Source organism: Indicator indicator, chromosome 1 (assembly GCF_027791375.1).
Source record: "Indicator indicator isolate 239-I01 chromosome 1, UM_Iind_1.1, whole genome shotgun sequence".
NCBI classification, from domain to species: Eukaryota; Metazoa; Chordata; class Aves; order Piciformes; family Indicatoridae; genus Indicator; species Indicator indicator.
In genome coordinates this window covers 109,646,857-109,718,734 of record NC_072010.1, presented here as the reverse complement: position 1 = coordinate 109,718,734, position 71,878 = coordinate 109,646,857, and the positions used below count along the sequence as shown (strand labels likewise).

The 71,878-nt window shown below is 39.9% G+C and overlaps 3 protein-coding genes across 7 annotated transcripts; 1 reads left to right on the top strand and 2 right to left on the bottom strand.

Moving 5' to 3' along the window:
* Nucleotides 1-15,526: 15,526 nt before the first annotated feature.
* Nucleotides 15,527-38,207, bottom strand: GABPA (GA binding protein transcription factor subunit alpha). Its single transcript, XM_054381073.1, has 9 exons — nt 38,112-38,207; nt 36,496-36,640; nt 35,559-35,643; nt 31,652-31,897; nt 29,110-29,304; nt 25,436-25,492; nt 24,649-24,789; nt 23,038-23,230; nt 15,527-18,209 (listed from the first exon to the last, which is right to left on the bottom strand). The coding sequence occupies exons 1-9, from the start codon at nt 38,186-38,188 to the stop codon at nt 17,981-17,983; spliced, it is 1,368 nt and encodes a 455-aa protein (XP_054237048.1). The 5' UTR covers nt 38,189-38,207; the 3' UTR covers nt 15,527-17,980.
* A 5,155-nt stretch (nt 38,208-43,362) lies between these two features.
* Nucleotides 43,363-47,182, top strand: ATP5PF (ATP synthase peripheral stalk subunit F6). 5 transcript variants are annotated; one of them, XM_054386753.1, is made up of 4 exons: nt 43,363-43,404; nt 44,145-44,336; nt 45,332-45,456; nt 47,078-47,182. In XM_054386753.1, exons 2-4 carry the CDS (start codon nt 44,167-44,169, stop codon nt 47,104-47,106), a joined length of 324 nt encoding a protein of 107 aa, XP_054242728.1. In that variant the 5' UTR covers nt 43,363-43,404; nt 44,145-44,166; the 3' UTR covers nt 47,107-47,182. The 5 variants fall into 5 exon arrangements, with proteins under 5 accessions (XP_054242728.1, XP_054242736.1, XP_054242720.1 ...); XM_054386761.1 differs by having other exon boundaries at nt 43,390-43,410; XM_054386745.1 differs by lacking the exon at nt 43,363-43,404 and adding an exon at nt 43,599-43,634.
* A 1,654-nt stretch (nt 47,183-48,836) lies between these two features.
* Nucleotides 48,837-61,758, bottom strand: JAM2 (junctional adhesion molecule 2). Its single transcript, XM_054387020.1, has 9 exons — nt 61,711-61,758; nt 57,577-57,690; nt 56,212-56,364; nt 54,322-54,527; nt 52,877-52,979; nt 51,100-51,207; nt 50,304-50,319; nt 49,399-49,432; nt 48,837-48,958 (listed from the first exon to the last, which is right to left on the bottom strand). Exons 2-9 carry the CDS (start codon nt 57,650-57,652, stop codon nt 48,926-48,928), a joined length of 729 nt encoding a protein of 242 aa, XP_054242995.1. The 5' UTR covers nt 57,653-57,690; nt 61,711-61,758; the 3' UTR covers nt 48,837-48,925.
* Between the last annotated feature and the right edge of the window lie 10,120 nt (nt 61,759-71,878).

The following is a 71,878-nucleotide window of genomic DNA, read 5'->3' as shown; positions in this document are numbered from 1 at the left end:
ACTGCCAGGGACTTTGGAGGTCTGGAACATGGGGAGACAAGTGGATGTTATTAGCATCAGGCATTAATTCCCTTTTGTAAGGTCTAGCAGCATATGGCAGTCCTTGACCTGTCACAGTGCAGCGCTGATTTTCCAATCCTGAGTGGGCCTTTTTCTGACCAGAAAGCAGCAATTGTAACAAATTGTACTGGAGTCCTATGAATCAAACAAGTGCCCACTGGAGGCTGCTGTTTTCACTAGCAACTCACTAATACCTTTGGTCAAATTCCAGCCATAGCGCCAGCAGGGGCTTTAATGCTAATTCAAAGTTCAAGCCAAGGCTTGTTTGTGCACTGTCAGGGTCACCCCTGTAGCTGCCAAGTTTCACAGCAGAGAGAGGAAAAAAGAGAAAAGAAATAGAACAAGCTAAGGTATCCATTAATTCCTTTGGTCAATTCCTGATGGCATCCCTTTATTTACAAAACTACTGATTTTCTTTCTTTAGTACTCATAACGAAAGATAGATATGAAAAAATGCTCCTGACATCTTCCATATGTGTATGTGCCTTTAAGTATGGCTGGGAGACACATATGAACAATTCCTTATGGCAGGACACAGATTTCATGGAGCTCTCAGTCACGAAAGCAGCCCGAGGGCATCTGTGTCACCCAGATGCAGGGGCCTTAGGCATTTCACCTATTTGACTTAGCACTGCCTGAAAACCTATTCTGTTTGGAGCCTACAGAAACATTTCTCAGCCACACATTCCCAGGATGCTGCCAAAGAGCACCGCAGGGCTTTCTTATTTCAGTCAGAGAATGTTTTTAGGAATAATCTCTCTAGCAACCTGTATTTATTTCCTTCTTTCACATAATTTATACAGTCTTTTCAGCATTATTCAGTCGATGTTGGTTATGAACCTTTGTATCTAAATAATTTTTAGCTTTCATTGCAATAACATAAACAGAATTCAAAGCAGGTATCACAGCATCATAAGTATTATTGCATGGACAGCTTGCGTGTGTAGGAAAATATTTCATTATGCCTTTAGCTGCTTTTTACTCTCAAGACAAGAGATGAAGGGATCAATTATGTCAACGTTCTATAAATAAGAATTGTCAGGAGTGAAGATTTTGATGAGCACTTTCTACTCAGGCATATAGCAGCAGGTTGCTAAGATTAAACATTTGGATTTCCCTATCCAGCACATGCAGCCAATGGTATTGGAACACTCAGGAAAGTCTCAGGGGGCTTGTTGACTTTCACCCATGCATCAACATTGTCAGAAATAACAGACTTGTAGGAAAACAGGATAACCTTGACTGGATATTGCTTCCTGGTTTAGGGGGGAGTAGGGTAGGAATTTATAGCTGCATGTCATCACACACACAAAACACCTGAAGCTAAAAAGTACCACGAGGATCTCTTAGCTCCCTGTGAAGGAGGCCAGTGTTTCACACTACTCTGACAGAGTTGAAGGGGAATAAGCTTTACCTTGAGACAAGCAGCTCAAAGCCACAGATGCTGTGAGAACTTGTCTGAGTATCAGTTTCTCTGCACCATGCTGCCTTCACGCTTGGCCTCAGCCTGTCGGTGTTGCTTGAGGTTGAAGCCTAGAGCAGACTGCTGGCACAAGTGGAGCAGAAAGCAGCAGTGTAACTAATGCACAGTCATCTGGTTGGGCTTGCTAGCCTTGCTTTTGTTGAGAGAAAGGATTCTTGAAAATCCATGATCTGCTGTCTTGGGGTTCAACGTGATTGTAGATACTGGTAGGAAGTCTCTGAAAATGAAAAAATATTGTAGTTTTAACAGAATAGAAAACTAATATGGTGGTTGAAGGAACAGGGGGGACTCTCTATCTCCTTAAACCATAATGGTTACAAAGTATGAGACTCCTGTGTCTCTAAATTACTGCTTACTGAAACACTTCTGTGAATCAATCTCTGGAAATAGCTATCCCATTTTAACTTCTCTCTAGGTATCCACTAACTCAACCTCCTGCTCTGACTATGCAAGAAGTAGCTGTCATTGGCTACTGAATTATAGGCTCTGGCATTATCACAGTGACATTTCAAAACAACAAAAATTAGGCTGGGTTTAAAATGGAGCGGGAAAAAATGAGAAAGCATCTGAGAGGAGAAGGATGTTTTTTTTCCTTCCAATCACCATACACATGACAGTATGGCACATTCTAAGACAGTGTGAGCAGGAGCTGGTGCCAACACACCAAGATGAGCTGCCTACAACTTCTCATGAAACTAGAGGTGATAAAGATCCTCTCCAATTGTCTAGCAACATCACTAGGCCAGTAATTGGAATCTGAATACAAATTTAGCAGCTGCTGGCATGCAGGAGATGTGGTCAGTTGTATATCCTGCATGCTAATGACACATGACAGTGTTGGCTGATCCTTCATTTCTGTGTACAAATTGCACTCCCAGTAAGCTGACAGAGGGAATTTTTAGGGATCAGATCTAAAAGCTGAGACCACCTTGCAGCATCAGCCCTGTGCCATGGTCCCAAGGACATTGCTGCCAGTGGTAATACAAGTGACCAGGGCCTGGCCCTTGTCACATCCAGCTATGCATTTTTATCCCCATGCAGTCTTCAGTGAGGCCATACAATAGCTCCCAGGGACACATCAGTGACAGGACTGCAGAAACGAGCCAGCTGAAAAACAACCCTAACAATACATACTATAAGGATTGTTTTAAGTAATTTGTCTGCTCCATGAAGTTAGGTGTATGAATGTAAATTTCTATTTCTTTACTGTTTATGCCCAAACATCAAAACTAATTTTTAACTCAACTATCATTTTTAACCTGGATGAGTTTATTTCTGTGGCTTACTTTCTTTTAAACAAAATTACATCTCAAAAAGCCTGTCATGCACTATTGCTAGTTTTTGTCAGCCTCTGGTACTGCTTTCCAGCTGGGACTGCAGATTGGATGCTGTTGCCTCATGAGCATCCAGCCCACAGGCTCTAACCAGGACATATCATTTATCTAACACACTGCTGTGGTTTAAGCTTTCCCAGAGTCCAAAAGCCCAAATGGAACAGATTTAGATTGCCTCCCCTCTCCCTTTTTTTCTTGTAGGAGAAAAGAGAGGTAAAAATTAGAAAAGAAATGTTCTTGAATTTATTTGGAAGTAAAAAAGTAAGTTTAACAAAATATAAAAGGCGTTTGAGTGAAAGGAAGATTACAAAAGTATAAGGAAAAAGGGCAAATAAAAAAATATACAAAACCAGGCACAGCTGGCAAAGGAATCTCTGACTGCAATATGGATTCTCTTTAGATACAGTCCTTAGGAGTCTGGAACAGCATGGAAAAGGCCCCACCACATGGCTGCAGCAACAGCAGGAGCAGCAACAACAGGAGCAGCACTAAGTCTGTCAGGCAGGCAAGGGCAGAAAGCAAGAGAGAGAGAGAGACAGGAAATGTCTCCCCTTAAAAAGGCAGTGGAAGTGGGAGTGGAATACACTTTGACCTGGGGACCCTGCACCCTTGGAGGGGGAACCAAGTCTCTCTGCCCACCTGGGTCAGGTTTCTTTGTCCACTTGGGGCTAGGTTCTTTTCAGCCCCTCTGGGGCTGGGTGTAAGCTGGTACACCCACCAAGCATAAAATCCATGTGGTGACAAAAAGATGTCCCATTTGAACCAGCTCTCTCTTCCAACATCTGCCTGGTCTGAGACTCAGTGACAGGGAGAAACAAGACATGGGGATGCTCCCCTGCAAAACCCAGAGGTGACCGTGCTTTTGCTCACTTCTGGCTGTGGGCAGGCCAGCTGCTTACAAGGGCAGGGAGTTGGCAGTGACTCCTTCTCAGATCCCCTTCCAAGAAAAGCTGCTGAAGGTTGAAGGGCTGTGCCCATACACTTTGCAAGGGCCTCTTCTCACTCAGCAAAAGAAATGCAGCCAGCAGAGCTGCTGACCAGCCAAGGCAGGGCATCCCTTCTGCTATGTGAGCTACAGCCCCAGGGTAGTCCTCCTGCATTTCCCAAAGCTTTCCTTTTCCTCAGCACTAGAACACCAAGTTGTGCAACAGTGTAATGGGAATGACTTTTTTAATACAAAAGGTTCTGGGGTTGAAGCCAGAGGTAAAGAGATCATAAATCTTTAGAAATAGCTCATTAGGAAGCTGGAATTAAGCACAAGTGAGTAGGAATTTTAAAGATGACATTCTAATTTTTTCATTCCTATTATTGATACTGCAATCTTCTACTAATTTCCCTATAATTTGTATATGCCCTTAAAAGAACATATTCTCCCATCCATCTTGTCAGGCACATACACCCAGGGTTTTATCAGCAAGAGGTTGGGAGAATAACCCAAGGTTAGTGAAGAGAAAGCTGCAGCCATGCCCACTGTCACAGGGAAGTCTGGCAAGTACATCAGAGTTTTCTAACACAGGATGCACACAAATCCTACCGCTTCACAGCTTCCCACCCAACACCCCCACACACCCCACCTTACTTCAGCTGAAGTGCCTCAAACACACCACTGAAAATTGCAGAAAATAAATCAATATCATCAAGAGGAGAGTGCTGTTGGTGCACCACTGTATGACTTATGAAGAGAGGGACAGCACTCCTGTCTGCAGTGGTTTTGCTTGCATGACTACCACTCCTGACACTTTGCCCCTAGGGAAGAGAGAAGTGGTGGGATTTTAGTCTTATTTCAGCTAGCCATTCTCTAGTTCATCTCAAAGCTCCAAACCCATCACATCTCCAGGGTGTGTCATAGCGGACAGCTAAATTGCTTGTTTAGAGAGGACAGGAGTAATTTTCAAATAACCATTTTCAGCTGAGTCTTTTCATTCACTACTTGCTGCCCCAGAAGACACCTCTTGCCTGCAGTGAGGAAGACAAAAGCTCTGTGCCCACAGCCAGTAGCTGCAGGTGGCAGGAAGGAAGAGCCATGCATCCACCTGGGGAGGTGCAGCACAACCAGATAGCTTCAGAAAAGCTGAGGTGCAGCAGTAGCAAATGGGAAGCACTCTTGTGGGCTTTGTGACAAAATGGTGTGAAGCAGCATTAAAAAAAGATCCAGCAAAAACAAGTGAGTGGTTCATACTTCTTACTGCAGCTGTACCAGACTCTTTGCAACTTCAGACCAGGGGCCAAGAGTGCTTTGTCACTGTGATCCTCACTTTCTTGACGCTTTGCAGGCATCTAGTTAAGTAATTAACCAACACAAATATCTTGCTTACAGGAAAAAAAGAGAGACTGTCTTCAACAGAGAAATTTGCTATGTGACACGGTCTTATTTTGATAACATGAGAGGGAGTTTTTCCAATAGTCACAGGACATGAAGGATCTTTTTCCTTTTATAACATTCTGCTACTTGCCAGTACTAGGTAATCTTACGTTATGCTTACCTCATGTGCTGTGCCTACCCATTTTTAGCCACTTAGTCACTTTTTTGCTTTGGACTTTATAATTTTTCTCCCCCAGTTTTCCTTCGTTTGTTTAATGCTCCTTTGTGCATTGGTACATTACCTGGTGACCTTGAGATGCTAAAGATCCATAGGGCATCAAAGAGGGTGTGAAGCAAGCTACTCTAGACTTCAAGAGAGCAGACTGGATGGTTGCACTCAGAGACCTGCAATCAATGGCTCAATGTCCAGATGGACAAGTGGTGTCCCTCAGGGGTCGGTACTGGGACCTGTGCTGTTCAGTGTCTTTGTCAGCAATACAGACAGTGGAACTGAGTGCACCTTCAGCAGGTTTGCTGATGACACCAAGCTGTGTGGTGCAGCTGACACACTGGAGGGAAGGGATGCCATCCAGAGGGACCTGGACAGGCTGGAGAGGTGGGCCCAAGCCAACCTCATGATATTTCAAGAAGGCCAAGTGCAAGGTCCTACATTTGGGTCACAGCAATCCCAGACACAAATATAGGCTGGGTGAGGAGTGGCTTGACAGCAGTCTTGAGGAAGAGAAAGAAGGCCCCAGTACCTGAAGGGTGCCTACAAAAAAGCCAGGAAGGGACTTTACACAAGGCCTTGTAGTGATAGGACAAGAGGGAATGGCTATAAGCTTGAGCAGGACAGATTCAGACTTGATATTACAAATAAATTATTTACAGTAAGGGTGGTGAGACACTGAAACAGGTTGCCCAGGGAAGCTGTGGATGCCCCTTCCCTGGAGGTGTTCAAGGGCAGGTTAGAGGAGGCCTTGAGCAACCTGTTCTAGTAGAAAATGCCCCTGCCCATGGCAGAGGGATTAGAACTAGATATCTGTTAAGGTCCCTTCCAGCCCAAACCATTCTATGATTTTAGATCTTTCTGGACTTCGTTCTGATGTAAAATACAGTCAGGTTATGTTCAAAGCCTTGGAGCATACTCATCGTTACCTCTTTTCTGGATCTAATTTTGCCCATACCCCTGACAGCGTTATTCAAGCATTTCTTGGCTGGCACTGTTGTACTTGGGATACAAAGGCCTGATGACCCTACTATGATCTAGACAACAGGAGACTTCCTCACTGAGCTGCCAAATACACAGCACCAATCACACACCACCCCTGTGTTGCTCTTTGCTTCAGAATGTAACCAAACAGCCCTTTTTATTGCCTTCTGTTGAGACCAGTCCCATACTGGTTCAGTCCCCATGCCCAGCTGTGAAGACCATATTTACACCAGCCCAAAGGGCAAAGCAGCCTCAGCTCTCAGGGCATGGGGCCAGCACAGAACAGAGCAAAGCTCCCCAGCAGCCATCCTGCAGCAATGGCCCATGTCTGCACTGGGACATGCTAACTTTAGCTAGGGCAAACAGCCTTGCTGTGCCCCAAGATGCCAGGCTGCCATCACCTCTTTCTTTGTGCTGGCTCCTATTTCTCAGAGGGAGGACACAGGCTACCAGGCTGCTGAGCAATATCCCTCACCAAGCCCCAGTCCTGCAACGGTGAGGCCAGGCTGCAGCAGAGACTGCTGCCACACGGCACTGTGAGCTGGGAGACAAGTGAAGGCAGAGCCCCAAGGGTGGCAGGTGGCCACAGTAAGTGGCCCCATCATCTTGGAAATGCTCTTCACCATTTCTGCAGGCCCAGCTGCAGCAACCAGGCACTGCTATGGGACTGTGCTGACTGCTGGTGCTCATTCTGAGCCTTCAGCTTCCCCATATGTGTTAATATATTTCCTCCCTATGCCTTCAGGATGAGTGTTCTCTTCCTTCAGGAGCATCATTAGACTTTATAAAGAGTGCTGCTTTTCTATATCTGGTGTGTTTGAATTCATTGCCAGAGTGACATCAGCTGGGAAAAGCTGGTACTGGAGCAGAAATCTATTTTAAAGACATTTCTTTCCACTCAAAAACAAGCTCTCCCTACACTGCACAGAGGAAGAAAAATCAAAAAAATCTCAAGCAAATGATAACTTTCAATAGTCTCAAAGCAACCAATGACCTCCTCCTTCAGGAGCATTACCTGGATTCATGACAAAGTAAGCTGAACTTTTGTTATTCATGTTAACAGTAAATTCTTCATGCAGGTAATGAGCAAGAGAAAACTGGCATGTGACAGTGATGCTCAGCCTGGTTGCAGGCCAGAGCTGAGCACAGTGGGGTTTTCTCTTTTCAGTCACACAGGAACAAAGCTTCAGCATTAGCTGGTTTTTGGGGCTGGAGGTGGCAATTGTACTGATGGGATGGCTGCTCAATAGGATTTTTTTTTTTTGGTTCTTCTGGTGGCAGCAATTGTATTTTAATGCTCTATTGTGACTGCAGGCCTCTCATTAAAAGGTAAGGCAGTTGCAGCACAAGACTAAGTGATTCAACACGTGCTTGTAATAATTTCTGCTTCTGCCTGTGTAAGAGACTAAATCTTGTCTCTCTTGTACATATGAATCAACAAAGATAAAATCACCTGCTCACCAGACAGCTGCCTGGGGAGAGGTGTGGTGCAAGCACATCCTGAGTGGTTTGCCTGATAAGACTGCTAGTGCCCAGGGATGTGTATTGGAGGGGTGAGAGGTGGAGGGCTAGTTTTGGCATATTTCACAATAAAGGGTTACTATTTTTATTAATACCTGTTTGCCATATTGTTTATTAATTATTGTTGTGAGGGTAATTAATAAATATTCCTCCTCTCGACCACAACAAATACTATATGGACAAGCAAAACTGGGGGGGGCTTCCCTCCTCCTATATATGTAAAGATAGATAGATAGATAGATAGATAGATAGATAGATAGATAGATAGATAGATAGATAGATAGATAGATATGTATAAGATTTGTAAGCTTGCACAGCATTTCTCTGGCAGAACATGTTCAGTCACTCAACACAGGTAAGATTTAGTCCAGTGCTGTGCAAAGTCCCTTTGATTACTCTGGCAGAGCTCACCTTCTGGTCCAGGGAAAAGCTTGTCTGTATTGCCACTTGTCTGGTTTTATAGGCTTTTAAAAACTATTTTCAGAAATTAATGTCAGTATTTTCAGTTTAGTGGCATAAATAGACTATGGTCCTATATTCTATCTGGTTACCAGTTACCCTTGAAGAACTGTCCTGTTTTTGACAAAATATTTCAGGAGCAATAATGAAACTAATGAGAAACTGTTTAAACTCATTTTCCAAAGAGTCTTTTCCATCCCAACAGATGCATGCCCATGAATCACAACTCTCTTCTGTTTTCTCTTGCTTCTCCAGTTGAGCAAACCTCAGCGAGCAGAGTCTGCAAAAGCATACCATTGATTGCAAAAAATAGGCTGAATTATGCTGCATTTTCTCATCCAGGCACACCAATTTGAGCATGATTGCACTTACTCAGCTTTCCAGTTTCACAGAATGTCTGAACATTTATTCTTTGTAACCCCTTAGATGTAACTGGCCTATGGACTGAAAAGTTGTTAGAGCAGGAAAGACAGACACATCTCCATAAAAAAAACCTTCTACACAAGAAGTATTCATTGGCTGATTTTTAAATTTTTTTTCCCAACTTCATTCTCATAGAGCTCACATTAGGCCTGGTGAATTATTCCTGAGGACAGGGTCAAGCTCCTCTTACAGCTTGCAGTTCCTTGTTGGGTACAGTTCAGGCCATCTTATTAATTTATAGTTTGTAAGCTAAACTGCTACCCCATCAGTTCTGCCTCCCTCAGCTGTTTTTAGTGGACAAGAGCCAGGAAAGACTCCAGTTACATGGAGAGTTTCACATCCTCCCCAACTGTCTCTAACCTCCCTTTGCTGATCTCAACTGGGAAATCAAAGTCCTGAGGCAGATATTATGGATTCCTGCATGAGGCAGAAGCTAAACATGCTTTAGGATGCAGGGAGTATACTTTACTTTGGAAATAAAACCGCTTTGAGTTTCTGAACTAAATCACTGGTTTTATGAGGAAAATAAATGAATAAATAATGCCTTTTCTGTCCTAACTCTGAAGTTTAAAGAACTGCATCCCGTAGGTGTCTTTCCCTCTAGTTAATCTCATTAAATCTTATCTCTTGCATTTTCCCTCTTCCAGACTCATTTTCCCCACACATGCTGTTAGCAGCTATAACTCTTACAAGATTTTTTTAAAAACATACTTTCTTTCTCATTGTCTTCTGTAGGCAAAGCTTTCTCTGCAGCTGAAGCTTTTGCAAACACAGTTCTTATGAAGCATTTCCTGCAGTGTCCTTGAAAATGAGAATATTGAAAAACCTAAGGTTAGCAGGATGAAGGAGGAAACAGCTGACTAACATTTTTTCATCTTAGAATCCCTTTTCCTAACTGGGACGAATTTCAAATAAACAACAGATCTTCTATTATCTAAGAAACAATTTGTTTAGTGCCATCCATGCTTGCTTCAATTATAATTGAAAATTGAGAGACATTACATGTTCTATGATAGCAGATATAATTTGCTTTTTGCCTGCTGAGATGGAGGTATTCTTTGGTTTGTGAATTGTGACACATAGCCCACATAGGACTAGAAATACAGCTCCTACGTACTAATCTCTTCCATTTAGGTTACAAGGCAGGTGGCAAAGGTAAGAAAAAAATGACAAATGTGTCTTAAGATACCAGATTTATTGTGGACCATGGGATTTTTTTTAATAGTAAAGACTCCCAGTTAGTAGATCATTAGTAGCAAATACCTGAAACAATTTAATAAACAAAATTAAATGTTTCCACAAGTTTTCACACTCACCAAAGCTGTGCTAAATTAAACATTTTTCCTGCTGTTTCTACAATACCAGCAACCTGAAAAGTACTGTAAATAAAATGAAATGTTATTACTATCTGCTGCACAGCAGTTGTTTTATAAGTCATTAGTTTATTAGTTATAAATAATTAGTTATATAAATTAGTTCTAAACGAATGAACTGCAGGTAGTTGCAGCTGTTTTTGGCAATGTGAGACAATTATTTACATGAGGATTTCAGCTTATTCTGATACAGAATTATCTCCTCTTGTAAGCTGCCTTTATATTTATTAACTGCACAAGTAAGTTGCTTATACTATGACCTTTGTATCCTTTCCTTCCCATTATAGCCAGTTACAGTGACGCTACCTACATAAAGAACATACTTGGATATTGTGTGCCACAAACTCTGAACACAACAACCAATTCCTCTGGTTTTCCAGTGTGGCAGTTGTAGGCTGATGCCACAGATCTTGAGTAGAAAGTGGTAGAATGTAAATAAATAACCACTGAATGCAAAAGAAAAATAATGATAAGGTCTAAATAATCCCATTGGTCTGATAACCAACATAAAGTTAGTTGTATAAACAAACTTTCTCTTTCTCGGTTCTTTTCTCTAGCAGATACTAGCTGGTAGCTTCTGCTGGCTTGCTGATCTTGGCTGTGTTTCTTTGTTGTGGCTAAGTACTAACAAGCTATTCTCTGCTTTTCTCCCCTTTTTCTTTCCCTTGTCTGGGGCAGGAAGGGGGAAGCTCTTGGTAGCCCCCTGGTTTTCTCCAGGGGGAATCTTGTGTTGTTTATAAATTGTAAATATTGTATATTTTGTACATATTCATTGTATTTTATATTCCTAGATTGTAGTTTTGCTTATAAATGTAGCTTCATTTTCTTCCAACTGAGCTGGTCTGGCAATTTTCATTTTGGGGGTTAATTCTCCAAATTAGTTGGGGGCAGATTTCAACCTACCACATCCAGGAAAATGAGAACTGTTCCATGGGTTACAGATACATGTTCTGATACCATTACCATTACCACCATTTAATTTTATTTTTCAGAAGACTAGTCCACAAGTAAATAACAACCTTAATTAAAGACAGGTACTCAATATTTGTTTCTCCTTTCTCAGCATTTTTTAAACCTTAGTTTCAAATTATTAATGGCTAAGATGTCAATACTCTAAAATTACTAGGTTGTGACATTTCAGTTTGGTGCCTGCTTAGATGCTGTGGACTCCAATCCTGAAACAATGATGCAAAATGCAACTGAGTGATAATATGTGTAACGCACTGGATCCTGCAGTACAACTCTCAAAAACAAGTCAACCATTCCTCTCCTTTAATTATCAACTAATTTTCTGCTTAGCATCATCCATATCAAGAATTTTCTAGAAGAAAAAAAAAATCCACAATTCTATTAACCCAAATACATTTTAGAAGTCCTGATATAGCTGTATTAAAACCATCACCTTTAAGAATATGTATCATCTTGAAAAACAAAATCCACCAGCCTAGTTAGTAAAATTATTCCTCATAGACCTGTGTGCATGGATCTCATATCGTCTTGCTTAAAAAAAAATGCCAGTAGTTCCCCTAAATCTGTGTCAATGGACCTTGTATCATCCTTCTTTCACTGTTACATAACGGAGCTCTGTATCAACTTATTTTGCTTAAAACTGATAACTGTAAACTGTTAGTTTGTAATTCCCTATTTTTATTCTTCCAGTAATCCCTACTGGGAAACTATAGACTGTCAGTCTCACATCAGTGCTGCAGAATGTCATGGAGAAGATCATCTTGAGGGCCATTATGCAGCACACACAGGGCAACCAGGAGAGCAGGCCCAAAGCCTTCGACATCTTTTTCCACAGCATTGTCTTGGGCAAACTGGCTGCCCATGGTCTGGACAGGCACACTGTTTGCTGGGTCAAAAACAGGCTGAATGGCCTGGCCCAAAGAGTGGTGGTGAATGGAGTTAAATTCAGTTGGTGACCAGTCACAAGTGATGTTCCCCAGGGTTCAGTATTGGAGACAATTCTGTTTAACATCTTTATCTATGATCTTCACAAGGGGATCAAGTGCACCCTCAGTAAGTTGGCAGACAACACCAAGATGAGAGTGTTGATCTGCTGAAAGCAAGGAAGGATCTGCAGAAAGATCTGGACAGGCTGGATTGATTGGCTGAGGCCAACTCTGTGATACCCAACAAGGCCGTGTGTTGGGTCCTGCACTTTGGTTACAAAAACCCCATGCAACGCTACAGGCTTGGAGCAGAGTGGTTTGAAAGTAGCTTCGCAGAGAGGGATCTGAGGGTACTGGCTGACATAAAACTGAGTATGAGCCAGCAGGGTGCTCAGGTGGCCAAGGCCAGCAGCATCCTGGGCTGCATCAGTAATAGTGTGACCAGCTAGACCAGAGAAGTGATGTGCCCCTGTACTTAGCAACGGTGAGGCCACACCTTGAGTACTATGTTCAGTATTGAGCCCCTCACTACAAGGACATTGAGGTACTGAAGTGTGTCCAGAGAACAGGGCAACAAGGCTGGTTAGGAGTCTTGAACACAAGTCCTATGAGGAGTAACTGAGGGAGATGGGATTGTTCAGCCTGGAGATGAGGAGGCTGAAGGGAGACCTTATTGTTCGCTACAACTACCTGAAAGCAGGTTGTAGTGAGGTGAGGACCAGCCTCTTCTCTCAGGTAACAAGTGATAGGGTGAGAGGAAATGGACTTAAGTTGCACAAGGGGAGGTTTAGATTGGATATTAGGAAAAACTTCTTAACTGAAAGGATCATTGAGCACTGGAACCAGCTGCCCAAAGAAGTGGTGGAGTCACTGTAATAAAATATATATATTTCACATTTAATATTTCTGGCGATGGTATCTTCAAACACTGCCATAACTTATTTACAAAGCATATTTACAGGTTCTGTAATTCAGTTGTGGGTAACATATTCCACATATGAATACAGTTAAACAATTTAAGTACAAATCTGAGATTTTCCAATACAGCAATTTAATTTGGAAATAAAGGTGCCGTGATCTGTGGTTTCCCATAAAGGGAATTCTACAGCAAATGAGCTGGGGACTCATGCCTTGCTCCTTTGTCCTGTATCTTCCCAGATGCTGTAACTATAATTCAAGCAGCTCTTGGCTCAGAGAGGGCTGAGGGGCCTCTCTCCTCCCATGCCCAGTTCACAGGCTGTAGCTTTCCTTGGCTCAGAGAGGGCTAAGGGGCCTCTCTCCTCTCATGCACAGTTCACAGGCTGTAGCAGTGCAGCTCTTCTGGGATTTGGTTCTCTCAGGGCTCTTCCCCCTTTCTGCCTCCAGCGCAGGGCTCTCAGAGTGTTGGTTGCCTTGGTCCAGGTGCAGAGCCCAGGTGTGGTTTGCCTGCTAGGACAAGCTCTTCAGCTGCAACTCCAGCAGCATGTAGCTCTTGCTGCTTTCTCGGTGAGAATAAGGCCTACCTTCGTGGCTGTCTCAAGACAATTAATGTCTGTTGGTAACAGACAAACCTGATAGGTGAAACCTATAGAATGGGGCATATCCAAACATGGCCAGGGGCACACACAGTTCACAGGTGTGCTATGAGGTTAATTACACATGCTACATGTTGACCTGGACCATCTGGACCCAAGGAAATGTCCAGGTTTGCAGATTCACAGGTGCTCAGCCCATTGTCTGGGTTAGGGCATGTTTTGGGGTTCATCCCTTCAGGACAGTCACCATCCCTGAACGTGTCTAAAAGATGCCTGGATGAGATATTTTGGGACATGATCTACCCATTGTGTACAGGTTATGGTTGAACTTGACGATCTTGAAGTCTTTTACAACCAGGTGATTCTATGAGTCTAGTGCTGAAATAAAAATTTCATTCTGAGAACGAGAATCCCAAAACAGACTTACAGTGGTACACAGTCACTAATAACTATAAACACAAAAAGTTAATGAGATACTGTACATTTGTTGTGTGCTTTAGAAGAAGGTCAATAAATGATTGAAGTGTTCTCAAATATTAGTTTCAGTCCATTACATGCTGTTGATGCTAAGTTAAACATAAACATTTTGAAATCAAACGATCTGGTAGGTGTAAAGATGACAAAATATTTCAGTCTTGAATTTGGCAGTCCAGATGGAGGAGTTCAGAGGTATAATATTTTTATTGAGACACAATGTAAAAATTGGTGCCAACAGTATAACCACAATTTTATCTTCGAATCATAGAATGGTTTTGGTTGTTAAGGACCTTAAAGATCATCTAGTTCCAAGCCACCTGCCATGAGCAGTGACACCTTCTAGTAGATCAGGTTGTTCAAGGCAAAGTTGGATAGGGCCCTTCTAGGAAGGGGGCATCCACAGCTTCTCTGGGAAACCTGCTAGTGTTTCATTACACTAATAGTGAAGAATTTCTTCCTTATCTCTAATGTAAATCTACCCTCTTCCAGTTGGAAACTGTTACCCTTTCTCCTATCACTATACTCCCTGGTAAGAGCTTTCCCCCTCATCATTCCTGTCAGCCACCTTCAAGTACTGGAATACTTCAATAAAGGTCTCCCTTGAGCCTCCCCTTCTTCAGGCTGAACACCAACTCTCACAAACTATCCCAATAAGGGAGGTCTTCCAGCCCCCCAGTCATTTTTGTGGCCTTGCTCTTGACTTGCTTGAATGGGTGTTTCTTGTGGTGAGGGCTGCAGAGATGGACACAGTAGGATCTCCCAAGAGCAATGTCAAGGGGGCAGAATCACCTTCCTCACCCTGCCTTCTCCACACCCTAGGTAACCAGGGCCATTTTCCCTAATCTTCCTTTTATCACTGACATACCTATGGAAGCTTTTCTTATTGCCCTTGATGTCTCTGGCCAGATTTAATTCCATCAGGGCATTGGTTTTCCTAACCTGCTTTTTAAATACTATTTTAAGCAACTTCAAATATTACTTTTAAGTCCAAAGACTAGAGATCAACATGAACCTTTCCAACTTAAACACTTAAATGCATAAATCTAACCACTTCACAAGGCTCATTTTGATCAAAGCACCATTTTGATATTTACAATTAAGATGCTAATGAAAGCTATTACATTACTGAAGGGCACTGAGCTCCAGTTTAAAAGTGGAAACAGACAGGCAAGTGCTGAGTCAAAGAAGATGCACCTTCAGAAAACGAGGAAAGTCTGCACATTGTTCCTGCAACTAGCTTGTGAGCTTGAGAGTAATGAGAATAAAGTGCAGTTTAATCTTTAAACTGGTTGCACCTGAATGACATTACAAATGGCTTGTTGAAAAATTAGAAGTCAACAGGCAGTAGCTGTGTAACATTTTTATTTTACTATATTGACATTTTATGCACAAATATTTCAGAGTAAAAATAGAAAATAATTGTTTCATGTAAAATTACCAAAAAAATGCAAAACACAAAAGAAATACATAATTATTAGCAGAGTATAAGTGTCTTTATTTAAAAAGTATGCAAAAAACCTTCTGTTTTACAAAAAATTTGGAATATTCTTTCTATGTTTTCCTTCTGGCAGCAACAGAACCTCTGACAATATATTCTACATCTTTTATTATTTTATTGAAGACATCAAGTTAGTCACAGATTTCTCCCTCAACTACAGAGAATGTGACAGTGATTTTACACCTTTGAAAGATTCTTTCTTCACTAATTAGAACACAGTGGAAAAGCAGATGATCCCACAACAAAGACCCCCAAAGACTATCATGGCTACTGAAAAGTGGCAGAATAATAATTGGATGTATTTACAAAGGAAGTATGATATTAGAAGATTCCCCTAGAGGGCTTATCATGTAATAAGACTACTCAGGGAGATAAACTATTGATGCCACATTTCAGTTTTGCTGTTAGCTTATCCTCCCACAGGCCAGTTTGATCTAGAAAGCTGTTATTTTAAGCTTCTCTTCTTTTTGTACTGTATTTTAACTAAAAAGGCCTCTCATGAGCTCTACTAAATAAAACTAGCGGCTTGTACTGGACTTCTGTTTAGCAATGGAACAGTGTTACATAGTTGCTGTCACTGAACTACCAGCTTCATCCTCAGTAAGCAAACTTGCATCTATTTACATAAGTCACCTCAAACACTTGCCAACTGGTGGTATCAAACTACTCCAAGTATAATAAATGGTTTAGTGGCTGGCCTCCTGTGACAGATACATTTACACATTTTGCTCAGGGCTTAAGATCCTTTTTAAAAACAAAATAAAACCAGTAAGCTCAGTAGATGGAATGCTTTAAGAGCTCAAGAATGAAATCAATATTAAGACTTCCTGAAAGAATCTGGAAGCACTTCCCACATCACTATGGTGATGATGAAAAAAGTAGGCTAGAACTACATGCAAAAAATTATCTGCAGGTGAACTCTCACCTATAAATAAAAAGCTCTGCCCTCAATACACCCTTAAAATGAGTCTTCTGTGTTCTTTGCCCTCTGCCTGCAAGTCCAGTGCTCTCAATACTCAGTATAAACACATTGCATGTTTAGAAGCCCACTGAACAAGGACTTTTGATTTAATATTTAAAAGCAGCTCATTCCCTCCCTTTGCATTTTAATTGTTTAGAGGAGGCTCCACTTACAAAAAGCTGGAAAATACACATAGTGACATAACATACTGTTTAGTAACATGAGTTACTAACATTAGCAAATGATAACAGTAGCAAAAGCAAAACCAAAATTGCATCATTTTCAGCCATCGGAAGGCATAGGCATCAATACAAAAGCTCAAAAGTTATAGCCTACTTTTTACTATGTGTGTAATTAAGTTTCTATGAAGTACTCGCTGTAGCTCAGAATTCAGGATACACTCAATTTTTTATTCATTACCCAGACCTCAAATTGTATCCAGCACTGGAGCATGCATTTGGCTTATGAAGCTTTAAAAACGTCAACGTTTGGAAAGAAATTAATTTTAAATAAAAAATACATATTTGTATTTAATATATGTCAGACTGTACACTAATTTGGAAATCAAACCAGTTCTCCGTAAAACTATTTTCAACTTCCTTTTTTTTTTCTGAACAGGGACTACTGACTGTGATTAACTTAGGTCTTCAGTTACTAAGGTTGACTATCATGCAAGTGTAAGGACCTTGCAGATCAGAGCATTAAAAAGCCCCCACCAAAATAAACTACTTTTGGGTGAGGGCGGTTTTTTCAAGTTTTCAAATCACCTGATGGGGGAGGCGATATTGGAGCAAGAAGTTTACCTTTGCTTTTTGCTAATCGGTTAGCATTAACAATATCATCCAAACCAGTTAAGTACTTTCACTCATATATGCATATCTATGTATTACATTGAAATACTCTTAATTGGCTTTTCACCTAAGCCAGATCTAACCTGGATCCCCTTCTTCATCACTGACCTTAAATTCAGTCTAGTCTTAGTTTCTTATGCTTATAAACACAGAAGCTGTTTTAAGAACCAGATGATTTGTAACATTAATGCATCTTTCAGCTCTGCTTGATTAAATGAGAATATTAGGTGTTTAACTTTGAAAGCATCAAATGCTATTTGGTATTTCAGCAGAGAATAAAAGACTGGCAATGACTAAGTTCAGGCAACTGGATAGGCCTGCTTGCTGCAAAAAATTACTTTGTACACCTGTGGACACTGTGTTGACCAGTTCAACCTTTCTCACCAATTCCAGATTGCATACCATAGAGGCCCTGACTCAAATGTGCAGAAGTTCAATTTACATTGAAATATATGTGGTTAAAAGATCCAAATTTATAAGAGTCCCAGTTTTTTATAGAAAACCATGCTCTGTATTGTATTGTCAAGAAACAAAACAAGTTTCCAAATCTGATAAAGGTAAGAGCATTAACTGCTCTGGCTATGCAAGAAAGGCTCCCACTTTCAGGTCCTAGTGCTTAATTATCTTTCTCTGTTTGCAGGGATGCTGTGGCTAGTGCCACTGCTGTAACTGGCTGTGCAATGCCATGAAGCTGCATCTTGGCTAGTTTCTTCTGCTCACATTCTGTGACCAACCGATTCAACTCTGCTGCACTGTATCCAATAAGAGTTTTCAAGTCGCAGACAAATTTGTACACAAACCTCTTGCCTTGCACTTTGCAGATCATATCTCCATCATAGTAATACCTTTGAAAAGAAAATGAAAAAAAGTAGTCAGGGTGGGGCAAATAAGTTTTATATAGTAGTTAGCCTTAGAAAGAAAATGTTGTCTCCTCTCCCATCACTGGGAGCTAAATCTGTTGCTTTCTATATTCATAGCTGTTTTTCTGAGAAAAAAAAATGTTGGAAGAAAAATTAGCATTGCAGATTTTGTAGCAATAAGGAACAACCATTCTCGCCCTGTTGTTTTTAAAGATGGAAGTAAAACTATAAAAGCACAGTTGTTGGTTTGAGTTTTTCTCTATAGTTCATTATGCTGGCAAAACATATTCTTTTTCTTTATTTACAACTAAAAGTGACTTCTCTAACTGTGACAACTTTGTACATTGTGTCACACAAGAATTAGCAGACTGGTCAGAAGTGCAGTAAGGATAACAGACAAAGTGGGAAAGCCCACTGCTTTCCAGAGATGTTATGAAACCTTAGGTGATATCAATAAAAGAAGTTAGCATTTTATAGTTTTGTTGCTGTTCTTATCTCACTATAGGCATTAGTAGAATGAATGTCACACTTCTCATTAAGAAAAGCTTGTTGCTAGAACATAAACACAAATACAAACTGGATTAAGAGTAGCCCTGCAGAGGTGAATTTCAGAGTGTTGTAGGATAAAAAACCAAATATGAGAGCAGCAATGTGCACTCACAGCCCAGAAAGCTAATCACATCTGGGCTGCAGCAAAAGAAATGTGGAAGGAGGTGAGTCTCCCACTTGATTCTGCTCTTGTGAGACTCCACCTGAAGCACCGTGTCCATCTCTGGGGCCTGCAGTGCAAGAAAGACACAGACCTGGCTCAAGCAATCCCAGCAGAGGGCTGCAAAAGTGATTGAGGGGCTAGAATATCTTCCCTATGAGGACAGTTTGAGAGAGCTTGGCTTGTTCAGCCTGGAGAAGAGTAGGCTGTGGGCAACCTTATAGCAGCCTTCCAGTACTTAAAGGGGGCCTACACTAAGGACAGGGGAGGAACCTTTATCAAGGAATGTAAAATAGAATGGGGGTTTTCAACTAAGAAACCGTAGATTTACACCACATGTAAGTAAGAAGTTATCCACTGTGATGATGATGAAACACTGGAATAACGTTTCCCAGAGAAGTTGTAGCCGTCCCCTCCCTGGAAGTGTTCATAACCTGGACTTTATGACCTTAACAAGCTCTTAATAAATTTGAAAACGAAACAAAACAAAAAAATCAAAACTGATTGAAAACATTAAAACAGTATTAAAAAAGACAATTAATTTTCCTCAAAACTATTACCCAAATGTAGTACAAATAAACATTCTTGACTGTCAAAAAATCAGTCCTCTAAGTAACATGCTTGTAAAGCAAAGATGATTCACATTCACTAGCAAAATTAAATCAAAAGACTAACATCTGTCTCTCAGCTCTAGTGAGAAAGAGGTACATTACTAAGAATCAAACCAAATTTCTTCAGGTACCTCAAAATTCTGGGGAAAGAAAAAAAAATTACTTCTTTTGAAGGTCAGAATCCTCAACTCCTCTGTTTACTTCTACATCATTATGCTTGCTCTTAACTGCTACTCCCTCTCATTCAGCATTTCTCCACACAACCCTATCCTTCAAAGCATCTTCTGAGCACCAGCTGAAGTATATGCTGTTGCATGGTGTCCTTCACATTCAACCTCCTAATGAAGCAATGAGTTTTAATTGTAATGGGTTAGATGAACTCTGTAACCTAAAGATTGGGATGATAATTTAAGTTCATCTTTGAAGTACCGTTTTGTGTTTCTGAGCAGGAGGATGATGGTTTCTTCATGTATCCCTTGCCTGTCAAATACAAACTAGCTTAGGGAAATACAGCATTATTTAGAGCATGGGAACACTAGGCAGGCATTCATGTTGAATGTGGCAAGGTAAGGTACTGGACAAAGCAACTGAGAAACAGGGAGCTGTGCTCATCTGGATCAATGCAATGTATCTGCACAAAGTCAACCGTTGAAAAAATGTGACCATGGTATACCAATATGTATGTGTGTATACACACATATATATAGTTATATATATATATATCTGTATTATATCCCCTATATGCAAACATTTATATATATAAAAAAAATTTAAGTCTGTACAAGCATTTATATATATTGCACAGTCCTGTACAATAAAGTCTGTCTCAAAATAATGCTGCAGAAAAACACTTTACAAAACTGAATAAATTTCTTCGAATTATTTAGTCCATATTAATGATATGTTTAGAAAGGAAAAGGACTGCAGGAGATTAGCCTGCATTTATGCAAAGGCCCAAAACAATGCCAATTTCCACATCTCATGCTAGAAACACTCAAGTTAGAATTAACACAATGTGATGAGAGGCTTTCTACAATATTATATTGAATGGATTTCTGACTATAGCATTTGTTTGTTCAAAACCCACAGAAATCTAAAAATAAATACCCATGCAAGTTTACAAAGCCTTAGTTACTGGAATGTTCCAAGTCACATGAAAACTTTTTCAGAATAACCCAGGAGATGAACTAGCATTCAAGTCTCACTTTGCTACTAGGTAACTAAAGAGATGCTGATTTTAGAAAATTTATCAAGGTGTATGTAACAAAAAAAAATGTTTCATTTTCACCCTCTCATGGTTTCGATATGGTTTGGTTTTCAGACAGCTAGGCAGAAGAGCTAGCACATTTCTCAATATCATCAATATAATTTTCTGTATTAATCAACAATCAAACAGTAATTTCAGTACATTAAAACCCAAAACATTACCATTTAATAAAGTTTCAGCTTGGCAACATTGCTTATCATGGGAGAAGCAAGAGGCATTAAACATTCCTTCAGACATTCAAGTGTTAGAAAACATTTTGATATTGATATAGCTGCCAAAACAGCAGCATTTTGAGGAATGTGATTTCTGTAATCCTGTAACTGAAATATAAATGCAAAACTTCTCTAATAGTGATTTATGCAAATTACTGTGGAGACATCTGGTTAATATCCCAGTGATAAGAACATTATTCTAAAGTTCTTCAGCTGCCTTTGAAATCTGTGGAGTTTGCTGACAAACCCAAACCCCTCTAAACAATTAGCATTATTTTTATGTTTCCAAAAGCTTTCACATATACTTTCAGTACACATAGATTCATAAGAACAGGTTAGAAATATGAAAATGTTATTGCAACAGTACAGGCTGGGGAACAGCTCTACCGGAAAGGCCTTGCTGCTTTGGGCAGTGGTCAGAGCAGGGACCCTTCCCACACAAGGGATCCTACGATCCTGTGAAAAAAAAGTAATGTTCTAATCCAAAATTTATTAATGCCAGAACATTTTAGACCACACTAAGGATCTGTCTGGAACACAATATAGATTCCAACAGACTAAAGAAAGACATAAGGAAAATTATTAGAGTATGTATATAGCATTTCATTGATTTGTCCACTTTCCTCCAAAACTCAGAAATTATTTCTGACATACACCAGACTGTGCCTCAGAAAGTTCCAAGACAAATGAAAGGGTATAGTTAAGCTGTGTATCTGGTGCCTGTCAGTTTCTTCTGATGCCTCTTGGTAACATAAATGAGATACTGAGTGGTCATTCTATACCAACTATGACATTCATGACCTTTTATAGACTTTGATCTCCCCCAGTGAAAGTACTCATTCAGCATTACAATATTAATGTTATTTAAATGCTCTCTAAAGCCAGAATATTGTATCTTTACTATCATTTTTCATAGAGATATTTTAAAATAGAAGTTGATTTTCTTTTTTCTTTTTTAAAATACAATGCTAGATGAATTTACTTCCTTTGATAAAAAATACTGTGGCCAAATGGGAATGCTAACAAGTAAATCTTAGATGTCAGAGTTCTATCAATATTCAACTTCATTCATAAAAAAAAGAGCTTCTAAATGCACTTAAATAATTTATAGGATTAGGCAATAACTACCTTTCTTGAAAACTAATCAAGAGAAATATTTAGCCATATCATAGTAAGAAATTAGAAGTTCAATCTTAATGTTTTCACAGAACTTGACTGAATCTTCAAATTAGGGGAAAAGTCGTCCAAAATTCAGATACTTGCATTCCTCCTCCTCCTCCTCAAGCACATCACCTACAGTGACTCAATAATGTAAGTTCCTTTTACCAATGTCAAATTATAAAATCATACTGGAATAAAAATAGTCTGAAATGCTTCCATTTGTTTAGAATAACTTTAAAAATCCACTATATTGGAATCACAACCGTTGAAACCTACCTCTCAGATGTCTTTTCAATGTAACATCGCTACCATAAGAACAAGGGAATGGATCAATGAAAATTTGAACTTGGATGAAAATTTGTTACATACAGAAAACTACTATTATTTACATAATTACAGAAAAGTATCTGCTTTACACCATAACAAGAGCAAGAGGAACAGAAACAAGCAAATTATAAAATCTAAAAGTTAATAGTTCAAAGCATTCATGTATTCCTGTATTTTTCACTAATAATCAATATTATTTGGCACACTACTGAAAGCATAACTGACGATACGTCAAAAAGAAATACATTTCCAAAAGTGAGCTACTCAAATTTACCACTGTCATCATTCAATAATCTTGAAAAAAAAAAAGTTTCAAGAAGTTACTGTACTAGCTTCTTCAAAAAACAAAATAAACCACCCCTAGCAAATACTGTGCCCCTAAGACTAGCACAACTTAATGTGAAAGAGAAGTTTTAGACCATGTGTTTATCCCTTTATTAACGAAGCCACAAGTCTGGCATTACAATAGTCAAAAGTAAAGTAGGAAAGTGGAAGCAAACCACTTCAGACCTGATCTGTTTCTTACCTCAAAGCCCGACTAAGCTTCTCATAATTCATTGTGGGTTTGTTTTTACGCTGTCCCCATTTCTGCGCAACCAGTTCAGGTTGATTCAATTTAAACTCTCCTTCATCACCAACCCAGGAAATACAGTCCCGAGCATCTTTGTCAGTAAGAAGTTCTAGTAAAAACTGCCACAACTGGATCTGGCCGTTGTTTCCTGTTGAAATAAGAATGGCAAGATCATTTCATTTAGTTCTTTTCCTATTTACCTCATAGCTAAACATTTTCAACCAACATATTAAAGATGATCAATATAGAATATGTAATAGAAGGAAAACTTGCACTTAATGTATTTTGATTATTCTTTTGTAAATGTTTTCCTGAAAAGTCCTTAGTATTACTTTATTAAAAATGATGAAAATAGAAAAACAATCAGTATTTCTCATAAATCAGTCCCTAAAATTTAAGGAAAAACAATTACATAACTCTACATAACACTACATATAGTCATTTAGACACATATCCATTCCTAAACCTGAACATATTGCAAGAGTTGATCATTCACCTTCAAGCACACAGAGATATATATGTAATAGGAGTTGTTTTTTTAAAAAATGAATTGTCTCCAATTTTCAACATGGAATATTACAAATAGAAAAAAACCCACCCAAACATCAGCTTACATCCATATAACATCTTTAGTGTCTAATCACCAAGATTTCTTTCTAACTCAAGCTGAAATCTGCAGTTAAATTTCTACTTTCTCAAAGAGATAACAGCAGATCTAATGCCTACAGAGAAAAACCCAAGAGATGGTTCCCCATTGATGTCAGCTGATAAGATCTTGGCCAAGAATCCTGAATGGCATCATAATAGACATTAAGAGGAAGTGGAAAACAAAAATTCAAGAGGAAGAAGAGGAAAGGATTTAACAGAACGATTGGACAGTGGACAGAACCCAAGCAAAAATGACAGCCAAAAAAAAAAAAAAGACAAAGAAATCAGGATGACTTATTAATAATCAAAAAAGTATGCCCAAATAGCAGTAATCGCAAAAATAAACTGCAGACCTAGGGTGCAAAACCAGAAAGCAACAACTTCCTAAATCCCAAAGTTATCAAATTGCAGGAAGAGAGGAGGAGAGGAAAAAGGCAGAGCAAGTGGTCTGCCATGACTCTGCAATATACAGTTTATTTTCTCCCATTTCTGCAATGGAAAGTGTAAAGAAGTTAAAAGCTTGAATAAATGCTACACACTGGTTTGAGAGGACAGACTGCTATGTGATGGGAAGAGAAAATTTAAGGCATTTTATTTACTTCAGGAATCAAAAGCAGAATCACCTTAACACATTGCCTGTGTGAGCTAACCAACCTGCCAGGTCTGTAGGTGCTTGTGATAGAACTTGCAGCTACAGTCCCCATCATATCACATGGACTTCTACAAATCTCACGCTCAGAGGGAGAAAGAAGTATTCCAGGAAACGGCAATCTGGTCTAGTGGAGGGTGTCCCTGCAAATGGCAGGGGGCTTGGAACTAGATCTTTAAGGTCCCTTCTGGCCCAAATCATTCTATGAATCTATGAAATTCTCAAGTTTCTTACTGCATTTGCATTTAAAAAAATAATGGAGACAGTACCTGTTCTGTTCCCAGGGGAGCTTCTATCTTCCCCAGAGATTCTTGGAGCTCTCTGTACTTTAGCTGCCTTTGCACTGCTGTTGATTACTTTAATGGTGGTTGGGGTAGCAGGCTGTACTGATGCTGGAATAATCTGCACAGCTGTAAAGCAGAGAAAGTTGCAGAACATCAATTATAAATTGCTGCCACAGAAATAAGCATATATTATTTATTACCTGTATTATCAAAACATCCAGGAACTAGTTTTCCCCTTTGCTTAAAAGAAACACTAAATCACAATGCTAAGAGTAAAGCCTCCTTACCCCTTACAGTGAAAATTGTAGTACTAGACTCACAGTAGAGATGCCACATTACAGATAAGTTTACAGCTTCAGTTTACTATTGAGTGTATTACAAGTTTCCACCAAAAACCTCACCTTGTCATGCCTTTGTTTTCATCTTTATGCTGTTCCCATATGATCTACCCTTAATGCACTTTTCTCTGTAGTCACTGTACAGCCCTTCATACCGGCTATTCAAACAGCAATTAAGTACACTTCTCTTACAACAGAAGTGAATGCAAATGCCCCACCCTAGGTGAGTTTAACTAGACACAAACCCAGGATAAACACATGAACTGCTTACAAGTCTCCTGAAAAATAGATTGATTTTAATAATTTATGACACCAATTCAGCTGGAAGAATGCGTGTTTTCTAAATGTTGCACTACTACACTGTTGAACTAAAGTACAGCATTAAATCTGCAAACAATTAATTGCCCGAATTAACTGCTGGCAGAAGTACTTACGCTGATCAATAGTAACAGTTGCTATTTCTCCAGAGTGTTCTTGGCTTGCCAACACATCTGCAAATCAGGAAAAGAAAACAAAAAATTAACATACAAATTTCAAGTCAGCTGAGCATAAAAAATTTTAATGTTTCATAGAGGAAGAAAGTAAAAATTTGTTACCAGTTTGCAAGTAATAAGCATTGCTTATGGTCTTATGAGTAGAGACATTTCACATCTGTCATTCAGTTTTCAGAGACAAATATGTACATGGTGAATTTCAAGGTATTTTATGCATTCTCCATCCCCTAAAACCTTTAGCTTTATCACATAAATGAAGATGGAAATAGGTTGGTAGTCTGTCGAGTTCTATCCAAGCATGGTAAATTTGAAACGTACATATACATTATTGTATTACACACATACAATGCATCACGTATCAGTTGTGTTGTGTACAATCTAAAGATTTCATTGCCTACGCTTCATAATCTTCACTTCCATATGACAGAGATGTACAGTAGGTAATTCACAATCAATATTTAATTATAAAAACTGTCAAATTCAGGAGAGGTGCAAACTGAAAATTTTTATTAAAACAGAGAAGGAATCATCAGTTACTACTCGCTATTTAGTTATGAAGTTTGAGGAAAGACAGGCAAACAGTGCTTAGTAGGCAGACACGCTGCACAACAGCAGACACTCTACGATTCTCTAAGAGGAGCTATTAGTGAATCATTAAGTTCACAGATGCGTCTGTCAACCATGACCACTAAACCCACTTCTACCTGTTTTTTGAACATCTCTGGGGATTTTGACTCCATCACTTCCCTGTGCAGCCTATTGCAATGTCTGACAACTCTTCCAGTAAAAAAAAAAAAAAATTCCAATTTAACTCTCCTCTGAGGCCATTTCCTTTCGTGCTATCTCTAGAGACCCACTCACACCTCACTACAAAATCCTTTCAAGTAGTTGTAGAGAACAGTAAGGTCTCCTCTGAGCCTCCTCTTCTCCAGACTAAAAATCCCAGATCCGTCTTGACATGCTCCAGCAACTCCATGTCTCTTACACTGAGGGGCCCAAAATTGAACACAAGACTCAAGCTGCAACTTCTTCAGTGCCAAGTGTAAGGGCACAATCACTTCCCTACTCCCGCTGGCCACACCATTCATGATACAGGCCAGGATGCTGTTGGCCTTCTTGGCTAACATACGTTCCAGCCGTATGCTGGCTCATATTCAGCTGTCTGTCAACCAACACCCCTAGGCCCTTTTCTGCCGGGCAGCTTTCAAGCCACTCTGCCCCAACCCCTGCATGGGGTTGTTGTGATCCAAGTGCAGCACCCAGCATTTGGCCTTGTTAAACCTCATACAATTGACAGCCCATCAATGCAGCCTGTCCAAATTCCCCTGCAGAGCCTTCCTACACTCAAGCAGATCAACACTCCCACCAAATTTGGTGTCATGTGCAAAATTACTGAGGGTGCACTCAATCCACTCATCATTGATGATGCTATTAAACAAAACTTACCCTAAAACTGAGCCCTGAGGAACACTGCTTATGACCAGCTGCCAACTGGATTTAGTTCTGCTCACCACAACTCTCTGGGCTCAGCCATTCAGCCAGCTTTTTACCCAGTGAAGAGTACACCTGTCTAAGCCATAAACTGCCAGATTCTCTAGTCAAATGATGTGGGAGATGGGTGTCAAAAACTCTACTAATGTCAAGGTAGACAACGCCCACAGCCTTTCCCTCAACCACTAGGTGAATCACCTGGTGGTAGAAGGGGATCAAATTGGTCAAGCAGGACCTGTCTTTCATGAACCCATACTGGCTAGTGTGATTCACTGGTTGTCCTGTATGTGCCACATGAGTGCACTCAGGATGAACTGCTCCATAACTGTTCCCGGTACCAAGGTCAGACCGACAGGCCTGTAGTTCCCCAGCCCCTCCTCTGGCCCCTCTTGTAGATGGGTGTCATGTTGGCAAACCTCTAGTCACCTCAGACTTTCTCTATTAACCAGGACTGCTGATAAATGATTTGAGAGTGGGTTGGCAAGCTCCCTCAGCACTCTTGGGTGGATCGCATCTGGGTCCATAGGCTTGTGACTGTCCAGGTGGTGAAGCAGGTTGCTAACTGCTTCCTCCTCTTGGATTATAGGGAGTTCAAATCTCTGTCACTGTTTTCCAGCTCAGGGGGACGAATATCCCAAGAATAACTGGTCTGACTATTAAAGACTGAAGCAAAGAAAGCATTAAGTACCTCAGCCTTCTCCTCATCCTTGGTGGGAATGTTCCCCTCCTGCATCCAATGAAGGGTGGAGATCCTCCTTGTCTCTCTGTTAAAGTACTTGTAAAAACCTTTTTTTAGTATCCCTTACAACAGTGGCCAGATGAAATTCTATCTGAAGTTCTGCCTTTCTGATGTTCTCTCTGCATGACCTACATAGATCCCTGCACCCTTCTCAAGCTGCCTGCCCCTTCATCCAAAGGTGGTAACTCTCCCTTTTTTCCTCAGTCCCAGCAAAAACTCTTCAACCAGGCCAGTCATATTCCCCAACAGTTTGTCTTACGACATATGGGGACAGCCTGCTCCTGTGCCTCCAAGACTTCCTTCTTGAAGAATGTCCAGCCTTCCTGGACCCCTGGTGCCCTTCAGGACTGCCTCCCCAAAGGACTCTCAACCAGTATCCTGAACAGACCAAAGTCTGTCCTCTGGAAGAGAGGTTTTTCTGACCCCTCTTCCTTACTTCACCAAGAATCGAGAACTCTATCATTTCATGGCTGCTAGGTCCAACATGGCCTCCAACCACCAGTTCTCTGTTTGTAAACAGAAGGTCTAGGGAGGCACCTCCCCTGGTAAGCTTGCTTATCAGCTGTGTCAGGAAGTTATCTTCCACACAGTTCAGGAATCTCCTAGACTGCTTCCTCTCTGCTGTGTTGTTTTTTCAGCAGATGACTGTTAAGTTGAAGTTCCCCACTTCATCCTGGTTGGGCAGTCTATAACAGACTTCCCAATAGGGTATCAGCCTTGTTGGACTTCCTCTGTGTCTTTACCAACAAGCACTTGACTTTGCCTTCACATTCATTAAGCTCTACAAAAATCAAAACACTCTCTAACATTCAGAGCCACCTCACTACCTTACCTTCCCTGCCTACCCCTTTTGAAGAGCTTATAGCTATCCATTGCAACACTCCAGTTATGAGTCATACTACCATGTTTCTGTGATGGTGACTAAGTCATGGCTATCTTGCTGTCTTCCAGCTCCTCCTGTTTGTTGCCCATGCTGCACGCATTGGCGTAGATGCGCTTGAGCTGGGCTCTCAATTCCCCCCCAACACTGGGATGCCACCCCTATGCTCATTCTCTAGTGAGCTTGGTTTTACCTCCTTCTCCTTTTGAACCTAGTTTAAAGCCCTCTTGATGAACCCTGCCAATTCATGGGTGGGAATCCTTCTACCTCTTTGAGACAGCTGTCCCCGGTCTGCCACTAACAGACTTGGTGTGGTGTAAACCTCCCCATGTTCAAAAAACCCCAAAATTCCACCAGTGGCACCAGACTGAGCCATGTGCACTGATACCCTCATTTTTACTGACAATATTAAGCAGGGAAAAAACAACTGCTCACAATTAGTTTCATCTTTAAAGGGAAGGAGTAAAAAGAAAGTTAAATCAGTTACAGAAAAACTCTCCGTACATTTTCGAAGAAGCTCCAAATGGCTCCAGAGGATTTCCCCTCGTGGGACGCGCTGGAAGAAGTCTTCTTGACTGAAGCTGCAGAGCTCCCGCCCAGGAATGCTGAGTGCATTGAGGTCAATGTCAGTCATGCTGAACTCCTTCATTACCCACACCACCCAGTGGAGTACCTGGTCTGTCGACCACTGCACTGGGTCTGGGAAAAGAGAGACAAAACCATAAATCATCCCATTACATACTGCAGGATTCCTTCTCACTGAGGATACAGAGCTAGTCCTTACTGTAACAGAAAACAAGAATGAAATACAAGTAGCTACTGACCCACAGTGTTCAAACAAGCATAAACCAGAGTTTTTTTGCATGACCTTTTCTCAAGGTCTTTAAAGCCCTGCCTTTATTAAGGTGGTTCATCGTTTTTGTTTGCTTTAAAAAAGGGCTTGCTTCTAGGCCAGTCAGTGCTGCTATTCTGTTGAAGTTGATGACGTCAAGAAGTCCAGTTACCATGATCAAATCTGACTGGATGGAAAGCTGACTTCTCTTAAAGTGACAATGGCAGTGTTGTTGCTTGGTGGGGAGACAGAAACGGCAAAAGAGAGATCTTCCCTAACAAAAGCTTTTACATCATAACCACACCAAATGTTTCTCAAGCACAGCTAACTAGTATTTTTCTTTCTCTGTAACTTTCAAGAGAGTAGTCTTTCTCACATTAGGATGCTCTTCCTCAAATATGTTGATCAGCATGTGATGATGAAATGCTCCATTTGAAACTCATTCATGTTATCCCAGTTTCTAAACTACTTAAAAACCACCATCATACTGGGTTTGACTGACATAGTTAATTTTCTTTATAGCAGCCCACATGGTCCTGAATTTCAGGATGGTGATCAAACTGCTAAGTAGTGCTTTGCACAGAGTCAAGGTCTGACTAATGCCCAAAGGCTGTAATGTGACTCCCTGATAATGGAAGAAGGCTCAAAGAAGATGGGCAAAGTTGAAGTGCCCATGAAGCTCAAAAATAATGCAAAGAAGCTGACTTTATCTCAACAAAAACAAGGTGGAAGGTGACCTTTGTTTAAGATAAATAGCTATCAACAGTTGAGTGGATCAACTGGTGCTGTAAATGTCTCCCTTGGTCAGCCAGACCAGCATGGTGGGTGTGGTGGCTGGAAAACACTGCTCAGCCCAACACAGAGTACAGAAACTAGACAACAAGCAAAAGAATTTCAGAGTGTGCAATGGTCTTGGGCTGGTTTCAATCCATGTATTCCTTCCCAGTGACTGGGGACACTAAACATCAAGACAGTGAGCACATTTATGGCAATCACATTGGTACTGTGACTGAACAGCTCATTGCAGTTGCTGAATTTTCTAAGTATAACTTGCATTTGTATTGTGTTTCTAGCATAAATTTTATCACTCTAATAAATCAGAAATCCCACGTAACATCAACTACCTTGAAGTAAATTTGATATTAAACATTACACCCTTGATGCTTGGAGTATTTAAAAGAACCTTGTCAGAGTACTAGGCTCTGACACAAGGCGTTTGCTTCTCACTCAGCCACTCCCAGTGAGTAGGCCGGGGGTGCAAAAGAAACTGGGAAGGGACATGGAGAGGACAGCTTATAAAATTGTTTTTTCTTGACCACGAATTTTTATTTTTTTTTTTTAAATTCACTTTGTCTCTTGATTCTTTCCCCCATGCCTCTAGACAGGAAGTAAGTAGAAGCTTACCTACCAGCTCCAGTCAACCAATCGCACAAGTGGGCTAATAAACACACACTAATAGATCTGAATCATCTTTTTCCATGTTGAAGTTAGCATGTCTTTCCATGCAAAATCTGATTTAACATCATACTCAGCATCCTATAAACTATGAACTATTTGTTTCAGTACCTTCAGAGGCAATTCCCACTAAGTACTGAGTATAGCTAAAATTCACACCATGAAAACAGGTTGCCCAAAGAGGTGGTGGATGACCTATCCCCAGAAATATTCAAGGTCAGGTTGGATGGGGCTCTGAACAATCTAATCTAATTAAAAATATCTTTACCCATTGAAGTAGAGGTTGAACTAGGTGACATTTAAAGGTCATTTCCAACCCAAAACATTCTATGATTCTGTAAAAAAGAAGCTTTATCACTAACATACAGTTTAAGAAGAGGAGAAAGAAGACAATGACTTTCTGAAAACTGCAACGACAGCTTGTGAAGCAAAAAGCACTACTTTAGTCATTAACCATTACAATCATTGATTCTACTTCTTTTTACCCTTGTGTTATGCAGATATTGGCATTGTACTTACACATATAGTAATAAACCTTCTCTGAAGTAGTGGAGCTCTTCAATTATATAACCCAAACTAGTTATCAATTGTAAAAGAAAACAAAAGCAAATCAACCAAACAAAGAAACAAACAAAAAGCAAAGCAAACAAACAAACAAATCAACAAACCCCAAACACCACTCCCCCAAATGAACAAAAGAACTCAGCCCCTACCTGAACAGACATGCATACAGACACACACAGGGTCATGTATTATTACCGTACGGTATTCCAAGGCGCTCCTGCTCCTTCCGGTAGCCTTCCAGTGCTGCAGCCCATCGTGTCACTTGTTCAGATGTTTCATCTGAAATTGTTGTAATATGTTTTGTTCCATCCAAGGTTATCACTTGAGCTTCCTCAACAAGGTGAGCTTCAGCCTCTGCATGATGAGCATCTGGATCAATCACTACCTCCACAGTTTCCACAGGTTTCACAATTTCAAGGATGTTTAATTTGGGCTCTATCCCTAAGTATGGGAAAAACAAACAAAAAATGATAGCAATGCAAATATGACAAAAATGTTGTTTTTTAAGCTTTCTGATTAGTGTTATCATACTTGGGAAAGAAGCATATAAAGAAGCATATGATATAAAAGCATCGCCAAATTTCAGTAAGTGTCCTAAACTATAATGACATGATTTATTATACAGCCTAAACTATAATGACATGATTTATTATACAGTGTACACTTGAGTAACCTGAATAAAAAGCTGTCCCTCTTTCTTCCTCTAGTATTAAAGCTTCCTGTTTTAGTTCCATTTCACATATCTTGAACAGATGGGGGCACAAAGAACAAAAAACCAAACCAACCAAACAAAAAAACCCCAAACAAACAACACAACCACCCCATCCACCTCCTGCCCCACCAAGAGGCAATTTCAGTACCCTGCAAGAGCACGTTAAGAGAAATCAGAAAGTTCATTTGTTATGGTTTTATGTTTGTCATTTAAGATGTTAGACAACAGAAGACATGTCTGTATCTATTGCACGGTAATAAGGAACACAATCATTAATGCTAATAACACTTTGTATTGCCAACTTCTTTGTTGTCTTTTGAAGGCATTGTGTCCAACTGGTGCCTCACCAAATTTCTGACTTTGAATACAAGATTTTTCTTGTCATTATAACATGCTAAACAGAAAAAAAAAAAAAAAACCCTTTCCATTTTGGTGACATACAATTCTCATTATAACTAATAATCACACTTCTTTAAGAATTTTTTATCAAATATATTTGCACATTAAATACATTTTTAAAAAAATCTGTAGATTTCCCTTTATTATGACTTGGAAAAACCTTGGCTAGGGGTAGGCAGTAGAAAGCAGGATTCACAGAAAATCACATGGCCATAATAACTTCAGTATGTTGTGCTGTAAAGTATCTTTGTGTCCCTACCATTCTAAACTGAATGTGAAATGGTATGTTCTGTAGGTATCGGTCTTAAATTCTAAGAGCACAATTCAGTCACAGTTTGTAGGTGAACAGAGTACTTGCCTGTAGTACAAGTAACAACAAGTCTCTCAGGCAAGTACTCCTCTAGACTTTAAAAGAAATCCAGTTTGAGAAAAAGACTGTAAGTACAACATACAGCAATACAAAATTAAGAAAGTGAAAACAGATGTAGACAACCAGTTATTAGACAAAGCAGCAGACAAGTGTTTTATCTAGCCCATCTAAGATTAACATGCACAACACTAGCTTATTCTGAAGTCAGAAATCTTAAAGGAAAACATTAAGGGTTAAGTTTCTATTTTTGATCTTCAAATAAAAAGAAGTGAAGAAAAAAAGCTTCTAGAGAGGGACAGCTCACTATTGCTCAATAAAATAATGCAGTATCTCTCAAACTATGTATCAAAGGAACTGTGAACCTATTGCTTCACATATGGAGACCAAAGTGATGAGTCTTATCAGCTAACAACTAAAAATGTTGTGAAATAGCCTGCCACCTAACCTACTGCGGTGTTAGATCAACATTAATTCACTGGGCTTCCCTGCATCTCTCCTTGTCTCAGATCTCTCCATTTTCCTATTGCATAACAAAACAGACGCCCAGTCTTCCTTGAACATCAGGTAAGTTGTGGAACTCAATGTGACAATGTCATACACCCTAAAAGCATAAACTGGTACTAAAAGTACAAAAAAATCAAGGACATTGGCTATCAAGACATAACCAAATGCTGCCACCACAAGCCTCTTCACTGCCAAATGCCTGAAGCTAGAGAGTATACTAGAGTTAAGACTGACCTACAGGCAACGTGCTCTTTTGTCTTTGAAACGTCTAGTATTAACCATGACCTCGCAAGAGACTTAGTTCAGAACAGTCCAGTACAGGACTGCACTAAAAATTGTTGCTCTCACAATGGCAGGAAAACCACAGACACCTCCATTATTCAAACCAGAAGAAAGGAGTTAAGGTGAGACAGAGTGACAGAAGGTCGTTCCAGTAAAAAGAATAAAGAGGACTGGTATTTTATCTGCTATAATTTATGTTAAGATCATAGAATCATCAAATGCATTGGGTTGGAAGGGACCTTTAAAGGTCATTTAGTCCAACCCCCTGCAGTAAGCAGACACATGACCAATTAGATCAGACCTGCTCAGAGCCCCATCAAGCCTGACCTTGAATGTCTCCAGGAATAGGGCCTCCACCCTGGGGAACCTGTTCCAACATTCCACCACCCTCACAATAAAGAATTTCTTCCTAATGTCCAGCCTGAATCTACCCTGCTGTAGTTTAAAGCCATTGTACCTTGTCCTATTGACACACACCCTTGTAAACAGCTCCCCTTCTCAGCTTTCTTGTAGCCCCCCCTTCAGGTACTGGAAGGCCACAATAAGGTCTCCCCAGAGCCTTTACTTGTCCAGACTGAACCCCAACTGTCTCAGCCTGTCTTCACAGGAAAGGTGCCCTAGCCCTCTAACCATTTTTTGCAGACCTTCTCCCATGTCCTTCTTGTGTTGAGGGCCCCAGAGCTGGACACAGAACTCCAGATGAGGTCTAACCAGAGCAGAGTGGTAGAATGACCTCTCTCAATCTGCTGGTCATACATGAAGTAAAAACTGTATTCTAGTTCCCTGAAGAATGTTTCTACTCTACTTCTAAAACTAGAAGGGTAGTTCAATCTCTATTGCATACGAGGAACCAAGGATTCAACCTACCAGTAGTCACCTGAGACTCAGCATTAAATGCAAATTGTCAGTCTTACTTAATACTGTTGATACAAACCAGAAAGGCTTTCTTCTCTCTCTATATACACCGAAGCCAGAAGAAATCAAAACATGCCCCCCGAATTTTGTTAACCCGTTTTGCCGACATAAGTCAAAACAGGTAATCAAAGACACCCTACTCCAGTAGGAACCTGTTGTCACTGTTGGTTTGAAAATACGGGAATGAACATCTTCAGGTGTTTCCAGAGCCTGACATGAATATTGTCTTCAGTGAGTGATGGCAGTCTTTGCACTCAAGACAAGAGGGCAAAGGACAAGAATAGGAAAAAAAGCAGCACAATGATACTACTAAGTCCTGAGGATTCAACAAGAGGATATCCTTTTACTTCTGATAATATGAATGAAAAAATACACGTCAACAAATCCCTTACCCATCTGGTTAATGCTCCTTCATCACAACTGTTTACCCTGCCTTTTAATCCAAAGAAAACAGACAATAGATAGCAATCCAAGCCTTTCATACCAATTTTCAGTTAGCACAAGCTCATTCACCTGACAAAGTTCAGACTGTCACCCACCTAAACAAAAATCTTTTGCCTGTCTAAATACTTAATCTGGTATGAAAGCCTCAAACTGTAAATGTCACCATTTGACCTAGGTTTGTTTGGTTTTGTTTGTTTTAAATATTTTGTTGTGGATTTTTTCTGTTTGTTTGTTCTAAACTCAGAAACCGATACAAAGTTACTGTAAAAAAAAAACACAAACATTTTGAATAGCATCAGTCCATGACATTTAATTATGACTACTTATAACCGCAGCACACAATGAAAGAGACATTCTGAAGCTATGTGACCATGCAGTGATTTTCGCAATTCCACAGATAGAAATAGTAGGGGATTAGGTTTCCTCACTCCTACAATATTATTTTGTCTGTATAATACACAAATATAACTGCTCACCTTGCCTAGATATTACTTGCACACTGAGTTGCACTGTTCCATCTGTTTTTACTCCTTGATCAAAAAGACTTCGATCTGGGTCCAGCTTCATAAAAGCAAAAAAAAGTTTTAGTTTCACAGTTGTAAGAAACTTATGTTCCTTTAAAATTTAGAAATGCTTAAGTATCGCAGCAAATTTTCTGAAGAAGCATGCAAAGATGTTTAACGCTATGTATAGTATAAGACAAATAATTTTTTTACCAGAATTTGAAATTCACCAGCCTGTCCTGTTTGAGGTAGTTTCACTTACAGGGACATTTTCTAATCTAACAAAAAGCAATCCAGTATCTGGAATTACCTTTGTGAAAACCATATACAGTTCCTTTTCTTAGTTTTTAACACCTTCATAAAAATTATTTAAAGCAATATTCTTCATGTTGTTCATGGGGAAGCCACAGATGACTGTAACTATGAATAAAGCATGCAACTAAACACAAGGCAGAACAGTCACACTAACATGTGGCAATGTCTGTAAAAAACAGAAGAGAGCAATTTCTTGACCAATGTTTTGCTATCTATGCATCTGAACGGTTTAAAAGCCTTCTTGGTTTACTTAGGTTCAAAACAAGATCACTCATGCATGTTCAGGCAGCTACTAATGATGTGGACTACCTCAAGAGAAGGTAGTATTGCTGTTGACCCCATTCTTTCACTTTTAAGGTGGTTATTTTCTGCCTTTTTACTCTCATTTCAGGAATCCAAAGCGTATTTTGATTTTATTCATACTCAATTAGGGTATAAATATTAAATGGTCTGATAATGAACTGGATATAAAATTAAACTTTTATTTTTAATTACTGTACCAAATGAAACACAAATTCTATGAACAATGGGGAAAAGTGATCAAGCATGTAAATGCTTCTCCATTAAGAAGTTAAATCTTTCATAGCCTTCATACCTGGATATCTTGCAGACAAATTTCATGTGCATCCAAGGAACACTGCAGTCTGGGTTCCAGCAATTTCTTAAGATTTCCAATTGGTTCATTGATGTCAATAGCTTGACTCACAAATTCTGCTGTGGTGTAAGTTTGCTCAACGATGCTTAAACATCAAATTAATACAGCAAAACATTACCTACATGTTAGCATAGTAGGTATAGAAAAGCTTAAAAGAAGTTAGAAATAAAGTACATAACAGGTAATACTGGCAGAAACACTCTTAGCTTGAGAGCAGATTTATAAATTTGGTTCCATTACAGTTGCGTAACTCCTCTTTTATACCGTTGCCATTAAAAAAATAGGTTAAACACCAGGATTATTTTAAGACTACTGTTTTCAAGAGATTAAGTCATGATCAGTGTATTATACATCACTAACTTCCACGGAGAGTGAACTAATTCTATTTGTCTTCCTTAAACTGTATTTAAAGACATTCAAGCTCAAAAAAACCACAGAAACTTAACATGGTGAAAAAGAAGTAAAAAAAGTCTGCTCTCATAAAAAGGGTGTCTTTTCACCAGTCAACACAAGGATAAACTTTATGTATACAAGAGATGACCGAAAGGAACTACATAGAGCCTTGAAGGAAACATTATGTGTCATGGCTGTCCTGCACTAACATGACAGTACTAGTACTGACATTCAGAAACATCAGTGTTACGGAACTCATGTCTTAATAACAACCTTAGACAATCAGTCTCTCTGCTTTTACATAGACAGAAATTAGAAAGTATAGAGTCAGTTTGTAAGTAGTAAAAATATACAAGATCAGAAGAAACAGCGAATAAATGGTTTTGAATCAATTCTACAAGACAGGTTCTTAAAGAGCAGGTCATCTACCAGCCTCAGCTACTTTTATGTAGCATTAGGAAGCAAAAAAACAAACAACAGGTTAAGGTACTTAAGTAAAATGATATCAGATTTTGGTATCTATGATTTCAATGGCCACAACAACATATTCAGTAGATACAGAACATCATTTCTCCTCTGTATAACAGTAAACCAATGGACTGGAGAAACTTAACAGTTCATCTCAATTACAGAAGGATACAAAAAAGCAGAAGTTTTGCAGCATGTACATGTAGACACTCTCACAGATGCTAAAGCATGGGAGGAGAACTACTAAGAACACAGCAAGTCACAGACAAAACAGTTGGGATTTAAGCAATTAAGATTGAAGAGCGTGGTAGCACTATATAAGTTTTCTATAGCAGTTACAGTCCACTTCAAGAAAACCATCATTTTGTTAGATAAGAAACAAAAACTGAAGGGCACAAACTTAAGAAGAATTTCCTATCTAGCAAGGAAGTTGAAAAATGGTAGAAAAAAACAAGCACAGGATTTCTGAGATCATAGTGAACCAGTTACTTCTACCAGTTTGAAGTTATTTCTTTTGCCTAGTTAGAAAACACTTGTACTGATTTCATAACCAGGACCACCTCTGAAGCATTACACAACACCCAACAACAAATCTGAATAGCCAAATCCTGTGTGTGGCCACGAATCTGAAACTAATCAAAGAACATAAATAAATAAATGAACTATGGACCCCAAAAAGCAATGACAGTACATACCTTTCTTCAGTGCATTCCTGTTTCTCAGTTCCATCAATTTTTATTTCTATCAGCTCCTCTGCCTCTCTCTTAGTCATGGCTAAAATGTCTTAAGAACAGAGCTATGAACAGAAAAGAATTTTTCATAAGTCACAGATGAATAAAACTAGATGATGAGTTCTGTCTTATCAAACACTTCTTAAACTAAAAAGCATGACAGCTTCTTAAAGATGAGACTTCATCTAACAAATAAACCAAAAGGTAGTACAGATTTCACAAAATAGATGACAACACTCATTCCTCAAATGTTCTAGGTGCAAATCCAGGACTAGGAATGAATATTAGTACAGAGTACAAAGCCTACTTTTCTTGGAGATATACAAATTTCCTGAATGTTTTTGTTTTGCATGAGCTACAGGTTTTAGTGGCTGCAAAGAACTTCTGCAAAGTCTTTGAAAGTTATACATCATTTGCTAACTTCAGCTTCACATCACCTTAGCAAGGCTGAAAGATGCTTCTTATAAATTTGTGGCGACACAATGGACACAGACTCCGCAACACAGTTCCAAGCGAAGACGTTTATTAAGCTACATAGTTAACTTACATATGTTTCTACATATATATCATGCAGTGTTGTCACACTCTAATTGGTTGCCTTTCTACTAACACATGCTCAAGCAAGGCATACAATTGGTTAATGCTAACAAACAATGCTAACAACATGCCCGGCCAAGTCCTGTCTGGTCTTTCTCAGTTCTAGATAAGATGTTCATTCCTAACTCAAGGACAGAACATAGCCTCCTCAAAGCTGCTTGAAAACAGACCATCCCCCAATCAAATTTAAGCAGCATTTTACATAAAATGCTGCAACAGATAGCTAGATAGGAAACTGGCTACTTCCTCATAGGGAAATAACACTGAGCAATAAAGTGGTCAGTCCCATCTTTCCACCAGTCCCTCACATGGGCTATAACTTCATGGTATGTCCATAATGAACAATCTTAAGTCCCAAACTAATGCAGTACTTTTGCAGTTAAAAGGGAAGCTATTCTGTGCAATATCCTCATTGACACAGCAGATTTTCATGCCCTGGAGTCTACTGGAATGTAAAGGACAAAGAAAGAATTACAGAATTTGGTCTATAAAGACATATTTTTGTATAGTACTACCATGTTTCACTAACCATCCCAAAGCACCCTAAGTGTGAATATGTACAATAAAGAATTGAGCCAAAATTCATTAACAGTTTACACTAAATAACACCACCAACTTCTAGGAAAAAGAGTAAGAAGTAGAAGTACAGAAAACAACCAAACAACCAAAAAAACCCAAACAAATCAAACCACCAACAACAAACCCCTCACCACAGCAGAAAACGCAAAACATCCTACAATTTAAATACCCACAATAGGAGAGATTACCAAAAACTCCATTCTGAGATCATTCTTTTCCAGGAAATACTCTACCTCAAACTCAACTATTAGTAAGATAATTTATTGAAAACAAACTAGTAAGGGAACTTAGTACACTTTAAAGCTTCCCCAAAGAAATAGCAATCAACTAAGTCATACAGTTATTACTATATAAAATTAGTTTTGATGAAACCATGTGCTGCATGTGATACCAATCTGTAAGAAGCTACCAGGGTTAGACAGAAAGTAAACAGCTCCTTACTAACATCTCGCTCCTTACTAACATCTCACTACTAGAAGACAAACAGAGTTTGTTCTGCTCACAAATCCAGCTCCATGAAAATCCCCCACCTGCCTGAGTAGGGTCCACTAAACAGGGCCCTCAGAGTCTAATTCCCATATCCCTTAATCTTGTGTATCATCTTCATGATAAAAGGGAAGAATAAAACATTACTTCTGAGGAATGCAGACAATCCTAATTTAGTATCTATAAGAACTGATACCTGCATGGTTACAGGTGATCTAGATGGCTGTTGTTAAAAGGATTTTTCAAAATTAAGGTTTGAGTGAAGTCCCTTACTGGAAACTCCCAGAGCAGCTAACTGGTACCTGTATTAACAACTAAAAACAGTGGGAGTAAGTTATCATTTTTTTTTTTTTCAGTGAGGAAGTTTACCAGTAAGTTCACAAAAGGAGTTAGCATAGAATCTCCTTATTTTTCTTCAATGAGAAACCTGTACAGACCTGCAGAAAAGAACTCTACATCTTGAATGATTTCTCAGAGAGACTACTTAATATTGGTACATGCAAAGTGATGCACAGTGAGCAAATATTACAACAGCACAATAACCGCATAGAATTAGGCATGACATTTTGAAATCCCTATGGATTGGACTCCAGATTGGCAGCTGGACAAATAACTGTTTGCCCACTCTTCAAAGGCAGTTTGTATCTTGCAGGCTGGACTACATTTCTAGTTACCCTGGGGAAGTCAGAGGAAGGAGTACAGGCACAGACCGTAAACAAGGAGGAAGAAAGATGGTTTCATTGAGCATAGATGCCAGAAATGGCAGATGATGAGTGGAAAATGGAAGAATAACACTATGAAAACATGCAAAGTCATTAAAAATTCAGAGAAACCTAGTGGGGAAGATTACTTTTTCCTGTGCTAGAATACGAGAGATTCCTGACAGAAACATTTCACATGAAGTCTAGCAAAATTTGTTTCTACAGGTTGATGCAGATATCTAAAGTGTACATAGATTAAGACAGGACTAAGGTTCCTGAGCCCTCCCTGAACGCTATGGAAAAACAAGAGAACTCAAATAGCTTGGCCTGTTAGGAGGATCAGTCTGTCAGGAATACAACAGCAGTAACATTTGTTTGAAGGAACATATAAAAGTACTTTATTTTGTAGAAGTCACAGCCTATTCATTTGTGCTTGCTTTTATTTTTCTTTCAACCTAAAAAGCCTTAGATGTAGCTGTTATCCAAGAAAGAATACGTTGGAATAATACCTGACACAGATCTCCACCTAATGAAAGAGAAGGTAGGTACCTGTCAACAGGGTCTTTTGACCCCTACACAACAGTCCAGTACTATACCAGTATCTTTTACAGTTTGGCACGTGCAATCAGGGCAAAACTCCTTTTTTTAAGATCTTGTAATAAAATGTGTATTTTAAATTTTAATATTTCCTGGCAGAAGTATCTTCAAACACTGCCATAACTTATTTACAAAATATATTTACAAGTTCTATGATTCAGTTGTGGGTATTACATTTCACATATGAAGACAGTTAAACGATTTAAGCACAAATTTAAGAATTTCCAATACAGCATTCCAAATTGGAAATAAATGTGCTACGATCTGCAGTTTCCCACAAACGAGATTCTGTAGCAGATTAGCCAGGTACTCACAACTTGCTCCTCTGTCTGGTACCTTCCCAAATGCTGCAACTATAATTCGAGCAGCTCTTGGCTTGGAGATTTAGGGGGCCTCTCTCTCATGTGCGCTCCATCACCGGGCTGTAGCCTTTCTGTGGCTCTTCTGGGAATCAGTTCTCTTTGGAGCTTTTCCCCTTTCTGCCTTGGTCCAGATGTGAGGCCCAGATGTAGCTGACTTGCTAGGGCAGGCTCTTCAGCTGCGTTTGGCTCTTGCTGCTTTCTGCGCAACAATGCAAATTGCCTACCTTCTTGGTTGGTTTAAATACTGTTTCAAGAACAGTAGCAAGCCCTTTAGTAACAGAGAAACCTGATAACTGAACCTATAGGATGGGGCATATCCCAACAGGTCCAGGGGCACACACACTTCACAGGTGTGTTACAAAGTTAATTATGCATGTTACATATTTATCTGGACCACCCACACTCCAGGATGTGTCCAGGTTTGCACATTCACAGGTGCTCACAAGGTTAATTACACGTGCTATACATTTGCCTGGACCATGTGGACCTCAGGAAGTGTCCAGGCTTGCACATTCACAGGTGCTTAACCCATTGTCTGGGTTAGGGCCAGGGTTTGACCCTTCAGGACACATCTACATACACACCGAAACACAAGAAATTACGCAAGTAACAAGCCCATCATGATGGGGGCGTAAACTCTACTACTAGAATCAGCATTTGTTATTCTACCAAGCAATTACTAAGTTGGAGGCAACTAATGCCCGCATGCATTATCAAGTGAAACTGAAGCACGATCTCTAGAGGTATTTGTGCTCCCGAGATGCTCTGGTGGTTCAGTTGTTTGTGAAACATTGGGTACTACCCATCCCTCTTGTAAATCGAATTGGTAACTCCCATACAGACAACCCTACAGATAACCTTACATATCAGCTTTTAGAAGTTATCATGCAGTTGGGATTTAAGACAAAGCTAGCAGGCCACTAAACGCCGTGGAATCATACCAGATTTCGAGTGTTTTCCTTTCATAGCAACAGTCAGAAAATCTGAACTCGGAGAAGCGGTTGTGCAGCACGTACCTGGCCGAGCACCATGAAGCAAACTACGCGAGATGCCAAATACCCTTTTATGCTTTCAAGCAAAATTAGTTTTTACAAATGGAGAAAACTTTCCCAGTCCCGCGGAGAACTCCGGGTTGCAAGACTCGACCCCAGCCACAACCACAGGACTTGCAGGGGGAAGACTTCACCCTCCTCCCCCCGCGCGCTAGGTCCGCTGCGCTGCCCAAGGAGCCCTTCCCCGCGTCCCGCCACAGTCGCCGACTCCATTTCCCGTTCGCAGGGTGCCTGGACGGCGGGCGGCGACCTGACCCGAAGGCGCCGAGGCCCGTCGAAATGCGGCGCCCCAGCCCGCTCCTCCGGCCGCGGGGCCGCTGCTACAGGCCCCCACGCGGGCGGCATGCGGAGCCGCAAACCAGGCCGGCGCAGACCCGCCGCCGAGCGAGACCGCTCCTCCTCGCAGGCCCCGGTTCTTTCCCCCGCCACCCCGCCCGCTTTCCCCCTCCTCCTCCCGTGGCGCCTCGTCGTTGTTTGAACCCGAAACGGAAATGAGACTCCCGGCGCCGGGGAGAAACGGAAACAAAACACGGGCCGGGCCGCCAGGCCGCGCCGCACTCACCCGCCGCCGCTGTCCGCCGCGCCGACCCCAAGCGGAGCGGCCACACGATACCTCCCGCCAGCCGCGGCCCTCGAGGCTCCCCAGAGTCCCGCCGCCGCCGCCCAGAGGAGGCCGTCGCGCGCTCGGGATTGGGCAGCGCGGCGCAGCGCGGGCCCAGCCGGGGAGGGCGCGCGCCGACACCGCCACCCCCCGCGCCCGTGGGGGAACTACAGCTCCCGGCGGCCCTCGCGCGCCGCCAATCCGCAGGCAGGGCGGGGCTAGCGGCGCCTGTCACTCCGAACCGTTTCCTGTCATCCGGAAGGATATCGCCCACTTCCCGTGGTGAGGGTAGGGGGTTGGTGTTTCTTTTTGCTCCTTCTCATCTCCCAGCCGCACCTCAGCAGCGTTATGTGGTGGGGAGAGCGCGGCCACCACCGCCCCGGGGACCTCGTGTGCGCGGCGGCGGGGCTCAGGGCTGTAGCTGCACCGCGTCGCGCGGATTTCCCGGCGTGCGTTGCGCGGAGGGAGGGGTGGGGCGGAGACGGGGTGGCGGTGGCAGCGAGTCTCCCAAGGTGACTGGAGCTGGGCCGGGGTGGTTTCGTGGTGCTCCCGTAGTATTTCTCCCGCGGCACTGGTAGGTGCTGGGGACTTCTCCGCTTCCGCCAGTTCGTGGCTGAAGCGGCTGGGTCAGTGCTAATAGTATCTCCCGACTCCACCGCCTGTGGAGGGTGCCCGGCGCGGGTGAAGAGTCGTGGGGAGTGGTGGAGTCGATAAAGGGTGGTGCTGGGTTAAAATGCTTACTTTTTCTTTAAACGAGACAAAACATGAAATTACTTGTTCGTTTCGGTGGAGGTGCGAGCAAAGTCGGTTTCAGTGCACAACTTGAATGGGGGATGTTCTGGCATCGTTCTTTGGGTTCAGAGGCCGCTCGAGATTTCACCCTGTTAACTGTGTGCTGTGTTAAATATTCTTTCTGGTTTAATGCTCACTTCTGAGCGAACTTTTTTGCTGCTTTATGCGCTTACATTGCAGAAAGAGCTAACTGGTTCTATGTTTGGTTTTCTGTTTTTTTTCTTTTTCAGTAGCTAAAACGTTAGTGTCATCATGATTCTGCATCAGATTCTGCGACTTTCTTCCATTTTTCGCACTGCTGTTTCCATTCACTTGCGCAGAAACATAGGGCTTTCTGCTATTGTCTTTAATAAGACAAAAGAGCTTGATCCAGTTCAGAAGCTCTTTTTGGACAAGATCAGAGAGTACAACACAAAGAGCAAGTAAGTAAAGAAAATAACTTCAAGATTAGCTGCAAAAGAGGGGAAATACAGATTCTGACAAATGCTAAAATGCACTGACTTTGTAAGTTGGTCTAAATACTCAAGGGATGTTTTCCTGCAAACTTATTGATAGTGTCACAAGTGAGAAGGCTTTTTCTTGCATACCTAACAGAAAATGACCATTTTCTCTTTAAAAACAGAAAAAGTAAAGCTAATGACTTCTGGGGGAGTTAAGGCATTCAATGAATTTTTTTTCCACGTTGTGTGACCATACCAGTGTGTTAATTTTTACCCATCTATGCGCTGTGTAAATGGGGGGGGGAGTGGGGAACCAACAACCAAAACTACAGTAATTATTCTAGGAGAGGAAATAAGCCACTTCTAGTTCTTCTAGAGGAAGATGTGTGTTTCCATACTAAAAAAACTAGACTGTGAAAGAAGGTGTGGTTTTGGTGGCTTTACCTATCATAAGTGATACCTGTGGTGGTACAGCTGAGCGTTCATATTCCACGGTTATTATTTTAACTATTTTTAGATTTGTATCCCAAGAAATTCCCTGTCTGAATGTATTTGAATGCAAGTTTCCCTGTCTCTTGGGATTTTTGCTTGTTTAGTATTTATTTCTTTGCAAGAACAGTTAGGCTTCTGTAACCCAGATCACTACTTGGGAAACAGCAGTTACAAGTCACAGTTTTATTACAAAGTCACACCTGCAACAAGTGATCCTAAGAGTCTTGAAAGCCCAAATACTTGGTTTGAGTTTATGTCTTGAAAGGCTACCTCTGTAGCTTGGATTTTCATCATTGGTAGGAGAGAGCCTGTGCTTTGCCCTGAGAACCTGAGAATAAGTATGCCCAAAAGTTTGTCATTTAAATAGTTCACTGTGGTTGGTTGTCAAAAAGATTTTTAATTCATAAATAGCCATGAAAATGTAGAACTTCCACATGAAATTTCAAAACTCCGTTGTTGATCAGAACTTTTCATGTTTTTCTTAGGCAAACTGGAGGTCCTGTTGATGCAGGCCCTGAATTTCAGAAAGACATGAATGAATCTCTTGCTAGACTTCAGCGGGCCTATGGTGAGGGAGATCTAACCAAATTTCCAGATTTCAAATTTGAGGGTGAGTTAACAATCTTGTTGAATTTTTTAATTGCAAGTAAGAACTGACTGTTTTTCTTAATTCCCATTTAGTTTTAATTTGGACCATTAATTTGAGGTTTCCTCAGTGAATCTCCTTCTTGTTGTACAGTTCACATCTTATTCCATTTGACTCCTTTGTTTTGATATTTGCCTTTTCCAGTAGAGATGTGGACTAGTTTATGCTGATGCCTAACAAAACTTGCAGTCCTATCAGGCTTACCCTTCACAGATCCTGAAGAAATAACCCAAATACAAATGTAGAAATGACCCAAACCAATAGGCCCCAGGCTTTTTTTCGTCAGCCTCCCAAAGTGGTCAGCAGACTGTAACTTGAAAACCATTTGTTTATGTCATCCAATTTGTAAATTTTGTATGCTTATCTGGAAATGTGATTACTGAAAATGAACATATAAGCTAACTATGTGGCTAAATTATATTAAACTTATTTCTTCTTATTTAGATGTGACTTTTTGTTAACGTTTTCATGTTACCCAGATTGATTATGAAAAAAGAATGCTCATTATGATCTCTCAGAAATTCAAAGAAAATGCATGTCCTCTGTCAGCCTTAGGACATAAAGGCCACTTAACTGTTTTACAAACAGGATAATTTCTAGAATTCTTTATTTCTTTTGCTTGCTTACATAGGTACAGCTCTGTCTTCTTTGCTCATAAGCAGTTTTAACTCGGTCGGGTTTTGCAGGGAGCAAGTGGTCTTAGAAACTCTAAGCAGTTGGTAGCTGGGATTTAGCAGTATTTTGAACATGCTGGTGTATTTGGTTTATGTGGTTTTGGCAGTGATGGGCTGCAGGGGGGGCCTCTTTATCAGGAGAGGGCAGCAGGTATCCACACATTGGATGGAACCAGTTCCATCTGCAGGATGCAGCTGAGCCAGTTAGTGATGCTGGTGGTGCCTTCAGTGTCAGCCTACTTAAAGGGTGAGAAATGCAGTTCGCAGCCCTCCTCTGGACAGAGGGAGGGAAAGACTAAGAGAGCACATGGCTTGGTGGGCATCTGCCAGTCAGCTAAAGTCAACTCACCATTCTGATCAGACTAACTGAAAAGTCTGATTTAGACTAGAAACACACCTAAAAACATAGTGGAATTTCAGTTGGATTAAGCAAGAGTTTGGGATCAGATTGTTACTGGTGCAGATAAAAGAGAGTATCTTTTTTTTTCCTCCCCAGTTTTAGGCATGCATTTTCTTTAGATTTGGTTTTATTTCTGTATAATAGGTAAAGCAATATGTATTAAAGCTTAGGATTTTTTTTCGTAATGAAACAAGGGGTTTGTGATCATTGGATATACTGTGTGGCTAAAAGTTGTTTCGGCAGAGTGTTAGTAATGTGCATGTCTATTTTAATCCTCATGTATAACTCCTCTAAGGTGGAAAAGACAACTCCAGTGTAATTCATTATTTAGTGCTGCCCACTTTCAGTCATACCCTGGCACAAAGTGGTGGGGTAGACTCCAATGTACATTGGAGTGAGCTTGCTTTAGCGTGTCAACTTTGTTTTCTTTGAATAACAGATGAATTGTGGCATTTGAGGCAGGAATAAAAAGACTAATATGACCTTTTTCTCTCTCCCCTTCCTCCTTCAGAGCCCAACTTTGAGGAGACTCCCAAGTGATATCTGCAAGTTGTGTACCAAAAGGCAGTGTATATCAATGGAGTTGCCGAACATGGCACCAGCTGTAACTTAATAAATGCAGTTTGTTTGACTTCAGAGGTCTATGTCCTTATCTGTATGGCGAGCATAGTCAGCTATGATCATCAACCCTTAAAGTGACTGAGTTAATCTGACTAGTGTTTTGCAGTGTTAACTGCAGAACTCTATCACCAAGCCACATTTTAGTACAGAGAAGTTCAAATGCTCATAATGATACACCAACAAGGAACAACTTGTGTTTTCTGAGTTTTGTCACATCAAAAAAGCTTCTGCAGGAAAAAAAACCAGGAAGCCTCAATCTGTAGCACAGCCCTACGGTAGTGATGGACCTGCACAGACACAAAATACTAATTTTATACTGCATCTATAAACACACAAGTGATGAAATGTGACTATTACAGAAGCAACTGAAACATGTTAATGAGGTTGACACAAAGACTTCAGGTTCTGAGGAAGTATTTATTTGGAACCCTTCAACAGTTAGGGTCCAGATACTACAGCTAGACTTGTATTAATGTGATTTTTATTTTTTTTTCCCAGAATAAAATTACACATGCAGTCTATAGAGAGAAACTTCCTTCTGGAAGAGAAGCTGTGGCCTTTTTCTATTGGACAAGAAGACACTGTTTGAGACTCAATTACAGGAAGCTTTATTTTGTCAGGATAGTGAGTTTAAGGCTGCACGACTACTTACGCACTTATAGATGACTTTGGCAAATCTAATACAGTGTCAAGGTACTAGTAAGTCACAATTGCAGGAGAGCTTGAGCCCCTGACAGTAGTGGAGATGGAGGTAGTGGAAGTAGTGATAGCAAGGTCACCTATGAAAGTTATTTGAGTAGATTGTTCCAAGGTGTAAGCGTGAATCCCACATGGCTGCATGTGTACATAGAATCACAGAGTCACTGAATACCAGGTTGGAAGGATCTCTAGGATTATCTAGTCCAACCTTTCTTGGGAAAAGCATAGTATAGATAGGTAAGGTGGTCCAGCACCCTCTCCAGCTGAATCTTGAAATTGTCCAATGTTGGGGAATCCACCGCTTCCCTAGGGAGATTAATGGCTGATTTTTCTCATTGTGAAAAATTTTCACTTGTGTCTAATTGGAATCTCCCCAGGAATAACTTGTACTCATTATTCTTTGTCTTTTCCTTGTGATTCCTTGTAAAAAGGGAGTCTCCCATCTTTTTTTAAATACTGGGACATAGTGACAAGGTCTCTCCTAAGCTTTCTTTTCTCAAGGCTGAATATACATAATTCTCTCAGTTCTTCCTTGTATGGCACATAACCTACACCTTCGGTTATCTTTGTGGGCCGTCTCTGGACCCTCTTCAGCCTGTCTGCGTTTTTTTTAATTTTTTTTTTTTTCAATAGCAAGGACTAAAACTGAACACAGTATTCCAGGTAGAATGGGATAATTATTTTATCTACTGGTGATGCCCTTGGTGCAACTCAGAATCCAACTGGCTTTCTTTATTGCTGCAGCACAGTGTTTGCTCATATTGAGCTTGTCTGTCAGGACACCATGAACAAAATGAGAAGTCTTCATGCAAATTGTATTCAGTTCTATCTTTTAAGTTTTGGGGTTTGTGGGTTTTTTTGTTGTTTTTTTTTTTTTTAAGCAATCACAGACAGGTTGACTGGATCTAAACACTGGCAGTTTCCATTTTCAGCATGTAGTACATGTAAACAATATTTACAGAGTAGAGGTCAAAAGGTCCCTTTGATACTTTTGTATAACAAGTAGTCATTTGATGTCCCTCACAGAGGCTGAAATCTTCTAAATAACAAAGGACTTGGTATGCTTGAAATCCTAAATGAAGCAAACAAGGTTATGTAAGTAATAGTTCAAAGATTTTTAACCAGAGTAACATTTAGTTTACATTTCTGAAGACTCAAAGACATCGAGATTGAAAAGCTGCATGCCTGAAACACTGTTAGTTACATTATTTTCTGTAAAGGGACGTTACAAGATGCAGTGCTATGTGGAATAGAAGTAATAAGCTGTTGAAAAACAACCATCAAACAGCTCTGTTGAGCATCTAATTCATAAGCAATTAATATTGATAGGCAGATACTACAGCTCTTCAGAGTTTGCTATAAATGCAAACAGGTAAGGTATCTCCAGGTATTGGTGCCATCTGTGTGGGCAGGTGTGGGAGTGGGTGTGTACATGTGCATTAACACCACAGATCTAGGGAATTTTGAAGACATCTAAAACTTTTATACACTACTGAATGCAAAATAACTTGCCTTTTCACTAGAAGATTGATAGTTGTTCGTCTTTCTGTTAACAGACCAGAGAAAAAACATAGGTTAGACAATGGCACTTCTGGTGTTTTAACCCTTTGAGAATCTTACTTATGAATGAATATTCCCAATTTGCAGCAATCCTTAGGGTTTTTTTTCCTCTGTTAAAGTTACAATATCAGATCTGTTGAATGTTTTTAGTTATCATTGTGTCATGAACTGCTGTCAAATTACCTTCCCTAGCTTGTCTTTTCAAGCACAATTGGAGAGTTGTGCTATATGACCAGTACAAATCACACAGTATTTTAAAGTATTACTTGTATTTCTCTCTAGGACATAATTTTTTTTTCCTTTTTACCTTGCCAGTACCTAGAAGTACTAAGATAAACTTTCAAAAAGAAAAAAAAATTGGAAGCCAGCCTCTGATGAAGCACATAATTTTAGCCTTGTGTGAGAGCACCGAAATAGCTTAAGGAATTCTGACTTGCTACTAAGAAATGTAAGAGGATGAAGTATCAAAGGGGTAGACCAGACACCCTCAGAAAGTTTCCACTCGAGATATTTTTACAAAACGTTTCCTGAAATAATCTGTAGACATTGATATGAGTCAGACAGTTCAATTTGGTTAATGATCATCTCTTGTCTAGTTTGAGGAAGAAACAAAACTGTAACTATGTAAAAAGATACTTCTCTACACACTTATCACTGTAATAATGCTTAATTCATTTTCTGAACAGCACACTGGTTCTAAAAAGGGAACACGCTAGTGTGTAGGGTCAGGTTTATTTTGGTGTTCAAAAAAGAATTATGTGAAAAAGGCCTTGGGGCAATCCTCACAGTCACTAAATCACCTGAAGTGTAAATGAAGTTTGCAGTGATTTGTGTACTACTTGCATCTAGATACTTACTGGGAAGAGCTTTCCTCTGAAAAAGAAAAAAAATTACAATAATTAGCACAAGAAGTTTCCTTAGCTTATACAAAGCTCTTTGAAATAGTTATGGATAGATTATTCTGCAATTCAGTTTCTAGAGGGAGTTTCTGAACAAAATATCTCTTTTTGGTGTAGTGAGTTTACAAACAAAGAGACAAACTGCCAAGTGAACGTGAACTCTAGCAGCAGCTCCGTTAGCCAGTTACTTTCAGGCATCAGACCTTCTGAGACGTTTGGCATCCCTTGCTGTTCTGAGCTTTACAGGGACTAGTGTAAACACTATGAAGACGTGTGCTTGGTGTCAAGCATTTTGCAGCAATCCTTAAAAGCGTTTTCTCCACGACCCAGAAGAGGGAGCCTGTGAATTTAGTTTCCCCATATCGGAACTCCGCAGCTCAAACCTTTCAGACTAAAAGCAAACTTCCATCGCTTGTTTTTATGCTGACTTTCTTTGCCATTTCCTCTCAAAACCAGAGCAGAGAGGCTCCATGAACCAGGGATGCCTCGTTGCTTTCCCTTGACTGCTGTTTGGTAGCCGTATGCAATTGCACAAATGTCACTATGCCATTCACAAAGCATCTTTTGCAGCAGAAGTTGGCAGAATAAAAATTTCTGCACAGAGAGGTTGCTGTTGGAATGGTCATTAGCTTAAATATCATGGACTTAGAGCCTTCATGAAAAGGAGATGTTCTGGTCAGCAGAGGAGCAGACTTTTTTTTTTTTTTTTTTTTTTTTTTTTTACAAAAAGAAAGCGTGATTTAATGTTACTTACTTGCAAAATAGCCCTTTTTTTGGGCATAAAATACTCCAAGGCCACAGAGTGCCATTACCAGAGCCACAACTACTACAGCAATGATGATGCCACTTATATTAAGATCATCTGTAATTATAAAAGAGAAGTTAAATGCTGTAATAATTACCGTTTGCTGGATTTTTCCCTAATTAGGTGTGATGGTTTTAACCACCACTGTAACATTAGGACAAATATCTTTTGTATCTATAGGTGGTCTTTTGCCCAAGATGCCTAAGTTAATAACTAACCCTTAGATATGGATAAGCAGTCCAAAAGCAGTACTGTATCACAGCCACATTAACAGCAGCACTCAATACACTTCAACTGCTTAGTTGGGGTCAAAAGTAAAGGAAGAATAAGAGTCAAGGGGTACATGCTCCTCATTGTATCTATCCCAAATAAGTATTAGTCAAGTCATATGTCTCTAAGGGAAAAAAAAAATCTTGAAATCTTTAGAAGTCTTAAAACAAGCGTTTTCCTATAGTTAGTCTGCCTAAAATAACTGGCATAGCTGATGGCAATGTCAGGTCCCCAGTCCTGAAGAAGGGGAGTTATTTAAAATTCAATGCTTTCTTATTTTAAACAGCGTGGCTTTTAAAATTCAGCACGACAAAGGCCAACAAATATTTTATCCCAGATGTCTGAGGTTAAATTCTGCACTGGGCTATTGAAACATCTAGCCATTTTTATTCTGAAGGTGATGATTCATGTCCATTTCCTGATACAATCACCAAGAGCCTCGGAGAATCATCCATTTTAGGCAAAACAAAACCAACAAGAAGAAAGACATATAACAAAAACTAATGAAAATGTTTAACTGCTTATTTGGATCCTGACTCCAAGCATACATTAATACATGGTTGGAAATTTTACTCCCAAACCTATAATTTTTAATGCATCGGTTGACAGCAGTTTCAGACTTTGGTGAGTGTTTTCCCAACAGAGGGATTCCACCTTGGTAGCCCATGGAATGCTTGCTCATAATCAGCCAAGAATGCATTTAAAACCATCCCACAATGACTTTCAGCTAACTTCTGAGAAAGCACCAGACAATTGCTTTATGAAATACTTGGACACTAATTTCTGTGCAGATTTGTTAGGATTTGACACCATCTGCTTTCCTATCACATGTCCAAGAGCTAGTTTTATATTTTGCACAAACATTCATACATTTTGGGTTATTATAGACTGCCACCCCAGCCTTTGCTGAATTCTTTATTAGTTAACACATTACACTCCACCTATGCTGTGCAAGTAGAAAAGAGGCAGCAAGATGTATTTATTTCTTTGTTTATTTAAGATACACTGACTTCTTCAGTGTTCCTCTGGCAGATATAAATGAGTCATTCAGTTGAATTTCTGATCTGTTACTTTTAAGATCTCACATGAATGCATCTCAAAAGGAAGGCTTTTCATAAGGAAAATAACCCAGTGGACTGGCACATCATCCTGTATACCTTCCACAAAAGCATTCTGAAATCTTAAGGTTCTCACATGGATACTGCTGTTCTCTGAAGTTCAGTATTTAGCAACCTAAGAGCTAAGATGAGATAGGTTTATGCTGTAAGAAATGAATGCTTTCAAGTAGTCACAGCAACATACATATAAGTAACTCTCATTATTAATACCCTCCCCCAAGTGCCATAGTCAAACAAAAGATGTAATTCAGTCTGGTCTTAGCATCTCAGTTGCATCATGCAATAAAGTAACTCCCATTGCAAGACTATTTTCTGCCCTTCTTTTCTTTGACACATACCAACTTGCATTCGCTTCACTGAGCATTTCTGAGATAATCCAATCCCATTGAAGGCTTCACAGAAATACTCTCCTGTGTCATTCTTTGTAACTGTGTTAAACAGCTGTTAAGAAGGAGGCCAAAATTATTATCAGAATGGGAAAAAAAAAAAAGAAAAATCAGAATTTCCTGCAGGATACATATTTTGACATTGTGGGTTTGTTTTGGTAGGTTTTTTTTGTTGTTATTTGTTTTGTAGTTGTTGTTTGGTTTCTTATTTGTTTGGCTCGTTGTGTTGTTTGGTGTTTTTTTGGTTGGTCTTGGGGTTTTTGTGTGTTTTGTTTTGTTGTTGTTTGTGTTGTTTTTTTTTAAAACCTAAAAGCCCTGAAAGAAAGTGACAAATTCCACTCCAGTTCACCTCATAATTCAGCTCCCTAGTCATATTCCCTGGTCCTTAACCTCAGCCAAGGAGGAATGCTAAACTGCATTATTTATCAAATACTATTACTGTAAACATAAAAATGAGGAAGCCACAGATAGGCAGAGACTAACCTCATGTCAGTTTAAGTATTTATTTTTTAAAATCATTAGACTTGTAAACTTTTTTCCTTTATTATAACCCATACTTTAAAATTAAGATTGAATTGGAAGTAATCAGTAATTTTGAGTAGTTCACCTAATTTTCACAGTGTGCTGAAAGAGTCACCACACCTCTGAATACTTAATCACATTTCAGTTTCCATGCTTGATCGTGCACAAGTGTAGACTGTTCCTAAACCAACTCTTTATTTCTGAAAAATCTCAGCTGCCAATGCACTGCAAGTAGTATGTATCAACTTTTTTTGAAGGACCAGCTAACAGGGAAAGAAGGAGAAAGAGATGGACAGAATCACAGAATGTTAGGGGTTGGAATGGACCTCCAGAGATCATCAAGTCCAACCCCTTTGCCAAAGCAGGATCACCTAGGGCAGGTCACACAGGAATGCAAAACAAACTAAACCAAAAAAGCTACTATGCTTACTTTCAGCCTTGATTCATTCCCACTGACCTCACAAACACTGGACTGGAACTTGTAAATGCCACTGGATTGCCCTTAGTGCTGCACTTCCACTGAAGTGGCTGCCATTTCACATTTTAAAGGCACTCCGTTAATGTACTGAGAAATAATTCTCACCTGACACCAGTTAGCAAAGGTGAAATTTCTCACATATTTTCTAGATTCTTCTTATTTACCATTACTGCAGCCTTGCAACTCACCCAATTTGTATCACTCAGTGGCTATTGCTTATCATTGATCTGAGGCAGAAACCATCTTCTATGTTTGTTAGCACATATTTCAGCATGACATCGATTTCCAACAAAGGCTTTGTGCATTTTTGAATTAAGAAACCTGTGCATCATGGTATCAAGCAGTAAATTAGGTTTTCTTGATAGCTGATTATGACAGAGTTGTTGATTACACTTACCAGAGTGCCAGACTTTTTATTCATGGTGTAAGTTATGTTTGCTGCTCTAGCACTGCCTGTTCCTGTCTTTTCCAGCAAGGCAACACCATTCTTGTACCACTGGTATTCGGATGGAGGAGACCCTTCAGTCTCCTTACAGCTCAGTTCCACAACTGTTCCTGTCATTGCAGAGCTGGGTACCTCACATATTGGAGTAGTTGGAGCAACTGGACAATGAAATTGCAGTTGTTACAGTATATGACAACAGTTTGACAGTCACAGGTGAGGAGGTGAGCACATGCTTAGAGACTACCACATTAATGGAATGAGGTGCTTGAGAAGGAGTTGAAGGCAGAGTCCTGCTGCTGGAGAGCTCAGTAAAATTTATGAGTTGCTAAAAATGGAAGAAAGAGGCTTGATCTCAAGCTCCTCCACCACATACTGTGTCATTCTGCCTCCAACTATAAATTCTCATCTATACCCAGAAAGTTTGTTTCGTCTGGTTTCTTGTATGGCGCCTCCTGCTCACAGAGGGGATGGATAACTCAGAGAATCTGTGGCCCACCAATTCAGTTGACTTCTTTCAATTTTTTGTATTGAAAGAAGTCAACACTTGTTTTAAAAATGATTGTCAGAAAGAATTACCAAGGCTGGCCATCTTCATAGGCACTGTGCAAATCCCAGGTTGAGACCCAAAACATATTGTCTACTAAATTTGTGTTTCAGTTAAAACCAAACATTTCCACACACACAGGAGAACAGATCATTCTTTCTACCATGAAGATGAATGCTACTTTTCAAATTTTTATTATGTAAACCCAAAAGGAACTTAACTTTTTTGTTTTGGTTTGTGTTTTTTTGGTAACTTGAAACTATCTAGATGAAAACTAAGGATGAAAGGGAACATTAAAAGCACAAGTGACACCTTAACAAGTATTCTCTTTTTTTGGGTGATTTTAAAATTGAAAGCAAAAATATAAACCAAACAAAACCAAACCAACAAGTGTAATGCCAACTATTTCACTGACTTTCAAAAAGGCTTGTAAGCAACACACACATACTCCTTTGGGCTCTAAGATTTCAGCTTCAAATTAAGTCACACTTAGGAAAGCTGTTGAGAGAGTGGAAGAAAGGAAGAATAAGTGGATTTGCCTCATTGTTTGAGCTAATCAGAAGTTCATGAATTTATTATCCTTTATGAAGAAATTTAAGACTTTATAATTTTTAAATATCATTTTTATAGAAAAAATTGTATAGAAACTGCAAAAGCAAATATTTTATTTTTTCTATATAGGGAGAAAAGAAGAAAACTAAACCTACCATTCTTTACCACTCATCCACTGGGGAAAACACAAGGAACAATATAAGAAGAATGTACTTAGTATTCTTTTCTCTCCTTTCCCCAGCTGGGAAAGAAAACAAACAGAAAGCCACAAAGAACCACCACCCCCCCAAACACCACCTCTCCTGTATATAAAGTCCACAGATTGCCAGCTCACTGGTTGGCAATGCACAGACACTGCAGCCGTTTCTGCTTCCAAAAACAGGAGGAGACTGTAGCATATTGGTATGAACTGCTTCTTGGGAATATTTGATAAGTGTTGACAGATGCTGGCTTTTCCAGTGCCAAACACCATGATCAGCTTCTCCAGATTCTCAGCCACTAAGTGACTAAGTTCTGCAAACCTGAAACCCATATTTATATCAAAAAACCCTTTCTAATGCAAGTGTGCATTTTGCAAAGCTCTTTTGTGGCGTGTGGTGTAAGAAGAGCATGAGCACAAGTTTGTAAACTCAGCCCAAAGAAGACCCAAAACTGCAGCAGCCATACACCATATGGACAACTCTACCTTGAGCACCTCTTCACATCATTCAGTTTCTTTAGAGAAGCCCAAGTAATAAAGTTTGTACCCAATACTGTGAGAGTAATAGTAGCCTCTCCCAGGCGTTGTCCCTCTTCACTCTTTGCACTGATTTCACAGCGGTAGGTCCCAGAATCCTTTCTTGTCACATTTCTAATACGGATTCCTGTATTAAGCATCTCTGCCCGGCCTCGAAGATCGCCTCAAAGAGAGAACAGAGAGGTTTGCTTATAGAAAATGACAGTCTCTCATTGGCTTCTTCTGAAATCATGTACAATTTATGAACTATTGCTCATTTGTTCAGTGTTAGTTATCTAAAACCAAGGAGCCATATGTAATCCCTTTCCTGAGACACTAAAGAACCTTCCTCTACTTGTCCATTTAGCCCAAATAAAACCTCAGTTCAAAAAACCACATCTTTTATACGTTTTCTGCTTGGAAGATGGAATGTTTTTATTCTATAGCTGTTTCAAGAAAATATGTATGGCAGTAGTCAGGTGACAAAAAATGCTACTAGAGGGATGGCAATCACTAACTTAATTGCCTCACAGAAAGAATTGTGAGTGACACCACAGCAAAGTGGTTGATATTTTAATTTAGCAAGAAAAAAATTGATGGATTTAGCAAAGATATTGCCATTAAACTTACTACCATGAGGGTTTTGTTTGTTTGTTTTTTCATTCTACAGCTTGTTATGAAATTAAAGTTACATGCACTCACAGAACCACAAATTCCAGTGTTTCTCTAAGTTAAATATACGTAGGAAAAAAAAACCAACTGCATCAACAAGACCAGAACATATTGCAGGCTCCACAAACCAAGAAAATCACCATCCTTTTTTTTTACTTCAGCTTTCATTTACTGTGTACAAGGTACCAGAGACCCATGTTTTCTTCAACACATCAAGCTGAAGTAAGCCCTTTTCAGAATATGTAAACACAAAATCCTCTTCTGAAAAAAAATACAAATTATTTAAAATATACAGCTGAGTTATATTTTATGTATATAAAATTTGCTACATTATTGATATCTAAGCCTCCAGCTCTACCAGAGGTCTGAGAAATCTTTTTGTAGGCTAGAAATGCAGAGCTTGCAGTAGTTTTGGGGCATTGCTATCTCAACATAGCTTAATTTGGAAAAAATGTCAAAGAATGTGCAGTGCTATTTTTCTTAGTCTTGAATTTCATTATATTTAACTTCATTGAAACGGTAACTAATCATTGTTGATGTTATTAATGATTTTATTTCTTTTCCCCATGGGGAAGAATTCTTTTCCTCAAAAGGACAACTGTTCAGAGCTAAGAGCATTCTCTTTCAGTCACTTTCCTAATGTTACTACATTACTCTGCAAGAGTCAGTATCTATGCTAGAGAATGACATGTTAAATCATTAGTCTAAGTTTGTAGTACTCTACCTGTAAATTCACCATTGTAATAGACAAATGAGACTCCTTGAGACTGGATTTTCTTCCATTCTATTCTTAAACTCATCGCTTTAGAAAATTTGTGCTTGCAACTAAGAATAGCCTCTAGAGAGAAAAAAAAAAAAAAGCAAAACAGAAAATTATAGACTTTAGCATTGTGCTCGGTGCACATTCAGGCTCCATAAAATTAATATTCCCCCTTCAAAAGAATTTGAGCAGTCAGCAAGGGCCAGATCTACCTTCTCCAAATTTACACAAGACAATGGAGAAACAGAAACTAGCAATTTTCCCATACTTAGTGGCTTTTGGATCAAACTTCACATGTGGAGGACAGATATTCCCATGTTGGGTGGGCACAGATTCTGTATTACTACCCTCATTTTAGGTTTAAATATCTTTTTTTAGTGTACAGATCACCATTAGAAAAGGACTCAGATCCTGGTAGCAACAATATTTTGAGAATTACCATTCTGATTCTGTATCAGTAGTTTAACCGTTTAAAAACACAACTTAAGGCAGACGGAAAACACACCCGTAAGATGGTTAAATAGTCTCCTAAGTAACTTACATATTTAATTTCAATTTCACATTGGCTATTTTAAGTGTATGTGAAAGGTAAGAATCTGCTTCACTGAGGTTTCTCGGTCAAGGACCTTTTCAGTTCAGAAGTGGTAACAAATAAAGTAACCAAAACCAAACCAAACAAACAAAAAACATCAGCAACAACAACAAAACCCAAACAAACAAAATTCCCTAAGCCCAAACATAAACAAACAAACAAAAAAACCCAACAAACACACAGAAAGACAAACATGACAGACTGGGACTAAAAAAGATGATGACAAAGACAATTAGTCTCCAGGCAAACTGAAGGGACAGTGCTCTGGGCAACTTCAGTGAGGGTCTCTGCCTCAGTAGTTGGAGGGGCCGCAGATGTTGAGATTATGTGCTCAACTGGTGGGTCTCAACACGTGTATGTCTGGAGTGCTAGCTACTGAAGCAGAGAGGGATGGCTGTTGAAGGCAGCACCTTTACTGTGATGGTCTCTGTAGCTGGTAGTGCTAGTGTTGTGAGTATGTGTATATGTGGGTGTGCGCACATATGCATGCATCCCTGGACATGTACAAAGCCTTGCTACTGGTTGAACTTGCAGACAGGAAAGTAGCAGCTGTGTCCACTGGCTCGAGACAAAAATCTTCAGGTCTCCAGCTGCATTGGACTGGGCTCCATTGGCTGGGTAGGAGGAACTCCCAGCCTCCTGGAGCTGCTGGGGGCAGAGGCTGCTCATAACATCCCTCAGTGGGTCTCTCTTTCTCTTGAGTTCTTCAGAAAAGAAGGTTCATAAAATCTTCAGGTTAATGTCCACTCAAGTTTCCCTGGCTTATGCAGAGTGGGCATCACCAACCAGATTTCAGAGAGACTGAGATTTCAAGAGTTACTCATCATTGCTAAAGTTGTAATAACAGGGTAGGAAACAAACCAAAATAAATGCTGCTCCTGAGGAACATGTCATATTGGGACCTCAGCTGCTCTTTTCTCCTCTTTCACAGCAGGACATCAGAATACACCATGACTAATGTATAGGTTGCACCATGGTAATTGTGGTCTGTGGTCAAGCCTACAGTTATTATGAGGGAACCAAAGAGGGAGAGAAGACATGACAATCTCTATAAGCAAGCTGTTGGGAAAAAACTCGGTGTTTTGGTAGTTCCATTCTCTATGGAACCACAGGATGAAATATATAATGTTGGCTTTTTTTCTCCCAGTAAATAACTCTTAAATCAAGCTACTAATAAGAATTATTGGGAGAAAACATCAGAGAATAGAAGGCAACCACACATCTGTCTGACTCAAAATCTATTAATAAAGTAATATGTACTATCCCTCAGAAACTTTTGTAGAAGAAATTCAGTTCTGATCTTGCCATCTTTAGGCTGCTCATCTTTCAATACAGAACAGATCATCAATGATCAAATCCTTTATAGTTTTGGCAACATGTGTTTAGCTTTCAGGAGACAAACATTCACTGCTCAAACTTACAGTCAATCTTCATTAACTAGCACACTCATTTCCAGTTTCAGTAAGCAAGGCTGAAGGGCAATTAAGAGCTACCAAGAGATCTAGACACTCACTCTTTAGAGTCTGATTTCCCAGGTCTGTTCTGCAGAGAAACAAAAAACTTCCAAGGGGCCAGACTGGTAGCCTTGGTGATCTCTTGTAGGGGAAAAAATGTCCAGACTTGAAAGAAAAATTGAAGCAGGAGAGCATTCTTTGCCAGAAACGTTACACACGCACTTGCCGCTTCGAAAAACATACTGTGCACTCAGGAAGCCCAGGGTTCCTGACTTCAGGTTGAGTGGATGGGTGGAGGTTTCCTGAATCTTAAGATTTGCTAAAGTTTCCTTTCCATTTTGTTTTTGTATTCTTCTAACAAAGAAAACCCATCATTCAAGCTCAGCTTGCTTTTGCTACTGACCTTGTGACAGTTGGCTGATCTCATGAGCTGCTATATTAATATACTAAGGTTGACATAGAGGCAGCTCAGCTGAAGTGTTCTCAGCTGAACAAGTCACTGCTGTCTTGAATGAGCTGCCACTGTCTTGCATGCCACTTCTTTTAATTTCAGAAAAGATAGAATTGATACCTTCCCACTAATCTATTCAAAGAAAGGAAATAGAATGGAAGAATCAGGAATGCATGCAGAACAGAGACAACATAATAAAACCCTCCTTATAATTCCTATCTCCTGCTTTTTTCTCCATACTAATGGAGTTGGAGCTGCTTTTCAGAGCAGTTCTGCTTGGCTTGCATTAAGGTATGCCCATTGGACACTATGCATCAGCACAAGTTCTGCCAGGCCTGGAAAAAGATCTTTGGGCATCTTGGGGAGGTCTGGACAATGTTTAAATTGGATTTGTGCCTGGTCTGGAGGCTATCACTTGGTTATGGAATACCTCAAGTTGAAAGGGACCCAATAAGGATCATCAAGTTCAATGCCTGGCTCCTCTCAGTGCTGCCTAAAATTAAATCAGAAGACTAACAGCATCATTTAGGCACTCCTTGAACTCCGACAGCCTTAGTGCCTTGACCACTTCCCCGGGGAGCCCGTTTCAGTGACAAATCACCCTCCTCTACAGTAATAGAAGTTGGAGGAGAAAAGAAAAACACATGTGAAGATCAGGCATTACAACTGTAGATGTATAGCTTCATCTATCAGCCCTTACCATTCCCTTTAGCACTGCTACACAAAAAGATGCCACCTGAGCTATGTTAAACTGATCTGACCCTAACATACAAACAACAAAAGAACAAAATGCAAGTCATATATCATAAAACATGTCAGAACCTAATCAACCAACATTGCCTGAAGAGCTTTTCTTTCTTCCTGCCTGTCGTGAGTCCTAAAACTATCAATTTTTTCTTCCCCAAGAGTGACAAGAATACATGACAGGAACCCAGCTGAGAGCTTTATAGGCCTCAAAAATATTTGATTATTACCTCAGCAGACAGTTCTTTCAATTCCCAAATTCTCCTCTCTTTCAGTTCCAACTAAAAGCAAAAACCCAAACAAACCCATAAACCTCTCATACAAACTACTAGAATCGGTTTCTCATCTGCCCAGCAAACATCAGATTTCTCTCCATGCCTCTGTAACTTCTCTAGCACATTACTAGAAGTCATTTGTGATTTCACAGATGACATACATAAATACGTAAACATCCATTTTAGTTACTGACCAAAATAGCTTTTTAAATGATAGTTACTCACTCCACTTTCTTGTAAGACAAATTAATGTTACTCCTTTCTATCACTTCCCACCATTTTGGGTGGAGGGAAACCAGGCAGAAGTTACAAAGTGAGCTACCAGGATTGACAAACAAGTCATAGAATCACAGAACAGGTGAGGTTGAGAGGGACCTCTGGGGACCATCTGGTCTAACTCCATGCAACCAAGTAGGAGAAAACAGGGAAACACTAAGATTACACAAAGAGTCAATGGAGAGAGTAGGAGCAGTACCCTTCAGGAAAGTGGGTAACAGTCTTACACAAACAGCTTCGGTATATATATAGGTTTCATGCATTGCTCATATATTAAAAATAATCACAACAATGTCCATACTGTACCCTTAAATTCCTCTGCTTTTACATTTTTGTTATCCGTTTCAATGGAAATGCCAGACACTTTATGATCTGCAAGGGGACAGAAAAAAGAAAAAAGAAAGACAATTCAGCAATAAGCACTCGCAATTTCATATGTGTTTCAGCAACTACAAGAAATATTTTTGAGACCTTCTTACACTGGACAGATAAGATACTGTCTACTAGAGAGAGCATAGGACTGAGAGCTAGACCAGGGCTGACAATGTGGGTGGCCTTGAACAATTAATCCTTTCCTCTCCATGCCCTGGCACCTGTGAAAAATAGTAATATATCTCTCTTACAATATCATAACAACATTTATGTGTGAGAAATTCTATATAAACAGTAGGAGTTGTTTTATACTGGCGTAATGTCTCTGTTTCTAGTTGAAGTGACTTGTATTAATATGTAAGTGTATTTTCCATTGCACTTTATGCAAGGTGAGCACGTTTACTTAAGAATGCCATGTACAGCTTCTACAGGTTAAAAAGAAGTGTGCAGTGATAGCTAGTTACCTCAATTTCTTGTTGAAATGAGAAAGAAAACATTAGTCAACTTTTCTATAGTTTTATACCAAATAGAGAGGAAAAAAATAATCTTTGCTATCCTTTGTATCAGGAATACTTAAATTTCAGAGAGACCAAGCAAAATAAGCACTAGCTCTACAAAAAAATCCCATTCAGCTACCTCCTCCCCTATTGCACCTCACTATACACGCTTTCTTAAGAGCTGCTTCACATCCAGGAAAGGACTCCACCACGTTCCCTCACAATTCAGAAGCCTTCCTGCATGGCCCAAGAATTGGTCACAGTATTTTGATTACTCTATGGCAGGCTAGAAGTCCACTAAGCAACTCAAGTTCCATTGGGTTTAGGACCAGTTTTGAAGACAGCATAGATACTCCTAATGTTATCCATTTTCTCTACCTACATCAGCCAACTGAATGACTGTTCCAGAGGGTATGAACAAGAACTGAGCCCCTCTTGCTATTAACAGTATTTAGAAACATGAATTGTTTAAAAGCATAATGTTCTTTTAACAGACAGAAACTAGTTGTACCATACTCCTCTGAGCTTCAATCTTGCCATTTACCTCATGAGGCATATGCCTCGTTTCTCACTTTAGTGAGCGCATTTGGTCTGTCATCTATGGGTTCTCACAACTCTGAATTACTATGCTGTTTTCTTAGTATAATGGAATCATACATTGTGGAATCATCATGGAATGATTGGCTTTTGAAAGGACCTTTAAAGATCATCTAGTCCAATCCTTCCAGCAATGAGCAGGAACACCTTCAGCTAGATCCAGTTGCTCAAAGTCCTATCCAGTCTGACCTTCAATCTTTGAAGCATGGGCAGTCGGTTCCAATGTTTCACCACCTTCATAATACAGAACTACTTCCTTGTATCTAGGCTAAATCTTCCCTCCTTTAATTTAAAACCATTATCCCTTGCTTCTATTACAACAGGCTTTACTAAAAACTTTGTCCCCATCTTTCTTATAGGCCCTTTTTAAGTACTGAAAGGTCTCCAAAGAGCCTTTTCTTCTCCAGGCTGACAACCCCATCTCTCTCAGCCTTTCCTCGTAGGAGAGATGCTCCAATCCTCTGGTCATTCTTGTGGCCTTCCTCTGGATGTGCTCCAACAGGTCCATGTTTTTCTTGTGCTGAGAACTCCAGAGTTGGACACAGTACTCCAGGTGGGGTCTCACCAGAATCACCTTCTTCAACCTGCTGGCCACACTTCTCTTGATGCAGCCCAGGGTATGCTGTGCTTTCTGGGCTGCAAGCTGACATTGCTAGCTCACAAACAACTTTTCAGCCACTATTACCCCCAAGTCCACCTCCACAGGGCTGCTCCCAATCCCATCATTCCCCAACAGTCTGTATTGATACTGAATATTGTCCTGACCCAGGTGCAGGACCTTGCACTACGCCCTGAACCTCTTGAGACTCACATAGGTCCACTTCTCAAGCCTGTCAAGGTCCCTCTGAATGGCATTCCATCCTGCAGGTGTGTTAAATCACATCACTCAGTTTAGTGTCATCTACAAACTTGCCAAGAGTGTACTCAATCCCACTGTCCATATCACTGATCAAGATATTAAACAGTACTGGCCCCATACACCATAAGGGGTTTCTTCTCAAATAAAGATCAGTCCTTATTGTTCAGGTCTGGCACTATAGAGAGAATTCTCCATCCAAAGTCTTCCTACAGCATGTTCCCTCTGTAATTTTCTAAGTTTTTTTTCATCATCCTTTAAAATGCAGATTGCAGTTCCATTGGTATGCATGACCAGGACTGTAGCTAAAGTTCAGTGAGTCCTTCTCTATTCTCTGTTGTGGGCACACGAGCCTGGCCACCCACCAGACACCCACCCAGGCACTCTGTCACTTCCCCTCCTCAACATGACAAGGAAGAAGATAAAATTTAAAAGCTCATAGGCCAAAAGAAAGACAGGGTGACCACTTAGCAATTATCACTACAGCCAAAACAGACTCATCTCAGGGAAAATTCATTAAAGTTATTTCCCATTAAAAACAGAGAAACTCCAGGGTTGTGGTCAGTCCACAATGGCTCCTCTCTGCTGCTCCTTTCCCTGCACACTTTTCCCTTCCTTCAGCGTGGGCTCCTCTCCACGGCCACAGTTACTGTCAAAAGCCTACTCCAACATGAATCAATCCTCCATGCACTTCAGCTTCCTTCAAAGCATATCCACTTGCTTCAGCGTAAGATCCCCCATGAGCTGCAGTGTGGTTATCTGCTCCAGCACAGTACTCCATGAGCTGCAAGGGATTCTCCCTCTTTCCCCTTTGGGGCTCATGGGGCTGTCTCTCACTTGTTTCCCCTCACTGCTGGGCAGTGTTTTGCCCTTCCTTACCCCTTCCTCACCCCTTCCCCAAGGCACTGCCATGGTGGCTGTGGGGCTCAGCTGGACCCAGCTGGAACTGGCTGTGTCCAGCACAGGGCAGCCGCAGCCTCTCATCAGAGGCTTCCCTGCAGCCACCTGCCACCCCTGGGCATCTGCATCACATATCCCTATATCACTGTTCAGAGTTGCTGCTTTCTAGATATCTCAGCATCCTCTCTCCCTTTTCCAAATGTATGTCCAACATTCTTGTTTCTAAGAGAACACAGCTTAACACTTAGCAACATAAAGTGAATTTTCATACATGCACATTACCAAAAGATCCAAATTCATGTGCATCTATCCTGTATTTAATGTTTTCATTTTACTGTCACCTTTGTGCTATCCAAAAATAGTTAAAGCAGAAGGTTATAATACGAAAACAAATAAAAAATGAAGATGACAATTTCAGAAGTGCCATTTATGTACCTTTGGAATTCTGAAATAGCAATAAATATTTGCCTTAAAAATAGTGCACTTGGAAATTTTCCCACTTCATCAAGAAAGAAAACTTTACTGTTTAACTTTAAAAAAATAAAAAGAAATAAAAAGGCCAAAATGACCCCACATACAGCCTGTCAAAGCTAGAGGAGGGAACTGCTTCTCCAGCACCTCCCTAAGTAACCACTACTCCTGCATGTCCACACAGAGCCTATCTCCTTTCTTTCTTTTTTTTGTTCAAGCTTGGCCTAGAATAACATTAAGTCTGAATTAATGAAGTAATTTTCCTTTTAACCTATTAAGCCCCATTTAGATTTATGGAAAGAAAATTAGCTTTTGACTTTTACGTAAACCATGTTGCTTCTAGAAAAATAACACTCCACACCCCTATACCCTATATGCCAATGGATAGCAAATTGTACTTATCTATTTAAATAACATATTCCTTCATGTGTTTGATAGGGAGATGTATCTTGTTCCAAGGCTGACAGCAGTCAACACTTAGGCAGAAAGTATTTCTAGGACTTCAGTGTTCAGGTAAAGTTATTTATAAATTATTGGCACATCACTCTTCTCTGTCTTGACACAAAACAGCTCAAATACATGCAATTCACCATGACATTACATTCACTGTTTCACAGACCTAGAAATTTCTCTCCTTTAATAGAGATGTCACAGCACACTGTCATGGTCTAAGCATTCATAAGCTAGAAGCATGTTTTATGACTTCTGGAGCAGGATCTTGGCACCTACTTTTCAATATGGAAGTTATAATGAATTTACTTTGCAGGGTTTCTATTGGGAGGTTGAAATTGCACAAAGTCTTCATATTTCCCCTTGCTTCAAGGGATTTATAGAAGACATGAAGATCCTATTGAGCAATGCAGCAAGCATAAAAATATGTTATCCTCACACACACACAGAAACCACACATATACATGACCCTCTTCAAGAAGCAGTGGAGTCTGAATAGTAACTTAAGGTGGTGAAGAGATAACTGACTGAATTAAACTTATTACATATTCTGATCAAATAGGAAGACAGGAGAGCTCTTCAAAGTTAGAACATTTCCTATGGAAAATGTCTTTCTAGAAATATCTCCACTGAGTATTCGGAATTAAAGGCTTAAGCATTGGATTTCAATTAACCATATGAAAAGTTGAAATATTACTGTACCACTGGACTTTTTGTTCATCAAATACTTTTATATGGATTGAAAAAAACCCCAACACCCTACTCTTGTGTGTCAGTAACTTAGTTTAGAAGTAAACCCCCAAAATACACACTTTTCCTTTGATAATCACTCACACAGCTGTAAACTGATAGTAGCATCTGAAGGAATCATTAAGGAAAAGTGTATTAGTCAAATCAAATCAAAGGAAACAGTGTGCCTGGAGGAAATTACATGAGAACAGAATCAAAACAAAGTTGTAAGGACAGGAGAAAAAGCAGTCTTGCAGTATTTGTTTTGCCAAGTTCTAAATAGCAGGTGGTCCAAAGCCAAGCTTAACAAAGGATTTCAGAGGATACTGTAAGTTTAGGAAGTCTGATGTCCCAAGAAAAAGCAACAACAATGCCAGTACTATTACTGACATTCTGAAAGAGAATAGGAAACCAGACGTCTGTTTGGTGTTAGCATCCTTCAGACACATGACCACCTCAGCATAGACCTTTAGTGACGTGTTTAGATGCTGATGCAGACTTCAGATATGTGTCCACCTGCCATGGGATACTGAAATTATACCTAGAGTTTTGCCACAGTCACTTTGTTTAAACACATCTGCTGTACTTTTTTCCTAAGAGGAGTAGTTCAGACAATATATAGTCCATAAAAGGGGAACGGAGAGGAGAAGCTATCTACCTTTGGACAACGTTAGTTGTTAATCACCAGACAGACAAAGACAGACAGAAAGATTAATTCCCATTCTTTTTAGTAGTCTAAGATGCAGTTGCTACAACCCACGCCCTGCTCATGATAGCATTCACAGGCTAGGTTATGTTAACTCTGACAATTAGCCAGGCAACCAGGACTCATACCCACCACTCTTCTCAGCCACACTGATGTCAGCAGTCAGGGTTTAAGCAGCCTTTGTCTTCCATCAGTTCAGTTTAGAGAATGCTGACCTCCAGCAAATGTGCTGTGGAGATATGAGGGGTATTCACAGCCTCTGCATGAGTCTCCTAAACCAGTTTCTGAAATTGGCAATTTAGGCACCAAAACATAACCTGAAATAATGAAACTGAGTTGACTCCAGTTAAGTAAACATGACCTAACCATGGCATTAAGACTTCAAATATTGGACACGGACTAGAAGAAATTACCCCACATCATGGGGAGGAAAAAACCCCCCCCCAAAAAAAAAAAAAGAAAGGGCAATCTCAGCTTCAGCCTTCCAGTTATTCTGGGTTACAAAAGAACAACAGTAGAAAAGAATTTACTCTAGGCAGAGTTTATCCAATTCACAATAAAACAACCCTGCATATCTTCAGCCACAAAATATAAATATGGGAGTAGTCTGAAGCAGAGGTCTGTGGGGTGGGAATAATAATCCATCTAAACTAAATTTTGTATTGTAATAGGCGTGGTGTGACTAAATAAAGGATGGTAACCTAAGAGACATGGCACATTTTCTGGTTGACCAGCTAAAGGAGTCTGAAACACAAAAGGAACTTAAATTGCTTTTCAGCCACCCTTTCACTTATGTGGTAGCTGTCAGCAGCCATTCTGTCATGTTTTGGAAACTGCTAGACTTAAACACAGCAAGTTTTAGTCATTCAGACCCTGGAGCTGCTGCAGCTCTGAGAACTGGTGGTAACACATGCAGCTATTGAGGGTAGTTTAATGTGCTGTGAAATGCGTGGCAAGTTCTTCAACATTCTTATTGGCTAACAAAGAAGTTAAATTTTCAGTCCTTACAACTATAAGGAAAACAGTTTGTCGATAGGAGCAGAGGCAGTCCTGGTTTCCTGGCATTGCAAAGAAGCTGCTCCAGTGTATCCATGCTGGTAGCAGTAAGTGTCAGGAAAAATGTATGTCTAGTTATTTCCACTCCTTAGACAATACCAGAAATCCTACATCTTGGTATTGACTCTTTGGAATGACCGATACAGCAGAAGCAGGCTTTTAGATATTCAGAAGGTTCAGAGTTAAGGGGTTGCAGGAAATAAAAGCTCACTAGCAGAGTAACACAACATAAGTTCTAAGTTGTAGATGCTGTCTCTTCCACTAGGAGATTCATTAATAACTTCATGAAAAGCCTTGCAATGAACAGCAATTTGTCTGCATAGATACCTGCTAGCCTTCCCTTCTCTCCTTTTGTAAGCCCTTTCCTAACTCCTGACATTTTTTTTTTCTTCATGGAGAAATGCAATCAGCTTTTGGAGCAAAGAAAGAGTGGGGTGGTGGGGAAAAAACAGCTAAATCCAATATTTGGTTTGGCTTCTCTTTTAGAAGAGCAGCTATTACAAAACTATACAGCGGAGTATCTGACACACACAAAACTGACCTTCCTTCAACCCCCAGCAAAACCAAAACAATTTCCCTAAGCCCAAAAGGCATTTTCCATGCTTCTAGTCTAGGCTTAGAGACATGCACAATGAAGTAATCCACTACTCTGTTTGCTCTTCAGAGCAGACCTATACGTTTGAAGCTGGTAACAAAGTCAGCATCCAGACAGTAGGTCAGTTAGATGTATTACACACACATTAAGAGTCTTACTGGGAAGGCAACAGGTACTCTCTTCACTTTGTGTGTTCATTTTTTTGTTTTTTGTTTATTTGTTTGTGGTTATTTTTGTGTTGTTTACTTGTGGGTTTTTTGTTGTCGTTTTGGTTTTTTATTGAAAGGTCTCAAATGATGAACAAAAGCAGCTGAGGTGGGGTTTTAATTAATTATTAATTTATAGATAAAAGTATTCTTAATTAAATTAATTAGAAATAATTTAAAATTAACCACAGATACCCAAGTATGACAAAGCAGTCAAGTTTTAAGGTACCCTGCCAGCAAGACTTCTATAGCAACAAAGCAAGGTGTTCAAATATCTCCAAACTGAAAAAAAAAAAGGGGGGGGGACAGGTAGTATGTTTTTTTTGGGGAAAAAAAAAAGTAAATAAACCAAATTCACAAAACTTAGGCTAAAGTGACAGAGTTTATATAGCCAAGCTGATCAAAGTCTAATAGTTTTTCTTGGATTTACTACTTACTACATATACAGAGATCTACACCCTAGTGCAAAAGCCCACTATTTTATTTAGTTGTAGCATAAAAATAATCCTTCACACTCATCTGTTACTCTGCCTTCGTAATGGAAATCACAAGAGAAGCAGAATGCAGAACTGCATTTTTATCCATCCAGGACTTATTTAAACAGGGGAAGAGAAGCTTTGCCAGAAATTGACTAAGAGTGGGATTTCTACCTGTATTGAAATCTTGTATTGGAAGACCTGAGAAACTCTCTGTCTCACAGGGGAAAGAAGTTCTTGTGTTAAATGCCTCCACTACAGAGGAGATTAGCGAATTTAACAATGCGTTAATCCTCAGCTTTGTGTGTAATGTTTAGTGCAATTTGGAAAGCTAGCACAGCAGCTGATGATGCCTTCATTTCTAACTTCCAAATTAAACAAAAAAGTCTTGAAAGTAAAAGTTTTCAGAGACAATTACCCAAAGTTTTCAGTAGTAGTCCTAAGAGTTTAAAATCATGTTAATAATTGATTTCATAGCACAGCCCAGGGACAGCTGGCCCTGGGGAAGTGTTTGTAGAGGTGAAAGTAGAGAATAAAAATTAAGTGGCATGGGACAAGAAAGGAAGAGATTATTTAGGTCAGTCTTTCTGAAGAAACTGAACACCAAAGCACGACAATTCCAAATAAACTGAATAGCTTCCTAAATGTTTTCAGCAGTCCCAACCCTGAAGGATTTCTGCACAACACAGTGTGAGGAATTCTGGGAAAAAATAAATTTACAATTAATTTTTACATAACTAACAATCAAAATGTAAATTCTTCAATTTCCTTCAAAGTGTCATTTTTTTTTTCATTCCCTTTTTTCTACCTACACAGAAGAGAGAACATTTTGAATTCACAGCTTGCAAAGGTTCAGTGTAGCATGGAGCTTATTTTAAGAGAGAGACGATCCAGAAAGCATATGTTGCTACTAATCAAATTTACAGGTCGTACTTTTACAACACTCAAAACTTTGCTACTCTTTTTGTCTCCATGGCAATTCAGAGGGAGCTTCTGAAAACAGAGGATGGGGTTTTAAACTAGTCCAGCTCTCAGAAAAAAAAAAACCAAAACAAAACACAACAGCCTATTTTCCATCCCTCAGCAGTTGGTTTCCACAGCAACTCAGCAGCAGCTCAAAGACAGCTTGCAAAGGCAGTGCAAGCCTATGGCTGCTTCAGTTGTTCCTTATTTTAAGATGCATCAGTATGCTGACAACTTTTGTCTAGTAGCATCACATTTCAAAAGACCATGAGAATAGGCTATGAAAGTAGAAGCACCGTGCCACTGCTGTCCCGCCCACCTCATATCACTACAGCAGTGATCTGAAGAAACAGATTTCCAGTTACATCACTAGGTATAACAAATCCACAAAACACTTGCATGTGAAAACACCTGGAGCAATTGTTGTACAATAATTATTAAATTTTATACAACAATTTGTATAGATACCCAGTGCAAATTGGCATGTTTCTCTGAAGTCAGCAGTACTAGACTGATTTGTAAAATCAGCTCTGAAACACAAGAGTTAGGAAACAAGGGAAAAAAACCAAAACACGCACACACTCAAACCCAAGCCAAAACAAACACACAAAAAAATCCAAACACAATCAAAGCAAATAAACAAAAAAATCACAAACAAACAAACAGAAAACCACCCCACCAAACACCCCTCTCCAAAACCCCCACAACCATTCTGGCCCACAATTCAGATGAGCTCTGAAATTTTCTACAACATTTAGTTGACTTTTTCTGGAATTGCTGCGCAACTTGAAGAGGAAAAAGAATTTCATCAAGTCATGTCATTTGTATGTCTACACATACACACATTACTTGCCTAAAAAAACCTAGAAAAAAACCTTAGTTTATCTTCCACCTGCACCAACCAACATTAGTTACAATTCCAATAAACACCACACAAAACTGGAGTCCCTGCTCATTCAGAACCAGGGAAATCATTGAAACTTCCTTACTATAGAATCAAGTTTCCAGATGCCAGGAAGAACATTAAGATGTTACAATTTTACATCATTATAAGTAAACACACTGTTACAGGGTAGGAATGTTTCTTCCCATAGTTTTATTCATTTAAGCTGGAGCCAAATTTCCTGTGCATCCCCAGTCCCTTCTCAAGTTTATAGCAGTTTTCTCCCAGTAGGTCTTCTTAACTCCCTTTTGATTGATCTGAACATTTCTACAAAGCCTGTTCACTGAGAAGGATAAGTATGTACAAGTGTGTACTCAATTTTGACTTCTAAATGTATAGGAGTAGCTAACTAACCAAGACTGTGCATTGCAAACAGATCCTAAGTAGCAGGTATGATAGGTAATGTGAGCAACCACACCCAAATGTCTCCTTTTCAGCAAAGTGTAGCCATCAATGCCAAGTCAGCAATGCTAAGTTTATGTCCTCCATTCAAGTGGAAATTAATGTGAAATACATTAATTTTCCTTTTTTAAAATAAATGTTCTCTTTGAAGCAAATACTGATCTAGATTATACTTCCACACTAATGTGTAATGCATGTTAGAATAACTCCTTGTGGTGAGTTTTTAAAGATGGCTTTACACATGTTTTTTCTCAT

Coding starts and splice junctions, on each gene's coding strand:
- GABPA (XM_054381073.1), bottom strand. CDS start 38,188: ATGACTAAGAGAGAGGCAGAGGAGCTGATAGAAATAAAAATTGATGGA. Junction 35,644..36,495: donor TTTGTCTGCAAGATATCCAG/GTATGAAGGCTA, acceptor GCTTTTATGAAG/CTGGACCCAGATCGAAGTCT. Junction 31,898..35,558: donor GCAAGTAATATCTAGGCAAG/GTGAGCAGTTAT, acceptor TCCCATACTTAG/GGATAGAGCCCAAATTAAAC.
- ATP5PF (XM_054386753.1), top strand. CDS start 44,167: ATGATTCTGCATCAGATTCTGCGACTTTCTTCCATTTTTCGCACTGCT. Junction 44,337..45,331: donor GAGTACAACACAAAGAGCAA/GTAAGTAAAGAA, acceptor TGTTTTTCTTAG/GCAAACTGGAGGTCCTGTTG. Junction 45,457..47,077: donor TCCAGATTTCAAATTTGAGG/GTGAGTTAACAA, acceptor TTCCTCCTTCAG/AGCCCAACTTTGAGGAGACT.
- JAM2 (XM_054387020.1), bottom strand. CDS start 57,652: ATGAGTTTAAGAATAGAATGGAAGAAAATCCAGTCTCAAGGAGTCTCA. Junction 52,980..54,321: donor ATAAAAAGTCTGGCACTCTG/GTAAGTGTAATC, acceptor CCTTCTTAACAG/CTGTTTAACACAGTTACAAA. Junction 51,208..52,876: donor AGTGAAGCGAATGCAAGTTG/GTATGTGTCAAA, acceptor TTATAATTACAG/ATGATCTTAATATAAGTGGC.